Below are 71,075 nucleotides of genomic sequence, written 5' to 3' on the forward strand. Positions count from 1 at the left end.
ATATATATATATAATATATATATATATATATAGGGTCCCGTTCGGCACCCTAAGTTTTACCACACACTTTAACAAACGCGTTTTGTCTTACATGGGTTAGAAGTTCGGAATGACCTGATTTTTGGTGAGGATGATCTCTATGGTGAGGAGATCATCCTCGCCAAAATCAGCTCATTCCAAAACTTATAACCCCATCAAAATTGATTTACAAAAAATGGCCGGTTCACGATTTTTCAACTTGTAAACATGGGGCTAAACATTTCGGAATGGGCTGATTTTTGGGGAGGATGATCTTCTAATCATAGAGATCATCCTCACCAAAAATCAGCCCATTCCAAAACTTCTAACCCATGTAGGACAAAAAACGTTTGTTAAAGTGTGTGGTAAAACTTAGGGTGCTGAACATTTCCCATATATATGGGAAATGTTCAGCACCCTAAGTTTTACCACACACTTTAACAAACGTTTTTTGTCCTACATGGGTTAGAAGTTTTGGAATGGGCTGATTTTTGGTGAGGATAATCTCTATGATTAGAAGATATATGGGAAATGTTCAGCACCCTAAGTTTTACCACACACTTTAACAAACGTTTTTTGTCCTACATGGGTTAGAAGTTTTGGAATGGGCTGATTTTTGGTGAGGATGATCTCTATGATTAGAAGATCATCCTCCCCAAAAATCAGCCCATTCCGAAATGTTTAGCCCCATGTTTACAAGTTGAAAAATCGTGGACCGGCCATTTTTTGTAAATCATTTTTGATGGGCTTAGAAGTTTTGGAATGAGCTGATTTTTGGTGAGGATGATCTCCTCACCATAGAGATCATCCTCACCAAAAATCAGCCCATTCTGAAACTTCTAACCCATGTAGGACAAAACGCGTTTGTTAAAATGTGTGGTAAAACTTAGGGTGCCGAACGGGACCCTATATATATATATATATATATATTTGTACTTGACCGAAGTATTGAAAATGGACGGCTACCAAACTCCAAAAACATAAAATTAAAATTTAACGGTGAAGAATGATGTTTTTTTTTCTGAATTTAAAAACAAAAATTTCCCGTAGTCAAAATTTTATCATATGCAAACCTATGGAATCAAATCATGTTTTTGGATGCCAAGATGTGAGCTCATGACCTTTAATAAGATTTGAAATCTTCCTAAGTTAGTTAGGCTAGACTGATTCTAAAAGAAATGTTTAGATTTCTTGGGCTGTGATTCTTGAGAGGGTTATTATTGCCACACCAGCTTTTACTAACGCCACACCAACTATGTGTAATTCTTTGATGATTTATATAAGAATTGGTGTGGCATTAGTAAGATTTCAAATTTTACTAACTGTTGCTTGATCCACATGGATTACCATGCTTGCAATCCAACACAACACAGCAGTCTTCTAAATTTCAAAATATATATTATATATATATATGGGAAATGTTCAGCACCCTAAGTTTTACCAAACACTTTAACAAACGTTTTTTGTCTTACATGGGTTAGAAATTTTGGAATGGGCTGATTTTTGGTGAGGATGATCTCTATGATTAAAAGATCATCCTCCCCAAAAATCAGCCCATTCCGAAATGTTTAGCCCCATGTTTACAAGTTGAATAATCGTGTTTGTAAATCATTTTTGATGGGGTTAGAAGTTTTGGAATGAGCTGATTTTTGGTGAGGATGATCTCCTCACCATAGAGATCATCCTCACCAAAAATCAGCCCATTCCGAAACTTCTAACCCATGTAGGACAAAACGCGTTTATTAAAGTGTGTGGTAAAACTTAGGGTGCCGAACGGGACCCTATATATATATATATATAGGGTAGCGATCCATGGCCAACAGTTTGGCAAACATTTTGGCAAACACATTTTTCAAAACATGGGTTAGAGGTCTTGGAATGGGCTGATTTTTGGTGAGGATGATCTCTACGGTGAGGAGATCATCCTCACCAAAAATCAGCTCATTCCAAAACTTCTAACCTCATCAAAAATGGTTTACAAAAAATGGACGGTTCACGATTTTTCAACTTGTAAAATGGGGCTAGAAGTTTTGGAATGAGCTGATTTTTGGTGAGGATGATCTCCTCACCGTAGAGATCATCCTCACCAAAAATCAGCCCATTCCAAGACCTCTAACCCATGTTTTGAAAAAGTGTTTGCCAAAATGTTTTGCCAAACTGTTGGCCACGGATAGGGACCCATATATATATATATATATATATGGGTCCCTTTCAGCAACAAACATTTTGGCAAACATTTTGGCAAACACATTTTTCAAAACATGGGTTAGAGGTTTTGGAATGGGCTGATTTTTGGTGAGGATGATCTCTACGGTGAGGAGATCATCCTCACCAAAAATCAGCTCATTCCAAAACTTCTAGCCCCATGTTTACAAGTTGAAAAATCGTGGACCGTCCATTTTTTGTAAATCATTTTTGATGGGGTTAGAAGTTTTGGAATGGGCTGATTTTTGGTGATGATGATCTCCTCACCGTAGAGATCATCCTCACCAAAAATCAGCTCATTCCAAAACCTCTAACCCATATTTTGAAAAATGTTTTGCCAAAATGTTGTTGCTGAACATTTCCCTATATATATATATAGGAAATGTTCAACACCCTAAGCTTTACCCTACACTTTAACAAACGTGTTTTGTCCTACATGGGTTAGAAGTTTTGGAATGAGCTGATTTTTGGTGAGGATGGTTTCTATGATTAGAAGATCATCATCACCAAAAATCAGCGCATTCCGGAATCTTTAGCCCCATGTTTACAAGTTGAAAAATCATGGATCGTCTATTTTTTGTAAATCATTTTTTATGGGGTTAGAAATTTTGGAATGGGCTGATTTTTGATGAGAATGATCTCCTCACCATAGAGATCATCCTTACAAAAAATCAGCCTATTCCAAAACTTCTAACCCATGTAGGACAAAACACGTTTGTTAAAGTGTAGGGTAAAGCTTAAGATGGCGAACAGGACCCTATATATATATGGGGGGCGTTCAATGGCTAACTTTTTGGCAAACATTTTTCAAAACATGAGTTAGAGGTTTTGGAATGGGCTGATTTTTTGTGAGGATGATCTCTATGGTGAGGAGATCATCATCACCAAAAATCAGCCCATTCCAAAACTTCTAACCCCATCAAAAACAGTTTACAAAAAATGGACGGTCCACGATTTTTCAGCTTGTAAACATGGGTTAGAACTTTTGGAATGGGCTGATTTTTGGTGAGGATGATCTCCTCACCGTAGAGATCATCCTCACCAAAAATCAGCCCATTCCAAAACCTCTAACTCATGTTTTGAAAAATGTTTTGCCAAAAAATTTGCTAAAAAGTTTGCCATTGAACGCTACCCTATATATATATAGGGTCCCGTTCAGCAACAAACATTTTGGCAAAACATTTTTCAAACACATGGGTTACAGATTTTGGAATGGGCTGATTTTTGGTGAGGATGATCTCTATGGTGAGGAGATCATCCTCACCAAAAATCAGCCCATTTCAAAACTTCTAAACCCAGTTTACAAGTTGAAAAATTATGGACCGTCCATTTTTTGTAAATCATTTTTGATGGGGTTAGAAGTTTTGGAATGGGCTGATTTTTGGTGATGATGATCTCCTCACTGTAGAGATCATCCTCACCAAAAATCAGCCCATTCCAAAACCTCTAACCTATGTTTTGAAAAATGTTTTGCCAAAATGTTTGTTGCTAAACATTTCCCATATATATAGGGTCCCGTTCGCTGGCTAACTTTTTGGCAAACGGATTGGCAAACAAACCTTGCTCGTTGGATATAAAGCAGACGGGTGGATGAGATTAAAAATAACTATATCTGCGATTAAGTTATGTATTATGCGCTTATTTATAGCACCATCCCTCATATGTTTATTAATTAATGCCACCTTCCTGGGGCAATTAAAACCAGAGAACAGAGTTCCCTATCGACAGAACCGAAACCCTCTCTCGCACGAAACCCTCTCTCACTCTTTTTCTCCCTATTGCTGCAACAACATCTCACGAATACGACCCTCTCTCTCACTCTTGGTTTTCTGATCTGAAGATGTTGAAAATAACTTCATTTGTTCCAAGTTCCTTACATTCAAACACAGAGTATTACTTTCCATTCAAATTCCCAACAACTTGCAAAAGGGATGAAGCCCAAAGGATTGAAAGGAGATTTTTTTAAGTCCAAAATTGAAAAAAAAAAAAAAGACATTTCACCGAGACAATGGTGTTGGCTGTGGCACCTGTGTGTCAACCATTGATTGAGAGAGAATAACCCCTGCATTTTTATTTATTTTTACTGATTTTAAACAAAATGCAATTCTTTTTTTTTTTACAATAAGAATGTTCTATTTCACATTCATGGGGGTTGCAAATGGTTCTGGACCTTATAATGTATATTTGAAGTTCTACTTAAACAACTTGGGGTTGAGTTCTTTGACATTGTACGATCTCTTACTCTCTCTACTAAAACTTGCATTTTGTGCTTAAAGAATCAGAATTCAAGGCCTCTAACTTGAATCTAGAATGCAAAGGCAGTAATGTGACAACTTTCTCAAAGAGCATGGCACAATGAGAATGAGTGGACTTTGTTTTTTAGGAGGTGCTGCAGTTGCAAACAATAGAGAAAGCTCAAGCGATTGGGACATGGAGCACTCTAGGCACGTATAAATCATGGGAAAATCAAGAGTAAGAGAGAGGGTTTCATGAGAGAGAAGGTTTCAATTCTGTCGATAGAGAACTCAAATCTCTGGTTTTAATTGTCCGAGGGAGGTGGCACTAATTAACAAACATTCGAGGGATGGCATTGTAAATAAGTGCATAATTCATAATTTAATCGCAGACACTGTTATTTTTAATCTCATCCACCCGCTTGCTTTATATCCAACGAGCAAGGTTTGTTTGCCAAAAAGTTAGCCAGCGAACGGGACCCTATATATATATATTGAGCTGGATCTAAGGTGTTGAAAGTAGACGGCTACCGAATTCTCAAAACTTAAAATTAAAATTTAACGGTGAAGAATATATATTTGTTTTTTTTGGAAGTTCTTAGAATTTCATTCTCTACAAGTCTGTGGAATCAGATCATGTTATTGGATTCCAAGACGTGAGCTCATGACCCTTAATAAGATTTGAAATCTTCCTAATTAGTAAGGCTCAAAATGTTTAGATTTCTTGGTTGTGATTCTTGAATTCTTATATATCAATTTATTAATAATACACTTGGAGAGGCTTTTGTAGATCTGACAATTGGCCGGTCTTCGGCTCATCATGGACTGGGTTTGGGTGATGTATCTCCACCCATTTATATATGGGCTGAGTTAGGCCCGATTCACTTTTAGGCGAAACTAAGGGTTTAGTAGCAAGCCCGTGGCCTTGTCAGACAGCCCGGGTATGGACTAAGATTTTTAGACCCAGTTAGGAACAAGCCCAATCAAGTCTCAGCCCATCTCACTGATATTGATCTTATGGTTTAAGATATATTGGGTCAACTCAAAACTTGGCCAACTCTACACAATTCAATTTTATTTCTTGTTCCTATTTTAAAACAATACTACATGTACAATAACTTTGGTGATACAACTGGACAAGTATATGATAGTGAAAACCAATATTACGTTCGAATTTGGATTTCGAGTCGTTATCTCGTTTCTTGGTTTGCATAGATTTATTATTTTGCTTCACCTTTTTTGCATTTAAATGTACAATAATAATTAAGCATAAATAAAATACAACTCATTTGAGGAGAAGGAAAGTGTTGGATTTGGTGACTATTCCATGGGCGAGGGTAGACTTTTTGAGGAGAAGGAAAGTGTTGGATTTGGTGATATAAAATCACCACATTCTTTTGTTTATATGGGTTGATAGGCTTTTTCACTTATGTGGGGGTATTTTAGGTTTTTTCCTTCTATTAACTTATGGAAAATAAAAAATGCGTCACTAGATAGTAGTTATGGTCCATAAAATGGAGTTTCTCTAAAAGAGGTTCTTTCTTTGTTAGGGAATGTGAGGAAGCATCGACTCTCTACATATGTATTCTTCATCTCTTGTAAAACCTATAAGCTCAAAGTTTTTGAGGATGGTCATCACATTGTTGTTGCGAGGTTGTGACAACAGGAGTGAGATCAAGATTTCTTGTTTGAGTTCTTATTAGAATTAAGTGTACAGATTTGGTAGATTTCACTAGAGTATTAGAGATAATTATAAATCTTCATTCTTACAATCTCTTCCTTAAATAGTGGATTTTTATTTGTTGACTTGCCTGTAAATGTAACCCCGTTGTGGATGAATTATGTAAATCTTGTGTTGTGATTGTGTTTATTTCTCTATTTTCTTTATGGTCACTTTTACATGCTTTACAACACATTTTTAGGGTTTGGTTGTTGGGATTGATTCTTTTGTTGTTAGAAGGGATTAATTTTGATAACTTATTTTTGTGTGTGGCTTGGGATTTAACGAAAAAAAAAACGTAATTGAATTTTTCAAACGAATCTTCATAGCTCAATTTTTCTAAATATTATCATTTAGTTCGTCAAGGCCAAAACAATATTTCTTAAAATTCAATGATTGGATACACAAATCTGTTCATTCATGATTTGTGGTTCAAAACTGGATGGCCTCTTAACCTATCCTTGGACACATTGAGAAACTTCGATGGAGTTAGGAGGTAAAGACTAGTCCCATCCCAAAAAGGTGTGGAGAAATCCTGCAATACAATAAAGGATAATAATAAATATTTATTATTTTTTTTAACACAAAAATATATTAAATATAAACCCGAAGGGTTGGCTCAATGGAAATTTCGGACCAATGAGCGATTAATTACTCAGGGGCCACCTACGAGGGCGCACCCTCACTTACCTACTGCCCGTGATCTACGGGCATTGCACGTGCCCCGAGACTAGTCCTTGGACAGGACTATGGTCTATAGACTGGCTAAAGTGACATACAGTCCTGGTTCACTGTCTACAGTGATATTAATCAATAATTATTTTATGGTGCCTAGTAAAGAGGTATAAGTAATAGCCTCTGCGATTGTAATGTGGTGCAAGAAAATACAAATTCAGCCTAATTATATATAAAAGTCTTGTAACGTTAGGTCATTGAGTTTATTATTCAATTACAGGCGTTCATGACAAAGTGACAACCGATACGATATAGAAGGACATATAGTAGATTTCTGCTCTATTGAATTTATTACTTTATGTACTAAAACATTTATATGAAATGGAGGACGGAATCATAAGATAACTTTTCTATCAAGATGAAAGATGGGTCAACATTGTTAAGGAATTGATCCCATTTTACATTAAAAATGTATCTTTATGTTACCTCAAAAATACACATTTTTTTTTCAACTTGACATTCCCACTCCCTCGTCCATTCCTTTTCTAATCTGTTTACCGAGGTCATATGTGTCGATAACAAAATATTGAGCCATTTGGAACAATAATTAGGTTGTTTGGCTCACTCGAATCCACACACCACAAATTAGTCCAATTTCAAAAGAGGGTACACTTTTTGACTTCAAAGATTGAACTTCATATCGCACACATCTTGACATGAAAGTGGGTAGGAACCGTAGATACTTTTTGACTCGTATCTTGATGAAAAGTATCTACGGTTCGTATCCACTTTCACGTCAAGATGTGCGATATGAGATACAATCTTAAGGTCACTTTAGCATTATTCATTTCAAATTTGCAAAATTTCAAAATATTGGATTTGAGATTTCATTGTGGGGTTTGACACCCATTGTTTTTCACCTATTGACATATTCTTGAAGTTCATAATGCGAACGGGCTTGAGTTGAAGCCATTGTCCCGATAGTACACAATAGCTTGATTGGACATTTTGTTGGATCAAATTCAAATTAGATCATGTCTACAATCTTTATGTGGTTCGGAAAATTGCCTACATCCATGTAAGAGAGGGAGATCAATCAACTATTCAACAATAAACAAGAATATTAAATATATCACAACAAATCGAATCCAACTCGATAAACAATAGATTCTCCTGTTGAGGTTTACTTGTATCTTCATCGTCTTCTCGAGAAAACTTCTTGTGAAATTTGATTTTAATATCTATAACTACCTCTGATTGAGGATAACAACCGAGCCAATAAACATCCATAGGAATTAACTTATCAAAACCACGAACATTATTACTAGAATTTGGTTTCTTATTGGATTAGGTCCTTATCAGTCCCCAAATATTGATATACATGCCCTATGTTGTCATTATGTATGTGTATGTTATCTAAATGTAGATGCCATATCGTTTGTAACATCTTATTGGATGGACATGTGTATCTGGCCATTTGGTGGGTTGATTTTTGTCTTTTTAAAGTTTTGAACAAACACACTACTCTTTTGAAATAAAGGCTTTTGATGGAAAATAATTGTGAGAAATTTTTAAATTTTAAAAAGGTAAAACAATAATTTTCTCTTTAATGTTTAGTCCTACATTGAAGAAAGTAGACTTTACATCTACCTTATACATAGATCCCCAGCTTCCATTCATTGTTGCTCATTTGCAAGGATTAGATGTTTGAGTCTGCTTGTTACAGATTCCAGCTTCGGCTTTAGGATTCTAAGTGTAGGAGAAGCAAAAGCTTAGAGTCTAGGAAGTTGCATCCAGGAAAATCTTATTTGTTACAAGAATTGATGAAGAAGTAGTAGAGAGAGGTCAAATTGGTTTGATGTTTAATCACTGAATTAAGAAGAATGAGGGGTGAAATAGTCATTTCATACCCATACATTCTTCGGTATTTGCTTCTCATAGTGGTTTTCGTGTTAAAGCAATCCCAACAAGGCTTCTCAAAAATGCAATTTTGGACTTTCTACAAAAACGAGTGAATTAAAAATTGTGACAAACAAGCATTAAGTTGAGGAAAAGCCACCACCATACACGTGTGGATATTGTACTTCGGCACTTCTCATGCTAGACAATCAAAACATTTATAAGAAAGCACTCACATCCAAGTGATTGGAGGACGACACTTACTATAAACAAGATTCATTAAAATCTTCTTTTTGTACCTCCATTTTTTTCCCCTTTATTTTCAATAATTTACATATTAATAATTGGTTAAATTATCAAAATTCTTATCATTTCTTTATTTTATTTTTATTTTTATTATTTTATTATTTTTATTTTTATTATTTTATTTATTATTTTTTTTTGGGGGGGGGGGGGGGGGGGGGGGAGGAGGGTAGTTAGCAGCAAGTATGGTCATGCAATCAACACTCTACACGCCTTACCTACTTAGCTAAGTCGGTGTCTTTATTTTCTCATATATATCATCTTGTGACTATCAGATTCTAACTTAAAACTAATTGATATTAAGTGGAGTGTCTTAATATATATTTAACCCACAACAATCCTAAGTCCTTAACTTATGTGAAACTTTAACACCCACCCACATTATCCAAACTGAACTGAAACAAGACACATGGACAAAAGGACCAACAAATGGGCCTACAGACAACAGATGACTCATGGACTCTGATACCATGACAGATTCCAACCTAAAATCAATTGGGATTAAATAGAAGGATCCAACAAATATTAACCCACAACAATCCTAAGTCCTTAACCGATGTATAACTTTAATAGTGAGAAAATGCTTTTAATTTTAAGTTAAGAAAACCCCAACTTTTTTTTTTTTCTCAAGATTAATCCTTACCCCTAAAACTAAAAATCAACTTTGTTTTAACATTCTCCTTAGCGAAATCAAACAAAGGAAAATATTTTCTTAAAAAAGTTATTTCTAGAGATCATTTTTCTTTAGAAATTGATTTCTCTTAAAATAGATTTTTTGTCAATCATACACACTTAATAATGCAAGTTGTTATTATCCCACTAAAGTCATCGACAATCTAAAAGCTTATCAAGTTTCAACCAATTATAAAATGATCATTATGGTGTCTGTATGTACAAACACCATTTATTACCCTACAAGACTTTTGTCATAGAAAAAGAAAGCCTTTTCTATCCCGGAATCCAAAACGCGATCTCATTCATCACCAACTTTTCTTCCTGGTACACTGTCGTTGGATTATTTTATGTCCAACAACCAATGAGATTGATACGTGGAAAAAGGTAACGTCTACTCACAAGTTCGACATTTAATTTTTATTAGAATTAAAATAAAAAAAGAGAAATTCTATCGGCACCTCAACTTTTATTTCTTATACCCAAATTACTTAAATTATTTAATGACTTCCCAACTAAAAAATAAAAATTAATACATTCCATCTAAAAATAGAAATTAAAATTTCCACATCAAAATTCTCTATATATTGATATTATGTGGGACATTAGTGTGTACAGAATCATACATGCTTCTTACTTGTATCTCAATGAAAAACATCTATGATTCTATAAGCACATCCATGTCAATAATGTCTTAAATGATGTTAATTTCAATGTTCTTCAGCAATAATCACGAATTGTGATTATTGATAATAATCCATCAAAAAGAACAAATTGATATCAAGGATTTTATTCAATATTGATTTTTTTTTATGTTGATCGAGTGCTCTTTTTTTTCATATCTCTTCATTCAAAAGAATAAAATATTTAGTACTAATGTTCTTTCCTAAAATGACATAACGAGATTCTCTCCTTAATAGAGTAAGTAAAATTTGGGGTTCCAATAGAAGTTCGAAATCCCATTGATTAGGTTGTGTTTTTTTTGGAATACACATGGCACAATTTGATTGGTGTTTGATAAGACATTTATCATCCAAGTGTTACCATCGATGAGTTGGATTTTTATGGTACACGTGTTGTCTTAAAAATCGTTCAATTTAATACTATTTATTATTTATCAGGAAAGGACATGGGTGATTGAGACGTACTCCCCCACAATTTGGTGAATACTTAATATTCTCCTACTAATTGGTCGTCTCTGGTAGATTAATGCGAAATGACCTGAACGTCCTTTATCTTTAATGTTTAAACAGAAACGGTTTTCTTCTTAAAACCATTAATAACTTGCCAATTAAGAAATTTCATTATATCCTTTTTAAGATCAATTTGTTCGATTTCATTTTTGATATCTACGAGGGACATACGCTACACCTGTACAATATGGAGTAGTCTTCTTTTCACTCCTCGAGAAAAATAATACCTTCAAATGGGTGACTAGATCTTGATCTTCAAGCTTACTCATTGATTGTTACCAATGTGGATGATTTTGACTCTTTGCGCAATTTAAGACAAAGGAAAGACCCTGATGTGGTGCCTACAGGGAATCCTCTAAAGTTTAAGTTAGAGATCAACAAATGCATGATGGATAAAATGGAGAAAATAATGAATAGTGGAATTATAGAGAGATATTTAGTATGTAAGAAATTAAAAGGTCCGTTCCCCTTAGTCTTTGATGGGTAAAATGCATTGGGTTAATTGAGGTGGGACCACACTGTCGTACTGAACATTTTGAGCCTTATTTAAATTTAACTCCGATAAATATTATTTGCTTGTAGTGATTTTCTGATATTTGTAGTTTTAACTCTGTATTTTGCTTTGAACCCTACTTAATTTTGGGACATGTGTCATAATTTTTAAGCATAGTAAAAATGATCCCCACAACATGTTTGCATGATCTTGGTCCTCTTTGATCGATTAATGCAAAATGATTTGAATATTCTAATCTTCAACCTCATAACAAAATCCCTTAATTTTTATATTCAAATCAGGTAATTTTCCAGTTCTTCAATATTTATGATAGATTTCTTTTAGAATAATGCTGAAGTGAACTCAAGATTGGGCCTCACATCACACATCCTAATGTGAAAGTGTATGAGCGTCATAGATTCTTTTTCTCGAGATACAAATAAAAATATTTATAATTCCTATCCACTTTTACATTAAGATGTGCAATATAAGATCCAATCTTGAGATCACTTTAGTACGACTCTTTCTTTTAATCTAATCAAACTTATCCTTATTTCATTTTTTAAACACCGTCTTTTTTTTTATTTTACAAAAAATTATTGATTTATTTTATTAAAATTTTATCAATTTTTACTTCTACAAAAATTTTACATTAGGTGAATATTTGAAAGTTGAAAATGAGGGCTGGTGAAGTCATTTTTTATTAATATATTTAAGGAGATAGAACTCATCATTTTATAATTCAAATATTCACCCAAAGTACAAAGGGCATGTCTAAATCACAAGAAAAATAATTTACACACACGAGGAACTCATGGCTCCTCGGTGAGTGAGAAGTAATAAATTTTAATTTAAAACATTTAATAATCACCACCCACTTTAATGATTGGTGGACACGTCATACTTTCTATTTTATAAATATTTTTTTAATTACACAGTAATTAAAGTAGCCACGTGACAATAATTTCTCACCCTTTGACTTTGGACCTCCATAAATTATCCAGGTTGATAAAATCTAGCCGTTTTTTCCAACATTTTTTGGGCTTTGATGTTAGTGAGAAATAAATAAATTTAACCTGATTTTTATAAAGTGTGTGGGTCTATTTTTTGTGGTTAAAGTTTATTTCACGTGTATGCATAGAGAAGGAAATCTAGAGCAAGATAACGTTACTCAACTCCAAGCGTATAATATCTAGATTCTAGATAAAACGTGATAAGTGTGATTCACATCTTTATCATCATTTATGACAGGATTATGATTTTCTGACTCGAATATTTTCACATGGTCCGACGTGGCTAGGGCACAGAGCCGTTGATTGGTTTCTTTTGTATCCGAAGGAGGAGCCGGGCTTTTTCCCATGTGGGAGCAACGAAATTTTTTGCAGGAGACAAGTAAGAGTGGGATAAAAAGTGTAATGGCAATAGTGACAGATTTTTTTTTTTATATGTTAATAAAATCCATCACAATAGCTTTCTAATTTATAGACTTTGAAAATTCTTACGGGGATAACAGTCCTATTGTAAATCCACCCCTGATCCCAAAGAATCCAACCAATTGTTCTGTCCCCCAATCATGTCAAACCGAGTGAAAATACTCGAGTCAGAAAATCACGATTCTTCTAACAGTTAATCCTTAGGTATTATATATAAACTTTTAATAGAACAAAATCAATTACAATTGCAAGTTCAAAATCGTAAATCAAGTGGAGTATTTGTAAGTGAAAAGATAATTTTGATTTCTTGTTTCACGCAATATTTTTATTGTAGAAGAATCAAAAAGATATATACGGAGATGAGCTTAGAAGAGTGTTGTAGGAAAATCAAAGAATCGATAAAGTCCGGAACAATTGTTCTTAAGTTGAATCGTGCTTTAAATTAAAACTAAGGGTGGCAATGGGTCGGGTCGTGTTCGTATCGTGTTGAGGTAAGAGTATTATGAAAATGTAGCAAACCCAAACCCAAATCCGACCCATTTAATAATCGTGTCAAAAACTTAAATCCCGAACCCAACCCATTTATAAATAAGTATACCTGACCCAACCCATATATTACATATTTAATAAAATTCTAATCTTTATTGAAAAAAATAAACTCTATTTTCTCCATCAAAAATAAAATATCATTATTAAAAATAAAGTCATACAACCATAAACTAAGTTCAATGGTGAAAAATAACTTTCTTTTTAACTTTTTTTCAAAGTTCATATAATTTTGTCCTTTACAACCTTATGTGACATCGGGTCATATTTTTAGATGCCATATGTGGTCAGGGAAAAAAAGAAGTATTTTTCATTATTATTATAATTACTATTACTATTATTATTGGTTAAGCAAAATGTATTTCATTATCGCATAGGCATACTAAGGATTGTTTTGCCCACACGGATCACCATATTAGGAATCGAACATTACATGCCTCTAGAGTTCAATGAAAAAATAAATTAAAAAATATAAATATAAATAAATAACTTAGTAAAGAATTTTTTTTTTTTTTTAACTTTTCCAAATTAAAAGCTTAACCATTAATTATTTGAAAATATCTTAAAACACCCCCTATATTTTTATAGAATTTGAAAAAATAAAAGTATTATGAAAAATTATAGGAAATTTTAACCAAAAAAAAATATACCTAAAAAATTCTTAAATAATTATTGATATATTTAAAATTATATGTTAATGACAAAATAACTAAACGTGTCGAAATGGATTAAGCGGGTTGATGCCCTAACCCAGACCCAACCTATTTAATAATTGTGCTAGATATATTGACATTATTATGACCCAAACCCAATTAGACTTGACCCAAATCCATTAATTTTCGTGTTATTTTCGAGTTGTATTTGCAGGTTGTGTTAAAATTGTCAACCCTAATTAAAACAATAGGTAAGTGATTCCATTGGTAACGTCATATGTGGGTCATACTATTGGTTGAGTTTTTAGAGGTTTATCGTGCATTGAGGGTGCGATTCATAGGCAATGGTTTTTTTTTTTATGAAAAATGCAAAATGTCTTTGAAATTCACTATATTTCACATATTTATTGACGTGGATGTGTATTGAATCATATGTGTTTTTCATCAAGATACCAGTGAATCTATGGTCATGTATGCACCTCCATGTCAACAAAGGGTGAAACGGAGTGAATTTCCATGACACTCAAGTACAATTTTTTCAATGTTTGAACTCTTCCTTTTATCGGTTGTTTAATCAAGTTCGCTGAAGCAATGGTCTTGAGGACATAATTCGACAACAAATGTCTTTGGTAGGCTTGGCGATTGTTGACAAATAGTAAGTATTAGGAGAGTGATTTTCGTGACATGTGATGTTGTGTGTGGATCAATTAGTATGTGGTGATCCATTTTGCACCACTTAAATATATGAGATAGTTACAAGAAAATGAGCAACTTCTGACTAATTTACAATTCTGGCTCACTATTCATTTTAATTACCAAAAAAAAGGGAGAATAACCAATTTCGAGATTTTTGAAGTGACTATTTCTCAAGTTTGAAGTGACAATTTCACTTTGAACTTACGAAATTGTCACTTAAACCTGTGAAATAGTCACTTCGTTCTGAATAATTTTTTTTTACAAAAACATATTTGTTAACATTTTAGTAATTAAAATGAACAATGAGTCGGAATCATAAATAACTTTTTTTCAGCTCACGAAATAGTAACTCACCCTAATTTATACCTAATCTGACTAAACATCTGATAATATATTACGGAATTATATATATATAAGTTCTGATCAGGACAAGGAGCCATTATTGTTTGACCTATAAAAGGCCCACTCCAATAAATTATCAAAACTTATCTAGATCTAATTAATCTGATTATTATGACATAAATTTAAAATCAACCTGATATCTTTAAAGTCTATCAATAATCAGCCATGAGTTTCATGTACGCCCCAAGTATCTTTCATGAGTCCCTTTCCATAGAGAAATAGCCAAACAAAGAAACCTAACAATTTGGTCAGAAAATTCATTCGAGGGTTTGACTTAATTACAACAGTCACTTGTTATTCTGAAAGGGAATTAAATTATTGAGCAATTAAATACTATCACTTGTTACCATGAAATATCTTACAAAGTGATTAAATTATTAACTAGTTTAAAGGATTCTCCTTATTTGTTTAATGTAGTTTTATGGAGATCTATAAGACTTTTTTTTTTATTTTATGTCGAGGCGCCCACATAACTGTAAATGATTTTTACTCGTATCTCAAGGAAACACATCTATGGTTATGTGCACACCTCCGTGTTAAAAATGTGGGAATTGCAGTAAATCCCAATGTCACCCCAGGGTTTTCCTTTTTTTAATCTGAATGGATTCATTAGAAAATTTCTAAATTTGCTTCCAGATAGTACAAAAGCAGTATGTTTTTTAAGAAATGAATTTCTAGGGTGGATAATTCGATCTTTGAAAAATTAATCTTCTTTTCAAAAATAATAATTTATTGAAATATGAAGCTCTTAGTGTCTCAATCCAATATTTTAAAAATTATATTTTATGAGGCAAAGAAGCTGCCTTAAAAAATGGCTATAAAACTTTAAATTTACTTAAATATGTTTAAAATATAATGTTGTATAAATTCTCATTTATCACTTTGCTTTATTGTTCTTATTTTTCTATTCTTATAAGATTAATTCTAATTCTAATTATTTATATAATAAAACACAATGGTGAAATTTATTTGTGGAAGATAAACGTCTCATCTAGCTATAATGACTTTATTGCTTGACTAATGATAACTTGACGCTCTCTGACGTGGCAGTGCATAGAATCATAGATCTTTTCCTCAAAGAAAAAAATCAATGGTTTTATGAACTACCAAGTCAGGGTGCATACAAAAAGCGTCAATTTATCATGACTCTTATTGTTTTTTTCTACCCCTTCAACTTTATTATTTTTTATTCTCCTCCCCTCCCACCCCTTCCCTTTTTCAATAATATCCCCCTAACTTTACTACTTTTATTCTTTTATCCTTTAATTCTAAAGATTTTCTTAATAATACTCCTCTAATTTTATTATTTTTCTTTTCCTACCTCCTTAACCCTAAAAGAGGAAGCCTGTGTTGAACTCTAATTTTATAACAAAAAATTTATTGATCTAACTAGTTTAAATAAGGTATAAAGTCAGTTCCATAGAGATTCATTATATTTTTTTTAATTATACGACTCAACGCAACTTTTAGGAGACTTCGAGTGAAAAAATATTTTATAGTTTTTTGTGCTCATGAGTCACCTACATAATTCAACTCAACACAATAGATGACTCACGAGTCATCGTACCAATAAGTCAACTCGGCTGTTAAAATAGATCTCTTGGAAAAGCATCTACGGTTCCGTGGACACCTCTACGTTAGTGCAGTGTCTACTTCACATTCACTTTAGCGTTTCCCATTTATAAAAAGATTAATTTACTCATTTAAAATTAAAATAATGGGTTTCAACATTTTTCAATAACAAAAGACTTTCCTTATTAATATAATAAGATTTCCAGCCTTACCAAGGGTCATTTTGCTCAAATAAATCACTACATCAGATATCCAACACCATAGTGTTCTAAGTTTTATCAAAAAATTTAGATAAAAATAATAATTTATTTTGAGTTTGATCCAAGATTTTAAAAATGGGTAGTTATCGAACTTCCACATAATTCTCAAACTTCAAATTAAAATTTAATGATGACAAATAATTTTATTTTAATTTTTTTTCTTTTAAATTCATAAAATTTCGTCCTCTACAATCCTGAAGCATCCGATTATGTTTTAGAATGCCAAGAGACGAGCCCAGGGACCTTTAGTAAGGGTGAAATCCTTCGTAATTTAGTAAGTATAGTTGGACTCTTTTAAATATTTAATTTAATCATCCTATGGTACAAAAACGCTCAGCACGTTCTAGTTTGGTCAGGAATGAAGACTGAGTTCCCAACCAACACGTGAAAAAACAAATTGATCGGCCAGATCGGCAACACCCGTCACCTGCTTGCCACGTGTCATTAGCTCAACGGTCATTAGTTCCCACACCTATATTTTGTCTTAATGCATGGGTTTTTGTTCTTAAAAGGACATCACATGTTTTTGGCAGAGAGAGAGAGAGAGAGAGAGAAAAGGATGGAGTAATCAAGCAAGCAAGAACGAGAGGTCAGAAATTCTTTAAAATCTCAAAGAAATTGTACCCAAAACCCCTTATCCTATCCTCTTCAACCCCTTTTCTTCTCTCTTTGTGGATCCCTTTCTCCACTTCTCTGCTCTCTCTCTTTCTCTTTTCTCTTTTCTTCAAAGTGGCCTTTGATGTCGAGTGAGTTTTAGTGGTTCTACCAATTAAAATTAGTGGTGGTTCTATTAAATTTAGCTATGAATTCTACAATGGGTCTATAAATTTGTCCCTCAAACTCAAATACAGCAAATTCTAAGTGCAAGTGCAAGATATGGCCCCAAAATCAGCAAGAAATAAGGCAAACAAAGCTAAGGGAGAGAAAAAGAAAAAAGAAGAGAAAGGTTTGTTCTTTATAAATCCCACACTTCACTTAAAATAAATGTTAATTTTTTCTAGTTTTTCTTAATTTGTTCTTTGTTGTTGCAGTTGTACCCAGTGTTCTTGACATAACTGTTATCGCCCCATATGATTCTCAAGTCATATTAAAGGTTCTAATCCCCCTCTCTCTTTCCCTCAATTTTCTTTATTTTCATGCAAATCAAGTTAATTTTGTTATAATTAATTATGTTTAATTCTTCACAGTTGAACCCTTAATCCAAAATTTTGGGTTTAATTATGTTTCAATTTTGTATTTGTTCCTCTTCAGTTTTTTTTTTTTTTATATAGAATTTTTATTTGGATTTTTCTTCTAACTTAATTTTATTTTGGGTATCCTTCTAGGGAATCTCAACTGATAAGATTCTGGATGTAAGAAAACTTTTGGCTGTTAATGTAGAAACATGCCACCTTACCAACTACTCTCTTTCTCATGAGGTGAGTTTTTTTTTATATATTTAAATTACAGCTGTAATTATTGATTAATTGGGTATAATATTTGATTCCTAATTAATATCGAATCTTAATTTCTCATGCGAATCTTGCCCGAATTGACTGATGTTTTGAGGTATCGTTAAGCTGATATTTGAGAATCCAAGAGAAGATTACAACAAATTGAGTTACTCATTAAAAACAGAGCCCATAAATTGTCAAATTGGTGAAATTTACTCAGATTTGACCTTGATTTAATTCGATTGGATTGATTTATATTTATTAAGGAATTATAAAAATATACACGATTAATTTGTTTATAAATAATATAATATTTTTGTTTATGAGAACGGCTATTACACATCAAGTTTTACTTATAACACACCAATTCATATGTAAACAAAGTCTTGTTAGTCTAATAAATACACTTTGGGAATAATTCTTCTAAAGGTTTTTTCGGCATAAAATTCAATTTGTCAGGTGTAATTAATGCACTTTAACACTTGCCTTTAAATAAATTTTAAAAAGATCGGTATGATGTAAGTAAAAGTTGGTGTGGCAATATAATTTCTCTAAATTATTACATATTGACATTAAAGACTTTTTTTTTTTCCTGAAATTATTTTCTTAATTTTTTGTTATAAATAAAAATAGATTCCATGTTGAACTAAAAAAAACTATGGTCCATTAAAATAATTTGGCTCTATTTGAAACAAAAGGGCATTCTTACCAAATTCGATCTGACCACTCGATAATGAAGTTTTAATTATTATTATTAATTCATTTTTATATTTTTAATATTAATAATTAGTGTTTTGGATTCATTTAATAATTAATTTAAATTTTGTGGGTAGGTTCGAGGACAGAGATTAAGTGATACAATCGATGTGGTTTCTCTCAAACCATGCTTGGTAAAGATGGTTGAAGGTAAGTGACGATTCTATCTACCCACTCATAAATATGTGCATGACGTCATCATTTCCAAATCTAACGATTGGTTACGCGGAAGTATTGTTTTATACTACGACCGGGTGTATGACATCATCATCCCACTGCCAGATGTCAAAATTATTATTATTATTATTTTTATTTTTTTCTTTTCTGAACTCCATTGTTTTTGCGAAAAAAGATTTTCCAGGAAAAAAGGTTAATTTGCTGTGTGTCTGTGTCCAACAGATTAAAGCGTCTAGAAAGACTCACTCTTGTGGTTGAGGCCTGGCCCACAAAATTATGCCCTTTTCAAAACATGCACGGAGATCAATGCGATTTTTTTTAACACGTTATCTTCAGAATCTTTTTAGAATATTCTTTCATCAACACGAGGATGGTGTTTTCTAGAAAATAAAATAATTTGAACTTTTTACCCACATTGTGTGATTAATGACTTTATTTTAGTGAGCAAATTTAGGAGCTGTTTGGTTTGGATTCTAGAAATTTTTTTCATGGAATTTTTTTTGAAGGATTTCCTGCTTCAAAATTTTGATGGAACTCTCTCAATTGGATTACACTTGGCATTTCCAAGGAGGTGTTCCTAATTTTGACAGAAATGTAGGTGTGAAATAAATTCAAAATGCCATGTGTCGTGTAACGGAGAGGGTTTCTTCCAAAATTTGATGTGGACTGTCGGCTTTAAAGTTGGTCTCGGTTTTCCTTCATGATCTGATTTTAGACTTCCAAGGTTTTGTTTGGTTTGAAATATAAAAGTGATTATTATAGAGTCATAATTGTTAAAATATGAAAAACGAGGCAAGATGCTTTTCTTGTGATTTTGGAATTTGTTTATGGAAAATGCTGAAGTAAAGTTGAAATTGATACCGTTTCACACTTCGTTGATGTAGATGTGTGTATAGAACCATGGATGCTTTTTTCATCTAGAGATAGTGAGAAACATCAATGTGTGAAAGGATGCCAATTTCAATGTTATTGTTGCACGACTCTTTTGTTTATTTTATTTTTTGTGCTAAAGTGACGTTCTTTCACGTAAAAATATAATATTTAGTAAAAAAAAATTAATTAACACCTCATGCAAGAGATCAGGGATATTAGATTTATCCCTTTGCAACATGCAAGGTTACCTTTGCCTTCTTGATCAAAAGTCAACACTCATTTTTTGAATGAATAATGATTTTCTGACACCTCTCTCTGACATAAGCCCTCCTATACCCACGTCACAATACCGTAGATCATTTGCCTCGGGATATGTAAGATCATAAATCTTTTTCTTGTGTATCGTGAGGTAAATGAACTACGATTCTGTGATGGGGGTGTCTCTTTATCACGACTCTTTTTTAATAGAGATTTGTTGTTTTGAAATTATGTACCAAGCTTATGAGCGAATGGTGTTATGCTATTTGTAATGATGAAATAAGTATTTAAATTGCTTGAAAATTTTCTCTCCCCTAATCAATCACCCTTGTGTTTTTTAATGCACTTGGTGTCGTGACTTTCGTTCATCAACTTAGCCCATAAATTTCTAAATAACAAGTCTTTGTTCCTTCTTTTTATTGATAAATTAATGGGAAATTTTTTATTTTATTCAAAATATCTTTCAAAAAACTTAAATTACTAAATAGAGATTTGAATAAGAAAAACAACAAATATGTTAAAAGTCTTTTTATCATTTGTTTGTAATGTTGAGATGATTTTTCACGGGCAGACTACATTATTTTTTAAAAATACAAATAAGGCCTTCTAGATAAGAGAGATTCTATTAGCACACAAACTTTTGCTAACGCCACCCCAATTCATATGTAATCATCAAAGCGCTAGAACACATCTTGAGGTGGCATTAGCAAAAGTTGGTGTTTCAACTTTCAACTACTGCGCGTCTTGAGGATTTAGAACTGACGGTGAGGATCTAATGTCCAGCATAATTCGTTATCCCAAGAGTTTACCGTTATTTTATAATACTGCGCTGACCGTGCAGAGAACTACAACGAAGAGGACCAAGTGGTGGCACACGTGCGAAGGCTACTGGATATAGTCGCGTGCACCACCTGGTTTGGCAAACAGAGAGACGGAAGAACAGAAGCTCGAGCGAAGAAGATCAAAAACAAGAGTTCCAGTCCTCCTCCTTCGTCTCCCACTCCAAATGAGGAATCTCGATCTGTCTCTGCTTCAGAACAATCTGTTTCTGCAATTTCAGAGAAATTCGATATGGCCCCCATTTATCCAACCCCAAAGCTCTCCCAGTTCTATGATTTCTTCTCGTTCTCGCATCTTCATCCCCCAATTCTATGTGGGTTTCTCTTCTTTTCTAAGGAAATTAGTTTTTTTTTTTTTTTTTCGAATCTCCATTTTCGCGCCAAATTAAAAACAGTTTTTTTTTTTTTATTATTTCAAATTTCTGTTATTTTATTTCCGTGCAGTTCTGAAGAGATTCGATCGTAAGGATGTTGAGGAAAAGCGAGAGGGTGATTATTTCGAATTGGAGGTGACTCTCTCTCTCTCTCTCTCTCTCTCTCGCTCTCTCTATGTGTGTGTGTGTGTGTGTGTGTGTGTGTGTGAAATGTAGTCTAATTTGTGGATTGAGAGGAATGCAGGTTAAGATTTGCAATGGGAAACTAATCCATGTCGTTGCATCCGTAAATGGGTTCTACGCAAAGGGTAAGAATTTTGTCCAAAGCCATTCCCTGTTGGATCTACTGCAACAGCTTAGCCGGGCATTTGCGAATGTGGGTAATTTTAATTTCATTTCTGCTTTCTTGTTTATGTGGATTACATCTACATTTAGTTTCAAGCAACTTCATTTCCCATGTTAGATTTTGTAGTTTAGTTCAAGTTTGTACATTTGCAGCCCGTAATTCAATCACTCCTGTAAAACAATTTGACTAGGATTGATTCCATGACCCAAATACTCAATTGGGTCATCCAATTCAGGTTGCCGAGGAGGTTAGAAACAAGACCCAGATGGTTCAACCATGTCAGAATCGTGGGTTTTGTTGCAAACAGTGTGTTAATAGTTGCCCCATTACCAAATATATCTGCACCTAATTAGTTAGGTTCAAATTCATCTCTTTTGGATCTTGTACATTGATTTACTAGATTTCTACCCGTTATATGGACATGATACAGTGTCTCTCCAATTGATTTTCTTGGTACATACTCCATTGCTTCGCCCAATTTGTGATTGGATCGGTTTTGGACATACTGGTACATGGACCTGACCTGAAATGGATGGCAGATAAGCCATATCATTGCTTAAGCTGTAAATGGATAGCAAGTGACCCATGTTTGTATGTGGGGAAATCTGGCTGATGTGAGGATGCCTTGTTAATAAAACGAAAAAGCATCAGTTCATTGTGTTCCCTTGTGCTAAAATTCCACAGATCAGCAGTTTCTGGCTCATTGAAAAACTTAGGAGAAGATGTTCTTTTATGGGTGTTTTTGTATCACCTTACATTTTGACTCTTTGCCTGAATTTATTTGAAATGGTTGAGACACAAGTGTAGACTTTCCTGAACTAGGATTTGTTTCACATTGCTTTGAAATATAGTTTTAGTTTATCTGTATTTATTTTTGTCTGAAAAGTGTAAATTTGTGATTAGTGCAGGCTTATGAAGCCTTAATGAATGCTTTTGTGGAACACAATAAGGTGATTTTTCCAAACTTCAATAAAAATGTTTTGAATATATATGTTTTTTCTTTAAAAAAAAGAAAAAGGAAATTAGAAAGGTGTCACAACTCACAAGCACCTTTTTTTGGTCCTGCAGTTTGGTAATCTACCGTATGGATTCCGAGCAAATACATGGCTTGTTCCTCCAACAGTTGCCGACTCTCCATCAAAAAATTTATCCCTTCCAAAGGAAGATGAAACCTGGGGTGGTGACGGTGGTGGTCAGGGACGAAATGGTAAACATGATAATAGGCCTTGGGCCACAGAATTTTCAATTTTAGCAAGCCTTCCATGCAAAACCGAGGACGAGAGGCTTGTTCGAGATCGAAAGGCCTTTTTGCTTCACAGTTTATTCCTGGATGTATCGATCTCTAAAGCTGTTTCAACAATTAGTCGACTCATTGATTCTGACGAGGGTTCAAAAAATTCACCAAGGCATCCCCCAGGCTCAATCCTATATGAAGATCACTTGGGGGACTTGTATATTGTAGTAAAGCGGGATCCTGCAGATGCAAGCTTGAAGCCCGAGGAGAAAATTGATGGCTACCAAGCATCTGGTATGTCTACTAAGGAGGTTGCTCGAAGGAATCTACTTAAAGGGGTGTCTGGGGACGAGAATGTAGTTGTTCATGTAAGTATATGAACTCCTGTTGTTCTTTCTAAGATTCTTTCACTCACAATATGAAAACTGAAGCTACATAGTACACTTTCAGGATACCTTGACATTGGGCATCGTCGTGGTTAGACATTGTGGATACACTGCACTTGTAAAAGTCGTGGGTGAGGTGAAGAAGGGAAATTGCACGACACAAGATATTGAAATTGATGATCAGCCAGATGGTGGTGCCAATGCACTGAATGTTAATAGGTATACAGTTACAATCCATATATGTACGATCATAAATACTCAAGTAGGTAAGTATTCATAAGCATTTTATGTGTCCTAGAATGACATGTTCACACTCTAACCCATGCACAATTACCAAAATATCTACTGGATATTAAGTAATTATTTAATGACTATTTGATTAATACTTTTCGTTAATTTATGTTGATGATTGATCATAATAATTTCCCATTCTGAAATTAGAAATTTACATTAAGTGTTTCACAATAATTGGATTTTTGATGTTATATTGTTTAGAAAAGTAGATATTACTCTACATGTTTGTTCTAAAAAAAATTGTGATGATATGAATTTTCATAGTTAATACGATTTCTAGGCATTTCTGATTGTTCCAATATTAAGGAAATATTTTCTTGGGAAAAATATTCTGGGGAAAATTTTTGTAAGCCTCCATACATTGCCCTATAAAATGACTCTACCCTTTACTGATGAATTAATTTTGTATGATTGATTCTAGTAGTGTGCATAATTGCATTGACCATGACTTTCGAAAATTTACGCCAGTATTGAGATACTCCTTTCCCACTTCAAAAATAGGAAATTGATCAGGGAAACAAATTTTAGGGCTTTTGTAGAAGTCCTTAAATATCCATGAAGGTCCCTCTTCTTGGCCTATTAGAGAGGCTGGTATGACCAATCACCACAAGGAAGATATCTTGGGGTAACAAGGAGAGGATTTGTAATGGCAGACTGAACAAAGATTGAAGAATTGAGTTTTGAAGATCTTGCAGAGCCATGTCGTGGAACTTTTTTCCAGAAAAATGGAAGAACCAAAACCTAATATTTTGTTATAAAACCTAGTATTGTGAGGGCCTCTTTTCTATTGTTTTTGGTAGGATAACACATCCATATTTCAATTCTGTCAGCATACATCATGCACTCATTCGGTTGTTAAAATCTTTTACAGTTTAAGGCTTCCGCTTCACAAGTCATGTAGCAAGGAATCATCTGTGGAAGTTCAGTCTTCTCTGACCAGTTTGGATGATCTAGAGGCTACTAGGTCCTTAGTGCAAAGAGTAGTTAAAGATAGCTTGACTAAGTTAGAGGGGGAGCCATCTGTGATCAAAAGGTCAATCAGATGGGAACTTGGTTCTTGTTTGGTGGAACATCTACAAAAACAGGAAACTCCGAAGAGTGACAGTTGTAATGGCAGCTCGGACGATGGTAAAGCTGAGCATATTGTTAAAGGTTTGGGGAAGCAATTAAAATCTTTGAAGAACAGAGAGAAGAAAACAAGTAGCATAAGTAGCAAAGCTGATAGGGGAGAGGAAGATTCTAGATTTAGAAGTGGTGACATGGGAGAAAGATCTGACTCAGGGGACCTAAACAAGGGTCAGGTCAATAGTGAAGCTGAGATAAAGAAACTAATCCCTGAGGCAGCCTTCTTGCGTTTGGAAGAAACAAGAACGGGTCTTCATCAAAAGGTATTTGGGATGCTCTTCTTATTATACTGCCATGTAGTTCACTTGTTCATGCCATGATGCCAATTTTTTAAATTTTGTGTTGTTTTTATAATTTTCTTTAATCTTCACTTTCACTTCATTTATATCATTTCTTATTTTTCTCTGATATCTTTTGGTTCAAACAGTCATTGGATGAGCTTATCGAGTTGGCGCACAAGTATTATGATGAAGTTGCTTTACTAAAGCTGGTAATATCCGTTTTTATAAAGTTACTCATAAAACCAAATCCCAAACAATTCTAATAATTCTATGCACAGTTTGTGAACTAAATATCTTGCTTTGGTAGGTTGCAGATTTCGGATCACTGGAACTTTCTCCAGTTGATGGGCGCACACTAACCGATTTTATGCATATAAGAGGACTCCAAATGCATTCCCTGGGACGTGTGGTGAGTACCCCACCCCAAATAAATTTCTGGGTCTGTCATTGTAGAAGTTTTCCCAAAAAACACTTGGGTAATGGTTGGGACCTGGAGTGATGGAATGGCTGCAACTTATAAAACACCTTATAACATGGATTAAAATCTCATTATTGTATGCTGACTTGGCCAGGCCAAAAAATGGGTATGGGTCTGGTGAATTCCTCCCGAAATCGATACCAATGTGAATCATTTTCATGAGGTTTTAAACCTTGATTTTAGGGAACAAGTCAAGAAACCACTGATTTTTTTCTTTCTGGGATGGGGTATGAATCTGTTCACCTTTTTCTAGAGTACAATATTTAATTTCTTTTTGTTTCATATCTTACAATAAAATTCAGGTTGCACTCGCAGAGACGCTCCCTCATATACAGTCACTTTGTATTCATGAGATGGTTACTAGAACCTTCAAGCACATACTTAAAGCTGTTGTAGCTTCCACTGAGAACATGGCAGACTTGTCTGCATCAATAGCTTCCTGCTTGAATTTCTTGCTTGGATCCTATACGAAGGAAACCAACGATAAAAATTTAATCAATGGGCACGAGCTCAAATTGAGGTGGTTAGAAACTTTTGTGGCCAAAAGATTCGGTTGGAGTTTAAAAGACGAGTTTCAACACTTGAGGAAGTTTGCTATTCTCCGAGGACTTTGCCAAAAGGTATCATCCATTGTGACTATTTATTTCAGCTTTTCTTATTTGAAATGTAATTCTTAGTTTAACATTCCAAATAATGCAGGTCGGAGTGGAGTTGGTTCCGAGAGATTATGATATGGACACCCCAAGCCCTTTTAAGAGATCTGATGTTATCAGCATGGTCCCAGTCTGTAAAGTAGGATTTTTAAAATCTCTCTCAACCTAATATTTTCATCTTGAGAAAAAAATTAATGGTTTTAATTTACTTGTGTTATTGAATTCCCTACAGCATGTAATGTTCTCGTGTGCTGATGGTCGGACCCTACTGGAGTCATCGAAGACTGCATTGGATAAAGGAAAGCTAGAGGATGCTGTCAACTGTGGAACAAAGGTATTAGAGTCATAGCTTTGTGCATCCATTTATAAATTATGAGGGTTATAGTCCTGATTTCTTCTCTACCACTTGGAATTGAAGGCACTGTCAAAGATGATAGCAGTTTGTGGTCCTTATCATCGAGCAACTGCGAGTGCTTACAGTCTTCTAGCAGTAGTTCTTTACCACACAGGAGATTTTAATCAGGTAACATAATCTTTTGGAGATACATTGAGCTACATTTGTTAGAAATTCTCTTCCTATATCAACCATTGCCAAATGTTGCTTGAAATCGTACGTTTTCTTGTTTTTAAAATAGTCCAGGAAATGCATTCATTCAAGAACTTTCATGATAAAATGCACATAGAAAGGTTGAATTCTAAGCATGTAAACCTCAAATCCACCCATTAGAAGTGAGTTATTCAGATCAGTTGGAAGTGCTACTTTGAAGACAAAGAATTACACAACCTCCTATTTATTTCCACCTTAATTAAATCGAATTTTCAATGTCATCACCATCAATCACTGGAGATCATCCATACCCATAGGACTACATCCTAAGTTTTAAGTTCTACCACTTTTCTTATAGTTTGTTGACATGTTAGTGGCACTTAAAATCTATGTACTGCAGTACCATGTTTCTTTTCCAAGTTTTGAAAATATTTCGAGTTGGTGACACAACCTACACATTGCATATCTGAGCTTAGGTGAATTATCTCGACTGACAATTATTTCTTATGCAAATCTAGTGGCTAATCTGCCAATCATCTTTTAATATATTGTGACTTTGCAATGAGGTTTGGGCCCATTTGCTATCCTTTTTTCACATCTCGTGGCACTTCCCTAGCTCTACGCGTCTCTTATTCCAAAGTTGGTGGTTCAAGGCTTTTGTCGATAAAGAGAGGATTATTTGGAATCTGACTCCTTTTGTTGTGTGTTGGGACATTTGGAAGGAGAGGAATGTAGGATCTTTGATGGGAAGAAGCATTCCCTTGAGGAAGTCATTCTTAGAATTCTTGTTGTTTCTTTTTTATTTTCTAGCTTGTTTGGTTTAGTCTTTCTTGTATTGGAGACTTCCTAGTCCTCTCTTTTTGTTCAACAAATTTTTTTTATCTATAAAAAGAATATGTTGAATGCAACTATAATTGAGTTATTTTAATTTCTTAGGCAACAATTTATCAACAAAAGGCTTTGGATATCAATGAGAGGGAGCTTGGCCTAGACCACCCGGATACAATGAAAAGCTATGGGGATCTTTCAGTTTTCTACTATCGCCTCCAACACATTGAGTTGGCTTTGAAGTAAGTTACGAATTATCCATTTTCTCGTTTGTATTTGGCTTGCAAAGATGACCATCATCTTTGGGCCTTGTTCATTCATACATGGTCTTACTGAATAAAAAGTGCTCTTAGAATATACTATTTTCCAGGGTTGGGAACTCCTTTTTTTGGCATAATTCCATCTTGACCCCCTAATATTTTGATAATTTCACTTACCTACCCTGTCACTGACAGGGTTAAAATTTAGATATTATTTTACTAATTTACCCTCTTATTTTACGTTATTTTTTATTAGAAAAAACATTAATTAAAGTGCCCCCGCCTAAGCATTCATTGAACTCATTTTTCACAGGCATATTTTCTGTTTATGAAAAAGAATAACATTTTAAAAGGGCAAAATGGTCTTTATAAAAATAATTTAACTATTAAGTTGACAGAAATTTGACGGAAGTGGGATAAGTGAACCCCTTAGATAACTATAAGGGATGTAAGTGCAATTATCAAAACATTAGGGGGTCAAAATGAAATTATGTGAAACTACAGGGGGTTATAGTGTAATTTACCCTATCTTCTTTTCCAGGGTCACTGATTTTCCGTCTAGTAGGCTCTTTATAGATCCAAACAATCTTTATGAATCTTTCATTGTCTCCCTTTAACAGCCATTGTGCATTAATGACAGGTATGTTAACCGGGCATTGTATCTACTCCATTTTATATGTGGACTGTCGCATCCTAACACTGCTGCAACATATATAAATGTGGCTATGATGGAGGAAGGCATGGGGAATGCTCATGTTGCTCTCAGATACCTGCATGAAGCCCTTAAGTGCAACCAAAGATTGTTAGGAGCTGACCACATACAGGTCTCTCTCTCTCTCTCCATGTGTTTGCGTGGTTGTGCATTTGTAAGGTAAATGTTTTATCTATCTTTTTTCATGTGGCAGACTGCTGCTAGCTATCATGCCATAGCCATAGCTCTTTCACTGATGGAAGCATATTCCCTCAGTGTCCAACACGAGCAAACTACATTACAGATACTTCAAGCCAAACTTGGATCCGAAGATCTCCGTACTCAGGTAAACTCCTCACTGTCATGAAATTTCTTATGCTGCTTACTGAATTTACTTATGAATTCTGATGAGTATGGTATGGGTATATTAACTTTTCTATTGCCGCTGATTGACTTAGGAATATATGACTACCTGCTTGTTTTCAATTTCACCATCAGCTGTGAGGAGAGACTAATGCAAATATTCAAATATTAATCTTACATGTGTTCTCATTCAGGATGCCGCTGCATGGCTTGAATATTTTGAATCAAAAGTTTTAGAGCAACAAGAGGCTGCCCGCAATGGGACTCCGAAGCCAGATGCATCAATTGCAAGAAAAGGCCACCTTAGGTATTGATGTGGCATTCCCTACTTCATTTGAACTATGTGTTGATTTTGCGGGTCATCAAAACTTTGGACCCTTTTTTTGCAGTGTGTCAGATCTCCTTGATTACATAAATCCAGACCAAGATGCCAAATGGAGAGATACGCAGAAGAAACAACGACGTTCAAAGGTATTTGAACAATCCTTAACATTATCTCTAGTGATCAAACTTGGAAGTAAGCATGGTTTTCCTTTATGGGTTTCTGTTACATTATCTTTAATGTCGCATGCTTGCAAATCCGCCACCTTAAGCTGAGCTTTTGATTGGTTGTAAACTGTTTGTGATCTGTTAGGTGTTGCAGATTGCTGATAGATCCCATCAAACACAAGATGATCCAATTTCCGACAACATCCAGCTCAATCTTACCTCAACATACACTTCGGCCACAGAAAAGGAAGATAAAGAGGAAGACAAGTTGGGTGTTATTCATCCAAAACTATTTAAAGAAAATGATGATCTGGGTACAATGGAGTTGGCATCTATGAACAAAGTAATTGAAGAAGCAATGTCTGATGAAGGGTGGCAAGAAGCCAATTCAAAAGGACGATCTGGAAACATTGGAAGCTGGAAGTATGGCCGAAGGCGACCAGCTCTTGCAAAGCTGAACATAAACTCCCCTGAATCTTCTAATCTTTTAGATACGAGCTATCAGGGGAGATCCACATCTCCGGTGCAGAAAACAGCTCTGAAATCCACTTCAACCGACAAGTATCCGAAGGCTTCAAGCACAAGTGTTGGAGATGATCCAAGTAAATTACGGGCAAAGAATCGAACGTGCAAAAATTTTCCCGTACCGACAACTCTCACTGCAATGGCTTTGAAGTCTGTTTCGTACAAAGAGGTGGCTGTTTCACCCCCCGGTACAGTCTTAAAACCGGTATTGGAAAAACAGGAAGAAATGAACAAAGGAACATCTGATAAACCAGTCCTCGAGATTCCACCAGAAAAATCTAAGGACGAAGAAGTCAACCAGACCATTGTAGAAGTAGCAAGGATGGAAGAGGAAGAACCCAAAGGCCCTTCCGAGAATGAAACTGAAGAAGAAAAAGCTGCCCCTGAACCCGAAGTGTTTCCATGCAAGTCTAATTGTGAAAAAACCGTGGAAATAAACGGAAGTAAGCTTTCCGCTGCAGCTCAACCGTTCAATCCTGGGACACTCTCTTTGACGAATCAGCCATTCAACTCAGTCACTGTCACGGGTGTCAGTGATGTGAGGACCAACCAAGGCATGGTTACTCAACCTATGGGAATCCTTCCTCCTCCATCAGTTGCTGCCAGAGTCCCTTATGGGTCTAGATCATCTTCGTATTATAGAACTGGGCACTCTTTCCGTATGAGACATGGTTTTCTGAACTACCAAAACCACATTATAGATAGAAGCGGCCTTGCACCGCCAAGAATTATGAACCCGCATGCACTGGAGTTCATCCCGGGAAAAACTTGGCAACCCAATCATGCAAATGGGAATTTGGACGTTCCAAGCGACTCAAATCAGTTGTCGGGATCTTTGGTTGACAAGAATAAGGAGTTGTCTGAGGCAAACAAACTTCGTGACAAAGGCAGTAGTGAAGGTACAGCAAGCAGTAGTGTTACGAATCAAAAATCAGAGTTGGCAAGGCAGATATTGCTCAGCTTTATTGTTAAGTCAGTCCAGAGTAATCTGGATCCATCAAATAAAACTGCAGTTCATGAGGAGAAAACTGAAGTTTCAGGGGATTCCTTAGATCCAATTGAAAGGGACAGTGCAATTATCAAAATTCATTATGGGAATGGTGGAAGTAAAAAGGACCATGACAAGTCGAAGTCAATTAACGTGGACAAGAATAAGAACAAAGATGGAGAAGGGTTCACTGTTGTCACGAAGAGGAGAAGAAATCGGCCACAATTCACTAATGAGGCAAATGGGTTGTATGCTCAGCAATCGATCTGTGCTTCAGTCCGTTGAAGAGAACAAGAGGACCCAAAACGTAGTTACGTAGATGATCTCTTAATGCCCCATTTCTTTAGTTCTCATGTAACTAAAAGGTATCTTTACAGCATGTTTTGACATTGTAGAAGTTTTGAAATGGAATGCAGATGGGAAGTTGAGAATATTTCAGTTTAGTCCCATTAATTACAACCCAAACTAGAGATTTCCTCAAAATCTTGTTACAATCATTTATATTTTACATCCAAGATAATATTTACAAGATCAAAAAGAAAAGTACCAGGATGCAGAGAAAAGAAGCCAGGTGAATGACAGAGAGATCAAATTGAAAAAAACGAGTCTAGTTTAATGGGTCTCCAACCTTGTGATTGGCCGCTATATCAAGAATCCTTAGTTTTAGTCTGTTCATCTGCATGTGCGCTACAATATGTAAAGATCATGCAACTTTTCTTCTTAGTAAACACTAAGGCCAAAATTAATTATTTACAAAACTATTAATTAAATTAATTAAACTTGAACCAAATTCAGGCCCGGCCTTGTACCATCTGGATGGGCTTGGCCAATGCAAGTCCAATGGGGACTTGAGGTCTGACCTGCCTCTTTACGATTGTCAACAACAAATTTCACAAATCTACCTTGAGATGTGTAAAACAAGATCGCAAATAATATTTTATTGATTTTGATAAAGATGAGAGTACAAATCTTAGTGTTTTCCTCTGATTTAGTCAAGTACAATGAAAAGAGTGTGTGTGTAGCTTTTCTTCTTTTCGGCCTTTGCGCTTGATCGACTGAGAAGGCGGCTTTTGTGGTGGTTTTGTTGTGTTTGATCTTCTGCAGGATTTTTATGTGCATTTCTTCTCTTTGTGCTTGATCTGTTGAGAAGGATTTCTTGACTTCTAAAGAAAGGTTTTAGACTTGATCTTCTCTTTAATCGGGATCCGAGTCTCTTAAAGAACTTTGCTTTATCTCTGAAGGAAGGTTTGAGAGCTTCTTATTTTTTAGAGGAAAAACTTTTGTCTTTTGAGAGAAAGTGATACAAGTCCCCCCTCCAAATGAAGGAGACTTTGATATTTATAAACTTAGGATAAAAGAGTATTTTCTATTGTACCCCTTTCTTAGATGGATTTTACATTATTGGTTTAAATACTATTTGATTATTAGTCTAATCCATTTAAATGGATTTTAGATTTAACCATGGGCTAACCGATTTGTTGTGTATATGAGCCAAATATTTAATGTGGATCATTTGGATTTATCAGATCATGGACTTTATATGTGAAAACCTAAAATCCAAACTTTAGAAGGTCTTTCCTAGTCAACAAGCCCATTTGGATTTGTGAGCTTGATTTTTAGGTATTTTATTTTGATTTATAAATTTGTAGAGGCTTTCTTAAAATTTTGATGTCAACAACGATATAATAGGATTTGAGCTAAAGCCTACCCATTCATTTACCAAATTTATTAAACCTCAAACCAAATTCAAGTTCTCCTTGGTCACATTTATAGAGAGTTAGAGCTTAGTCAAATGAAGGTCAATAGATACTCAGGGTTGGTTAAAACCTTACTCCTTGGATAGAGTTCAATTTTAGCTAAAGCTTGCTTATTGGCTGTGCCCCACTAGAATGAGCAATGATCAAAGTTTAAAATTTCATTTCGAGGCAATCTATGTAATAAAACACAATGATTGATCCTACTCCAATTATAGCTATGGGGAATAAATGTCCCCATTCCAACTATAATAGAGTGAGGTTCACATTACGGCACTTAATTATATTTTCTCCCACTCTCCTTCTCTCCTTTCACCTTCTAATTTTATTATATTTCTTCTTTTACCCCTTTAACTCCAAAGATGATGTACGACATGGGCAAACTCTAATAGTTATTTGTGTTGATCCAAATATTCTCAGACAATCTAAAATAATTAATATTTCATTCCAATCTTGACTTTTTACAATATTTAAAAGAATCTCTCGAAGTTAGGACTCACCTTATAGCATAAAAAAAGTTATTTTTCACTATTGAGGTTTAATTTTAAATTCAAGAATTAGGTGGAAGTTCGATGGTCATCTATTTTCAAAATCTTGAATCAAGATTAAAAAAATATTTTTTTCTTTTCTTTTAGATATGAGTTTTTCAATTAAATTTAGAAGGTTGTGGTGTTAGTAATCCATTTAAGCAAAATGACCTTTTTTAGTAAGGTTTAAAATCTTACTATCTTACTAACGAAAGTATTTCACTATTTAGAAACATAACAAAACTTAGAATCACGATGAGAATTAACTTTTTCCTCATAGAATCAAACTTTTGCTAGTCATTTTGTGCCATTTTTGTCGTAGGTTTCCATCCATCAATCAAGAAAAGATGTTAGAATACAATAGCTAGAATTAACCGATCAGAGTGATGTTGATGTGTGGGTCCACCAATTATACGAACAAATATTGGTGGGCCCACAAAGAATGTTCCATAACTTAAAAGCGTAACTTCAGACATTAAGCGTAATTTTCCCAGCGTTATAGGAAAGGAAAATGCTGGAATGACACCAGGTATTTACTGCGATTCTCAAAAATCTGACGTGGGATGTGTAAATAACCATAGATGTTTTTCCTCTAGATACGTGTAAAAACCATCTACGGTTATGTATGCATCTTCACGTCAGAATTGTGAGAATCACAGTAAATCGTGTGTCACCCCAGCACGACTTGGAAAGGAAAATGTATTTTCCAACTAACATCAGATGGACCCTACACACTCACAGACAAACAAATCAAATTGAACAAAGAAGCAAAAGCGCAACCAGATCTCGATCTCGATGGATCGATGGAACGCATGTAGAGAGATCAGTTTGACACCATTGATGAGATCTTCATCTTGTTCTTGGATTTTAATGTCGGTAAGAAGTGAATCGAAGATGACCTGAAGATCTGTATAGAACGAGAGAGAGAGAGAGAAAGAAAGATCTTCGAATTTCGATTTAGTTTTCTTGTATTTTGGTCTTTGATGGGTTGGAGATATAAAGCTGGATTGGTTCTTATAGTAGCGGTTGTGGTCATATGGGTCTCCTCTGCAGAAGTCACTCAGGTCTGTTTGATTCACTCCTCCTTGATCTGTTTTTAGTGTCTTAAATTCATGATTTTGTTATATTTCTTGTGTTTTAGTTATTTCGAGGATTTGTTTCTGGTGTTGGAATTTTGGCTATATTTCTTATTTTTAGTGATTGCGAGGGTTTGTTTCCAATTGTAAAATAATAAACAGTAAAGAAATTCCCAATATCCCATAAATGGTTTAAACAAATAAAATTGGGAGAAAAGTGAAATATCAAAGAATTACCAATCTGGAAAAAAAAAAAGTCCTGGAAGAGAAAGTCGACAGAAATGGCTTAAGGAAGGGGACTACAATACTAGTTATTTTCATATTAGTTCCAATTGCCAAGAGAATGGAATTCATTTCTAGCCTAAAGATCACTGTTTTAAAACTCGTTTTGACATCTCGTCCCGTCCATGAACAAGACCGAGTCATCCGATTTTTTCGAGTCATCTTGTTCAACAACGAACAATGGACTGATTTTTTTAGCATGGTTTCACTGTTTGAGACGACTTGTCAATCTGTCTCGCTGGTGGACGATACCGAGATGAGTCGTCTCGGTCTCGGACGAGATTTAAAACGATGCGTTGGGCATATGCGTCCATTCAAAGCTACTTATCCTCATTAATGTAAACTTTTTTTCCTTGTAATTCTCGTATAAGATATTCCTTTTTCATGCATATAATGTTGTGGGGGTATTTCTGTTATTTTCATGAGTTGAAATAAAGTTCCCGTATAAGTTTGTAGGTCAATAGGTGCACAACTAGAAGTTGGGTGCAAAGGCATGTTTGTCAATTCCTTGTAAGCGTAAAATGGTCATAGTTGAGGATGAGAGTAGGCATCTCCTTTCTATAGTTGGCAAATGTAGAGTTTCTATTAGATAAGATGGTCTTGTCTCGGTCATTGAAGTGGTTGAATTGAAACGTGCATGTGGATATGCAATTACATGTCCAACAGGATCCAAAGAGAAAAAGAAAAAAAGATTAGTCACTGAAAGATGTATTCTCTTAGTATTGGTTGTCCCTACACTTGAGGAATTTGACTCTCACATGTACATATGTCAATCACTTTGATTTACCAATTAGTGATGTCATTCTTGTGTGGATAAATCATGGGTATTTTGGATAGATGGTGTTATACATGACTGCAACCAAATATCCAAAAAGTCATCCACCACCTTATAGAGAAGATCATATCCAGTTCATTATTTTCTTATTTCAGTTTGGACACAAAAAAGGGAAGACAAGGCTTTGACTACTAGACGGCTCTTCCATAACCTTCAAATATTGTTGGGAGGAGGATTTTGTTGAGGTAGTGCAAGAATTTCAAGATGATGCTTAACTCAATTGTTATGATTATTATTTTTTTGATGGGTAAGTTGGACTTGAACCCATGACCTCAAAGTTGTTTTGCAATGTGAAAAACCAATTGAGCTATGGGTCTAAGCCCTGGGGTATTATTATTTTATTTTTTTGATGGGCAAGCTGGACTTAAACCCACAACCTCAAAGTTGTTTTGAAATCTGTCAAACAAACTGAGCTATTATTCTAACAGCATTTTTATCCTTTTGTTCTTAAGAAGTGTTGAAGATATTTCGGACTTCAGACCCATTTTCCTTACAGGGAGTGTGTACCAAATTATCGTTAAGACTCTACCTACTAGAATTAGATCAGCGTTACCATCAATGCATCCCAAGATCAAAGAGCATTTATTAATGATAGATAGATTTGGATGGAGTCCTTATTGCTAATGAATGTACAAATTCTAGGGTAAGATCTAGGATCCTACCACAATATGCGAATTTGGTATGGAGAAAGTTTTCAAACATTTTAGTTTGAGATTTTTGGAATCTATTATTGGGAGGATAAATTTCGGTGAGAAGTGTAGGAAATAGATCTATAAGTCCAGTTCCTCAACTTTTTTTCTGTATCGATTAATGGGCCCCCATATATGAGATTTGTTGAGAAATTCGGAAAAAAAAGAAACCAGAGAGTGTTCAAGGGCCAAGAGGAAGACATTCACGTTATTGGTCTTAACTTAAAAGCTTTGAAAGTGGTCGTCCATTTTCCTAGTGCCATGGGATTTGTATTTTTGATGATCCTGCTTATTTTATTTATTTTTTCTCTTTTGATAGATGAAGGACCTTGTATTTAGTGGGTTAGTATTGTTAATGAAGGGATCTAGTCATTTTCCGCTTTGTTGTTCGTTTTCAGTGCCTAGGTAGGCCTTAGGCTGATCCTTTTGCATCTACTTGCTTTGTTCAGCCTTAATACTCAAAAAACCTTTTTCTGTGCTTCGAAGTTGTTTGGGAAATCCACAGTTCCATACTACATGTTTTATATGAAAAGAGTTTCACTTGTGGTGGTGCGTTAAGTGAATCATTGTATCTCAATGACTGTTTTCTATCTGTATTTGGATTTATTTATTTTTCCAGAATTTAGCTCTTATGCATGGTTAAGTGCAATATATAATGAATATATAGCCACACCCGAGCTTTTAACCAACCAATGTTTGTTCAACAGGGTATTTTTACAGACTATAAACAGCCATTTGCAGTGACATATTTGGGAGCTTCTCTTATGGTAGTTTATCTCCCTATAGCTTTCATTAAGGATTGGTTATGTAGATCACTGAGAAGTCGCTCTTCTAAAGGTGGTAAAAATGCAGAAACGGTTGATAAGTCCTCCGCTGGAAACGATTCTCCTGAAATAGAACTGTCTAGAAAAGATAGTGAAGTAGACCTTTCTGTTCATGAAGAAGGCAGACCATTAGTTTCAAGACACAAAGATGATGTGGTCATGAGGAAACCAGAAAGAGAGCTCACCGCGAGGGAAATTGCTACTTACGGCTTTTATATTGCCCCTATCTGGTTTATAACAGAGGTAAGGTAATTTCATATTTAAGATGGTTTTTTCTCTGGTATCCTTGTATTGTTTTGCTGGTTTGCCATATTGTGTTTGTGCAAAGAATCTGGCCATGAATTCTGAGCATATATTTGGCACTTCTAAGCAGTTGTTCATCAATGTGCAGAAATTTGAGAAATGAGTCAATTTTCTAGATTTTCAACTCATGATCTAGAACACTAGAACATTATATATATTTGCACTATATCTTCTAGTATGTTTTCATTGTTCTAAATTAGAATGGAGTTTTATGTATATTAGAAAGGAGTTTTATGTTATATACCCAAGAGTAAATAGGTAGCATTTTATATACAGATGCACGAGAGGGCAATTATCACATTTTGAAATACCAGTCCTATTAGAAGCAATTGAAAGAGGCACTCCGCTTGCTTTTGAGAACAACATTTCTAGCATTTCTATCTTGATAATCTCTTCTCTTGCAGCTGGTTGTATCAGATTATTCATCGGCCTTATGTGCTTGAATATGCTTTAAGGTCTCTCTCTATAGTCCTTATATAGTGGGTAAAGGTAGTACATGTGATGCTCGAGTAATGGAATCTCCCTTTCCTAAGGATTTCTTTCTATTGTCCTTTATGTAAACCCCCTGTACTTACGATTGTAGGTGGGTATTAATTAGAGTATAATGATGTATTGTAACTCTTCAAAATATAAATAAATAAATATATAACGATGTATTGTAATACACTGTATCATCTTCACATGAAAATTAGGTTTGATAAACTTATCATTTGTTAGTTAGACTTTACCTCTAATAAGGATTCCTTTCTATTGTCCTTTATCTAAACCCTAGTTGGCTTCCTGTAATCCAACAACCAAGAATCATTTACACATTCTTCTACTATGCATAGGGTTTTCCCAAAAAATAATGATAATTATGTATGTATTTATATTGGATATAAATTTCTATTGATATGAAAGAAATGAGACGTGAGTGCTTACTAATGTTTTTTTCTGTATGCAGTATTTATCTAATGCTGCCCTTGCACGTACAAGTGTTGCAAGTACAACTGTATTGTCCTCAACTTCAGGACTTTTTACTCTTTTCATTGGTGCATTTCTGGGACAAGACTCTCTAAATATATCAAAAGTACTTGCCGTCTTCGTCAGCATGGCTGGTGTGGCCATGACAACACTTGGGAAAACTTGGGCCACGGATGAATCACAAGTGGACACTGCTGCGTAAATTTCCTTCCCTCAGTCCCAACTAATTGTTCACATAATATTAATGTTGAATTCAAATTTCTGATACTCAAAAATATGTTGCAACTAAACATATTTTGATTTATTAGCTTTTACGATATTGATGTTTTTTAGCATATTATATGTTTGTTTGCAGAAATGGGAAGCGTTCACTTGTGGGGGATCTTTTTGGTCTTCTCTCGGCTGTGTCATATGGGCTATTCACTGGTCAGACATTGTCTCATCGTATTCAGTGTTTGATTCAAATGATTTATCTATTCATTTTTGGTGTTTTATATAGAATTAATGCTAGTACTCATCATAGAAACAATCGTGTTGCAGTACTACTCAAAAAATTTTCTGGAGAAGAAGGAGAAAGGGTCGATGTGCAAAAGCTATTTGGTTACATTGGACTGTTCACACTTGTTGCCCTTTGGTGGCTAGGTAAGGCTTCAACCAATTGCTCCTTTCTCACCATATAAAGCTATTAAACTATTCATCAGAACTAGTAAACTACCCTTTTTTTTTCCTTCTAATTTTGGTTGTTTTTTTCCCTCCCATTCGCCTGCTACTCCCTTTTCTGTTCACACTTGTATGTCCATGAAGTATGTCATACCAGTATCGATACGGTGCTTAAAAAATAATTGACATGGCTGATCCGTTTGCAGTAAAATCCACTGGTCCGTATTTCTGAAACAAAGTTTTTTTTTTTTGAGAGTTCAAGCTCTCTCATTTGTGCTCCAAAACTTCTTGACCATAATTTTTTTGATTTGTTAGTTAGACCATATCACTTGAGTACTCATTTAGATGCCTACATCTATTCTTAGGGAACTAAAATAATGAAATAAACCCCCCCCCCACCACCACCTCCCACCCACCCACAAAAAAAGAAAAGAAAAAAAGATACAACTCATCATTTCCATAACAATTAGTAGACCATGCCTCTCATTTGTGCTCCCTAGCTTGTTGACTATAGCTGTGTTGTCACTTATTTTATCTATTTTATTTTCTTCTTTTCTATTTGCTTTCTAGTATGGCCACTGACTGCGTTGGGAATTGAACCCAAGTTTACAATCCCTCACTCTGCTAAACTGGAAGAAGTTGTGCTTGCCAACGGCTTTATCGGAAGTGTTCTCTCCGATTACTTCTGGTATGTGGGACACAACCATGTTTGACTTCCTACACTCCATGCATACAGATATGGTTCTTATTTGGTGTTTGTTGTACTCATAGGGCATTATGTGTTGTCTGGACGACTCCATTGGTTGCCACCTTAGGCATGTCTCTCACCATACCACTTGCCATGGTAGCAGACATGGTTATTCACGGTCGCCATTATTCAGCTATCTATATTCTTGGCTCAGTTCAGGTATTCATATCTTCTCTTTGGAAACATGAACCACATATTTCCTTATTACAACCTGCATATGCAACCTTGTTTCATTTTGAGCTGATAAACATTTTGTTATTTATCATCATCATCATCAAAGCTAACAAACTAAAGAGTCTTTTATTATGAGAACCCCCCAGACCTGAGTACAATTGACAGGTTCTCCACTGAAGTTTCAGGAAACTCTCTCTATTCCTTACATTTTCTCCCTTGGAGTGACCCTGACGAATATGTCGAAAAAGACACAAATAACCCTAATTTTGCAGACAATGAGAGTACTGGTTTCTTTTCTCCTTTGAATTGAGTGAGTCCCACATCCCTTAATCCTTTGTCCTTGCCTTTTCTTGAATCCCAATTCAAGAAAGTTTTTGAATCTCTTAGTGCAGGGTAAATGAGTCCTTGAGATGATTAATAAGGGCTATGGGATCCACTAAAATCGAAGAGAAAAACAAATCGAATTTACACTCTCACCCTCTTCAAAATGAGGGGTGTTATGTCTTTTTAACGTATTTATATTTGTTGGGCTCTCTCCAGAGACTAAAGCTAAGACTTTACTGAACTTCAGAGGAGAATCTGTAAATCCTACTCAGATTTGGTGTCTGTAGATTGAAAGACTCGTTAACTAATAATTACCAAAAAAAAGTTAACTAATTGTTTGTAGTTTCGTTTATCCATGGATCATTTTCTGGTGTCTTGTAGGTGTTTGCTGGGTTTGTTATAGCTAACCTTTCAGGTTGGTTCTCAAAGAAGTTGGGTTTGTAGCATTTATGGAATTTGTCAGGATTAGTCTTGCAATCCAATTCTTTCTTGAGGGCATTATTTGTTATCCTTGTTAAAAGTGGGGGAAAAATGTAATTTTTTAAAGCATTTGATTGTCTCAAAGGAATCAAGAGTGTGGGTTGTTCTTCCACTTGAACCTTGTAAAGCTCTGAGTGTAATAAATGATTTTTTTTTTTTTTTAGCAAAAATTTGAGAGTTTTATAATCTTTGATCTGTTGGAGAATATAAGTCTAAAATCTGAAAATTAGTTACAAAATGACAAGAGAAGCTGAACAAAAGAATGGTAAACCTTTCTTCTTCAACCTTGGGTTTTGGTGACAAGATTGCAAATTTCTCTTGGTATAATTTGAGTACTTATTTGATTTTCTCCTGTTTTGCCTTCTAAATTAACGAGAAGATGATAATTATATATATTTTATTTATCATAAATGACTTTCACCTTAAATATGAACTTTTGGAGAAAAAAATTACAGGTTAGTTGACAAATAAATTAAAGCTTTTGCCCTAAATATAGATTTTGGCAAAAAAAAAAAATCATAAGCTATTCGGTAAGATGTTGAAGGTGAGGGTATTTCGGTTACTTTCTCTCATAAGGTAGTAGGGGAGTTATGTCATAAGTTCGAAAATCAAATTCATCTTGAATATGAACTGAATTTTACGTTTTTAAAATATTTATCAAAAAGCGCATATAACCTATTTATTTTATTTTACTGAAAAAAAAAATTATTTTAAACCATTTTTGGAACCCAATTCAATAAAATGATCTTACAATACAACAGTCAACAGCTGCCACAGTAATTTTCGAATCGTTCGTGTCAATTTTTGAAGTTTGTTCGACCTAAAGTAGGTAGGGTAGATGGTAGAAGGTGGTCAAAACTCTTAAATAACTAACAAATAGGTAGACCACCCACCATCTATAGCACTGTCCGCCAATTTGTTGGTTAAGTTGGGTTGAAATCCTACACATCTAAGAAAACCAAATCCATCATTCTCTTCTACATCCTTGCAAGGACACATTTCTTCTTTAAAAAAACCTGTAATGAACCACCCATGGCCAACAGAGTGCATGCCATGTCCTGATCACATGAACACACTTTGTTGGACCTATAATGCATCAAAAAATCAACTTGACTGATGATGATTTCTGACCATTGGATTTGATCATTTTTATCAAGATCAATTACGATTACTAATGTCTCACATTACACCCGTACCAACAAATAATAATACTTTGCCACATTGTTGTCTTGGTGATTTTAGATTTCTGTAATACCGTAGGTGATGTACACTATATATAGTATATCTTCCACACAAGTCAGATATTCTATAGCCCTGGGTTTGACTTCAATGTCTAGATTCTTGATCATCTAGAAAGAGCCCATTTTGAAAAATCCTTAACATGTCCAAATGGAGCTTAATTTCTGTATCCGTTACTACTCCACTGCTTCAAATTTAAATGATCTGTTTGTGCTTCCAGTTTCATCACTCTATGTCCCTACCACATGCTGCACCTTAATTTCTTTTTTTTTTTTTTTTGTGGATAAGTATATACTTCATTTAAAAAAGAAAAAGAAAAACAATATAAAAAATAAAACGAGGAGGTTGAGATTTGAGACGCCTCTTGAACTACGGACACAACAAACAAAAAGAAGTCCTACTCTCTCTCTCTCTACAGAAATGATCATGGAAACCTCAACTCCTAATCTAGGGGTTGTTCAAAAATCTCAATACTAAAAATAATAAATAAAAAAAAAAAAAAATCAAATGAAACTTCATTTGATAGGTAAGTACCAAAATTTTCAACATAGATTCAATAGGAACTCACCGAATCTATCTTAGTAAGTTCCTATCTTGAACCAATAATAGTAGGTTCCTACCGAGTCCTGTCAAGTGGATAAGTGGATTAGATATGATCATACAAAGTCACAATAAAAATTTTCAATAGTTTCCTACCGAACAAAAAATTAATCTTTTTTAAGTAGGTGCGACAAGTAATTTAAAAAGTAGCATTTAAGTGGATGACACACGCAAAAAGGTGCATGCAAATAATCCAGTCCTAACAAAAAGAAGCCAGTGCTCGTTCAATAAATATAATCCCATATGTACAAAACTCCTAAAAGAAAATACCTTTAAATTCCTTGAAGGCTTTTGTCAGAAAAATAAAATACAAACCCAACAATGAAAATAATAATTTCTTGCACCAAGAGAGAAAATTCCTCAAAAAAAGAAAAAAACACTTCTACATAGCGCCTAGATCAACCAAAAAAAAAAAAAAAGGGTAATTTTGGGTACACCTCAATCATCCATTAGAGACTATCAAGAAATAAATACCCTCCTGCACTTACTGAAAAGGAATGCCCACGGTCATCTTCAACCTCAAGATTCTATCTCCAACCATCAAACCTTGAGAACAAGAGAGGTTTGAGGGGAGATTGAAGATGACATTGAAGACAAAGGATTTATTTTTGTGCGTTGGGGGGTGGTAATCTAAGGGTTTTTGGCAAGGTGTTGGCATTTCAGTCATTTTTGTTAATCTCTCACGAAGGGGATGCCTGTGGGATATCACTAAGTTTCACGAAAACCATGAAGGGGTGCTTCCAAACTTTACCCAAAGAAAATCTCTCTATCGATGAAACAACAACCTTGAAACTATAATACTCAATGTGGGGAAACTCAACATCTGACTCCACAAAAAGTGTATAGAAATGTGAACTCTTCAATCAGATTGTGAAAATAAATATGCATGGGTAAAAATTAGTACATCGTTAAACTACACCTCGAAGCATTGCAACCTTTGAGAAGATCCTTGTAAAAAAAAAAAAAAAAAAAAAGAATGAGCTCAACAACACTTGAGTATGCAGAAAAAAATAATCAAATTTAAGCCATTTTAATGGAACCCATACCTTCATGGAAGAAATTTTCACAACTCCAGAGAGTATCTCAAAAACTTAGGCTCCCTTTGCTCCAAGTATTATAAATTACCCCTCAGATATACTCAGAGAGCCCAACTGGTAATTTTCTGTTCTGTTCTACCGGTAACAATTGGCCACCCAATGATAATATTAGAAAACCAACTTGGGTTTCAGTGGAGTTCAAAACTATTTCCTGTCACAGACATAAATTATCCAACTCTAATCCCGATGAGCTTTTTATTATCCAAATTTCTGTTTGTATCACGTGGTAGCGAGTTTTTCACTTGCTTTGTAGTAAAGCATCTTCTGTACATAGAACATCATGTATGCTTGTGCAGCCCTCACAATGTTTTCACTAACTTGAGAAATCCATGCATCATCACACTTGTACCATTGATTACTTAACCGTAGATAGGTCACGTAATGGCCAGCATCCAGTTTACCTGTGTGGGTAACCACCGCAAATAACTCAAACTCTGAAGATAACTCATTGGGAGAATTTATCTCATCCCCACCAAAAGAAAAAATCCGGTTCCCATATCTGCTCCTTAAGATGGAAGAAGAGAGATAAGGTGACATGTCCAAGGAAAACGGGAATTGCAGATAGCGGTCAACCTTTCTTGACATATTTCGAGTCGATGAGTGCTCAAATCTTTTGATGTGGAAACAAGAAACCAATGGAAGCTTTCTTATGGACATCTGTTTCAGAGATTCTTGCCTCACCTTACATTGTTGGCAGAAAAATTTCTGGTCAGAACCTAGTCTCTCAGGCCTTGTAAAGCGGTCCAAACACCCTATCAGGGTAGATATTCCAGAGTTTTGGGCCGATTTCATCGACTCTGCCTCACCATTGCAAGCATGATGTGACTTTGTGGAAGCCATCCTCGTCGAACCCCCCTGGTTTGGTTCCAAATCCAATGAGATGTCAACACAGGGATCATATGTGGTGGATGTGAAACCACAGGCCGTGCAAGTAACATCAGATCTCAAGATACCTGAGAATACTCTATGAGCAATACAACAGTCTCCGTTGCCTGTGCTGCCAATCAAATAGGCTTATTAAAATATCTGATAGGATCTCTAAGTATGGAAGCTCACTAACTCATTTTGATATTTGTTTTCTTTTGTTAGCTGATTTCATGAACAAATCACTTGCCAATAAAAACAGTTGAAATAGCAGGTTTGACAAACAGATCATTTCAAATAGCTCTTCAAAAAAATAAGTAAATACAAAAAATGGAGGCTCAAAACATACATGAATAACTTTAGCATTGAAAGAAGAGGATTGCATATCCCAAATGACTAGAGGACAAAATTTCTAGCTTCTAGAAACATATAAAGGTAAATACCCACATCCGGCAATAACATCCCATGTTGGAATTGAACTTTTATGCTTTCTAATAATTGCAACCATGTACCACTAGATAAGATAAGACTAACGATTTTTGAACTCAACCTGACAACTGGACTCAAAACTCACGGACGTGTCATGCGCAAAGAACCGTAGATTCTTTTGCTCGGGATACACAACTGCAGATGGCAGGTCTGTTGTGTATCCCGAGGGACATAATCTACGGTTCTGTGCCCATGCCACGTCAGTGAGTTTTTGACTTTCCCTGTTAGGTTGAGTTCAAAAATCAGCACTCAGAAGATAATTCAAATACACTTTCAATCAAGCTGTAAAAAAAAAACATTAACCATTTGGTGTACAAATAACTTTCTCATTTAGAATTGTCCTCTAACCAGCACACTTCCTAGGCGACTCTATGCTTCTAGGCTCAAGTGTTCTACCTCCTATCAATAGAACACCCTTCTCAATTAGACAATGTGTGATTAAAAAAATAAAATGTGTGCGAGTTTGTGACAGGATAATGGTCGCTAAATCATGGTGCTTCAAAGCAGGGGAGGAGCAATAATTTTACCCATGTGGGGGCAACTAAGAGTGGAAAAAAAAATTGTCAGGGCAACTAAGTGAGAAAATTTTCATCTCAACCCCCATTTTTCTTATTGTAGCTTTTTCTTCCATTTATCTATATATATAAAAAAAGTGTGGGACAAATTGTGTGGGAGCAATAGCGACAGATTTCTTTATCCACCGTTGTTATCTGTTGCAATAACTATAAATCTTAGTAGACTTTGAAAATTCTTGTGAAATCAGCCCCTCCTTCAAAGATTCTTTTTTTTAAGTTTTCAAACATTTTAAGCCAATTATCAAGGAATGAAATGAATAACTAGTTGAGGGAAAGAAGTGGTGCCATAAAGGAGGTCATAACAACTCTTGTTTCAAGGAACAACACCTTTCTCAAAAAGAATTTAGGAATTCCAAAAGATTTGTTAATGTCTCCACCAGAATTTAACAAGGTGACTGAAAGAAAGTTTGCTGCATAAAATAGATGCAGGTGCATGCCACTAGAAAATCCTACGATGAAAACACATTAATCAAGGAAAAAGACTTATTGGAGAGAGGCAGGGGACTCCATCTAACTTGGACCACCAAGGGCGGAGTGGTTGCTAAAATTTATAGTAATCATTCTTTCCAAATCGGTGACAAACAAATAGATCTTCTGAGAGCATTAGAGATGTTATAATTTTCCCCTTTGCTTCATAACGAATATAAAGTTATACCTGGAACAGAATTGGATTTACCAATCAAGAGCTTAACACAACATAGCAACTTCCCATATTCTTTTACTGATATTAATAGTATCCAACTAATAGAACACAAAGGTATCTTCTCAAGTTGCCATAAGAACAGTATGCCAGCAATAAAGCAGTAATGGTTTGAACTTTATGACCCTTAGAATGCATAAAAAAGGATCTTAGAAGGAATTAAATTTTGGGTGAGACTTGTATGATGGTACATGGTTCAATCTCCCCATATAAACATACAAAAGATGAATCATAAAAGAAACAGGAGAAGCTATGGACGGCTGATAAGGCAAGAAGTTACCTTGGCTCTTGGGTTTGCCTCGATCCTTCTCCACCTTTTCATGGATCCCATCAAGCATGGATATAAAGAACTCGTGTGCATCCTGCTGTTCATAACTCGCCAGGTTTGCAGCGTGCTGCCACCAACTTCAATGAAGCAGTAATTTTCAAGAATCAAATACTGATGCGTGGTAAGAGCACTCAAAGTAAAACATACTTGATCTCTGACTCAAACGACCACCTTAAAGTAAATTACTGAAATTATAAACTTAGCAATCATACTTTTGACCAGAATAAATTATGGAGCAAAAGTCCGAGTGTTCAATCCGATTTCATAAGCCCACTCTTCTCATGTACACGACTTACTTGGAGAAATCAAACAATATATTTTCTTTTAATAAATTCGAACTCATGAACTACGTTATTCCCACCTAAAACAATTGCATAAAAATCTATACTTCATGCAATCTCATATAAAGAACTAAAATCTTGGGAAAAAATATGTAGCGTAAAGGCTTGAGTGTTTGAGCAAACCTGTATAGAAATTTCGCCGGACTATAAGGGATTCGATCTCTGGAGAAAACAGCAGAGAACATTGCATCCATGTCGCAAGCCAGACACAAACGTGAATTCTTATTATTATTCTCATTTCCTGTGCTGGCATTACTAATATTGTTCTTGCGCTGGCAGACGAAACGATTGTGGCGATCACTCAAGAAATAATTCCTAAGAGGAGGTGTGTGAAGCAACGCTTGAAGAACCGAATTCATGAAACATGTGTTTCCAAGATTGTTGAGTCCTCGCAATCCCCAAGGCAAGCAAGATGAAGAATCTCCAACTCCTCCTATCTGTAACTCACTTGAACCTCTCCTCATCAAAAGAAGCTCTCTTGGATCAGCCGTCCATGGCCGATAATCCACTCGCCTTCGCTTTCTCAGATTCTCGAGAGGTGCTGCGCGGGTCACCGATCCTCCAAGAGTCGATGCCGAGGTTTGCGCAAGAACAACTGAAGCATCGAAGTCTCGATCGTACACCTGGTCTCGACATGCGCAGCAAAACAGCTCGGCTCGATCGACATCGACCGCAATCTCGTGACCTGGAGACCTCGACTCGGTGTGAGCGGCCGCGTGGGATGACTCGGGAGGTGAGTGACAGGACACGGCGGCGCAGGCAACGCATGCGTAGAGACGCGAGCGAGATGAGTCTCCGCAGGAGCCGCATCGAGGGATCTCGTGCGGGTCGCGGCGAATCTCGGCGCGGCCGACTGGCTTGATTTTGAGGCATTGTTGTAGAGATCTAAAGGGCTTGGCGCCGTGTTTGGATCTGAAATCGGCGAGGTGAGGACACGGCTGAGGGATCTGACCTCGTTGTTGGAGATGATTCTTCGAAGACATTGGAAGTAACGAAGATGATTTGGAGTAGAAGAATAAACCCTAGATTTGCAGGAGACAACCTTCATCGATCGATCGAAACAGTATTAAAAAGGAGATCGAGAGATCTGAAGAGTGAAGATCGAAATCAATAACATAAATCTGAAACTGTAGATTTCTTCATTGATGATTCTGTTTGATTTCTTTCCAATTCAGATCTTCGTCTCTGTTCTTTGTTACTCGATTTTAAAATTTGATTTCTTTAATTTTTATTTTTTTATTTTTATTTTTTTGTTGCTTTGGATCCAAAAAGAGTGGAGAAATTTGAGAGAATGTGCGTGACTTTGTTACTCAGACATGAATAGTGAGGGTATTTCAGTTTTATTTTCTTTTTACAGAGTTATTATTATTAAAATACGAAAGAAAAAAAAAAAAGTAGAAATAGTGAAAATACAGAAACTTTTGCTTCTTCTGAACCGTACGATTTTAAATGGAGATAGTGATGGAGATGGTGATGTAATCCAAGGGTTGGCCGTTCACCTATATTGTGATTTGGGATAGATTGGACTTTTGTAGGACCAGTCTTCAATATGGTAAAAAGAAGAGACTTAGATACATGGGGATTGTTAACCTTTCTCGACCTTGCTTAAGTGCTACATATGGGCGGCTAGGGCTGTAAATGAGTTGAGTGGGGTCAGGTTCAGGTTTGGGTTTGGGCTGATGGAGGTCACCATAGGACCAAAATTGAGATTGAAGAATTTGCTTTCCTAACTTTTTTTAATTCCATTTCATCGGGTGTTGGAATTTCAAGAACATGGAATTATACTTAGAACGAGTTTAGTCAAACAATATATACAAGTTTAATTCGAGGATGTTTCGTTTGAAATAGTTTGAAACAGTTTGAAACATGGTTTTTAAACTCAGCATCGCGTCTCATCTCGTTCAACTCCGATACCGAGTCGTCTTGGACGAGTTTTTCGATACGTTTGAGACGTCTCGTGAGATAACTCAAAAAATATAACGTGAGACATAAAATTCGGTCAAAAAAATCACTTTGTGAGTTGGCCTCGTTAAGCTCTGATACCAAGTTAACTCGGGCGATACGTCTCGGTCTCGGACGAGTTTAAAAATCATGGTTTGAAATGAAACGAGTCACCATAGTTGTAAGCACAATAATTGAATTTTTGTACTTACAATTGCAAAGCGAAGTATGTTAAGTTCTCTGAACGATGAAAATAGGGTAAAGCTTGAATATAAGTTTTGTACTTTATTGATATATCTGTCCCAATCTCTCAAGTTGGGTGGGTGTTGGTCGGTCTTTCGACCTAGTCCCCTTAATAACTATATTTGCAAGTTGGGCCAAATACTATTCGGGCTTTAAAATCTTAAGCATGCATTTGACACATCTAAATTTCAAGTTGGGCCAAATAAAAAATGTCCATTTCCAAACATGACCTGACTTGCAAGACATAAGTCAATTTATATCTAATTCCAAACATGACTTTTTTCTATGTATTTTAACATTATATCACCCCAAAAAAAAAATATTAATTAGGCTTGGTTAATTATTGATTGAATGATGCTGAAGTCAACTCAGGCTGGAATCTCGTATCGCACTTCTTGTCATGAAAGTGTATAGAAACTATAAATGATTGTCATCGAGATACGTGTGAAAAAAGCATACGTGATTCCTACCCACTTTCACATCAAGAAGTGCAATGTGAGATTACAACTTGAGGTCACTCCAGTACAACTCTTATTGATAATATATACTATATAATACATAGTGATTTGATGTTATTAAGGAGACACTTGTATATATATATATATATATCGTGTAAGGGTGACAAAAGGTTACAGTGGCTTTACAAGTGAAGAGTTCCCCAATATCAGGAAGGCAAGGCAAACAAGCAAATTAAACTAGGTGAGGATTAAGCAAGAGATCAAAGACATGGCAAAACGACAAGAAGAATAAAGAGTAGGTTCTCTTGAGTTGGACGAGAGATAGTTGGATCCTAATGATAAGCTTGGAGAGGGTGAATAATGGTGACTCACAGTGAGAGTGTAGACACTATTAGGAGGGGAGTATTGTCATGGAAACACAATATAATATAAGGTTTTTCCTCTCTTTTTTAACCATGTCTTTGAGAAGCTATTGACATCTAGGAGGGATTTGTAAGTGTTGAAAGATAATAATGGATTAGTATAGAAAATTCTTCAATCATCGTACTCTAACAATTACATAGAGCAATACATTATATGAAAGATATAAAGTATGTTTATATAGTTGATAAAAAGGCAAGTGCCATAGAGAGAGAGATATACACAAGTTTTTCGAAATTTTTCTAAAGTCTATATAATAAAACACAACTCGCAGGTGCCAACTAGCTTAGGTATAAAGTCTTTGGGTGACGATACCAAAGATTTGGGTTCAAATCCCACCAACACCAAGTTATACTGAACTCATTAAAAGCGGGCTTACCTATCAAATAATAATAATAATAATAAATAAAATAAAAAAAGCATACCTATGAGTCTCACTCCACCTATAGTTATAGTGGATAAATGTGCCCTCAACCACAATTTTGGAGTTGAGGTCCACAATATCCCACTCCATTCCTTTTCAATTTTATTTTTTTCCTCTCTTCCTCCCCCTCATTTTTAATAATATCTTTTCAATTTTACTATCTTTCTTCTTTTACCTCAATAATAACCCTTCTAACCTTAGTATCTTTCTTCTTTTACTATTTTAACCACCACAAAGAAGATACTTGTGCCATTTTACGATGTCTCCAACTTTATTATTTTTTTCTCTTTTACCCTTTAGCACCAAATTTTTTTAAATAATATTTATCCAACTTTATTATTTTTTCGATTTTATCCCCCTCTTTTATCAAATTTTCTCTCTAATTTTTTAATCTATATAATAAAATACAACAATAGTCCCCATTCAGGGGTTCGCACTACTCCATATTTACTCTTCTCCTCTTCAACTTTGTTGTATTTTCTTTCCTCTCCTCCATTTTTTCATCAATGCCCCCTCTAACTCTTTACCCAACTTTTTACCTCTATAATTTTACTATCTTTCTTGTATGCCCCTTTAACCTTAAAAAGGGTACTTGTGTTGTAAGTACAAGCGAACTCTAGTTTATATAATAAAATACAACTATAGATCTCACTCCAATTACAAAGTATAGGGGATAAACATTCTCTCAAACTGTAATTGGAGTGGGGTCCACATTACCCACCCCATTCCTCTTAACTCCTTCTACATTCTTGTTTTTCCTCTTCTCCCCCTCCCCTCCCCCTTTTGAATAATAGCCCTCCAATTTTATTATTTTTTTCTTTTACCCATTTTCAAACTTTATTATTTCAGTCGTTTACCTCTTCAATTTTATTGTCTTTCCTTTCCTTCTCTTTTCATTTTCAATAATATCTCTCCAATTTTTTTTTTTTTCTCTTTTACCCATTTTTCAATAATGCCCCTCTAATTTTACTATATTTTTTACCACTTTATAATCTTTCCTATTCTCCCCCTTTCTTAATAATACCTCTCTAATTTTATTAGTTTTTCTCTTTTACCCCCTTAAGATCAAATACCCCTCCAACTTTAATATTTTCCTATTTTTATCCCCTTAGCTCTCATAGAAAATACTTGTGCGTACACTCTAGTATGTTTATATGGTTGATAAGTAGATCAACGCCATAGAGAGACATATGCTAGTTTTTCAAAAAAAATTACTATCATTGAATAGTCGCTATGTGATTCAATTCATGTTATCTACTCTATCATTCCAACATGTATAAATTGAGTGAAGCAATCATTTGTAGCCACCACACAAAATCAATAAAAAGCAGTCATAATTGAAAGTACTATAAATTTCACTTTCAAAATTATCTTCATTTAATTTAAAGATTCTTTTAAATGGGTAGGTATCATAAAAAATCGAGGGAATTCACAAACTCAAAAATGAGAAGACTACTTTAGTTGTAAAACATATTTAGTTCAATTGCAACATGGACACAATGATTCAAGTTCTTTGGCACCACGGACACCTCCATATGATCATGGTTTGGGTACATGCATCATGTGTCTATCACCCGAGCTATGAGTGCAAATCCAATGGCTTTTACATGAATATTCACTTGGGTAGTAATCTAATCTTTTTTTTTTTTAATAGGTAAGTTGGGCTTGAACTCACGATCTCAAAGTTGTTTTGCAATGGTAGTAATCTAATTTTGCTAACTTACGAATGCAAAAGCATTGGGATACCACATGTATCCCCCTTGAATTTGTGCACTCAGTTAAGATTAATTATTCCATCTCTACTATGTCCAAAGATTATTTAGAGCAACTCCAACGCACTTGGGCTTGTAGCAGGCATCCCCTTCCCAACTGTTTTTTTGCAAAGCCAGAGCTTCAAGGAGGGACTCCAATGCACTCGAGTTCTAACTCTTTATTTCAAAAAAAAAATTGGAGAGAAAAAAGTGTGAAAGGCAAAAAAAAAAAAAGAGTGAAATTCTCTTTCTTTATCTGTTGGTGGGAAAAAATTATGACAGTTGTGAGCCTTTTTACTATAGCTGAATTTTGTGAAAATATTTATAAAAAAAATATATAAAAATATTTCTGAAGAGCAATTTTCGCTTGTACCATTAGAGTGCATATCCCTTGAGCAGGCATAAGTGATCTCTATAATAAAATATTCAGCAATTATGCCTAGAGTCGTGCTGGGGTGACACAGGATTTACTGTGATTCTCACAAGTCTAATGTGGACATGAATACATAACCGTAGATGGTTTTTACTTGTAACGCGAGGAAACACATCTATGGTTATGTGCACATCCCACGTCAGACTTGTGAGAATCACAGTAAATACTTTTTGTCATTTCAGCATTTTTCCTTATGGCTATTTGCGTTGGAGTTGCTCTTAAGTGGCATGGTCATGGTTTTTAAACTCGTCTAAGACGGAGACGTATTGCCCGAGTTAACTCGGTATCGGAGCTGAACGAGACCAACTTACAAAGTATTTTGAGACGACTGCGTATCGTGAGGTAAGCGAGTCTCGGACGATATTTCCAATATCTCGAACGATACAAATGAGACAGTGCAAAAAATGATTAACTCACGAGTTAAACGGGACGTGTTAGACGAGATTTTCAAAATCTCGTCCAAGTTAATTGAGACAAACGAGTTAAAGTCTCAACCCTCTATTTTTTCACCCCCTAAATCGATTTTTTTTTTAATTATATATTTTTTGGGTTCATTTTTTAATATGATTCATTTCTGAATTTTTTTATAATTTTTTAAATGGTTAAAAATCATTATTTCAATGTCGAACGAGACAACTCAAATGAGACGAGACGTATCATCTAAGTTAACTTGGTATCAGAGCTAAACGATACGAGATGAGATATCGAATTTCAAAACCATGGTGGCACGCCATCTAATAGGCTAATTAGAGTGACCATTTGAGCTTCAACGAGTTCGATGCATTTTATGTGTGTACCAATAGATGCTCATGGGTCCATAGATGTTGATTCCCTGGTCATATCGTTTAGCTAGAGGGGCATACGAACCATTGACTAGGACATGAGAGCCACGTGTCAAAAAAATTTGAATCACCAAGTGGATATTTGTCCCACCCCTCCAAATGGTTAGAAATAGAATTAAACAATTTTTTATTTAATGACACGTGGCATTAAAGTATGGTCCACATAAAGAAGTCCGCATCATAAATCAACTCGCATGGGACTGAGATACACAGAATCAAACGAGTGATCTAAACTTGAAAGAACTCAGACACCTTAATCGAGGCGGCAGCAGCAGCAGCAATGAGAGCGTTCGAAGCAATCCTATCTCTTTTACTTCTGAACTTATACCTCTCTCTTCTTCCTTCTTCCCTCGCGATCTCATCTGGGTTAGATCTCTTTCTTTCTTAAACCCTAATTTTTTTACTTTACATGTTCTCTTCGAGTATCCTTGGATTTAAAGTTGTTGCTTTTGTAACCAAAGTCTGTTAGATATTCTTGACTGTTCGAGTCGTGGATTTGGCAGGACGGAAGGTTACACCATTCATGGTCGGGCGAAGATCGAAGGTACGCTTTACTGTAATTTTGATTTTGATTTTATATCGTGAAGGTATTTGAACTTGAAATCTTGATCTGGATTCTGTATTTTTCCCATGAATAAATTCCTCTCGGTTTATTTGATTAATTCTATCTTCAGTCTTTAAAAATTAAGAAATGAAACCATGTTGAAAATTAGATTTTGGGAAGAAAATTAACTGTGGGAAACCTAGTTGCCTTAGCAGGCAGGTAGGATGTTTTCTGAATCACTTCTCGAAAAGTCGATTTGGGTGGCACTTCCAAGCTTCAATTTTAGGATAGTCACGTGATTTCAATTGGTTCTGAAGACTCTTCCATGTTCGTGTTCTGCGTTATCTAGAAGAGAAGACCATGGAATACGAATTACCAATCAAACTTAATATTTACTTCTCCATGAACCAATGGATCCCAAATTGTTGAAAGAACATCGATTTGAAGTACTAAACCCTAAACCTTTACCAATTACTAGTGGACCTGTAGGACAATTTTTTTTTGAAATCGGCAGATATAATAAAATCAAAGATATAGGTATTTTAAAGCTAAAATAGAACGAAAAAAATGGGTGTGAGCATCAAATAGGTAAAAAAATAAAAAATATCAAGGTAATAGTTATGAAAACATACATTTGAAAAAGAGGTCTTGGATCGTAAGATGCTGAAGAACACTAATAAATTTTATTAACAAATGGAGAAAAAATTCAAACGAAACCTATGAAGGAGGAAAAGAACAAAACAGGACATTAGTATACCCTCCTTTACAATGAGATCCATAAGGAACCCACATTCCTCAAAGAATAACCCCAATATGATCAGTAAATATTTTGAACCATTGATAGAAAGACACTCTAATATTGAGGATTATGGCATGCATTTCCTCTCCTTGAATTCGAATTCAAAAGCTCCCCTATTGCTTTACTTCCAGATGCACCATAAAATCGCAAAGGGTACGTAGCAATAAATAAATAAATAAATAAAATCGCAAAGGGTAAGAATCTCCACATTGGCTCATGATTCTCTTATATGACTTGAGATTTGAGAATTCAAATGGAGATAATGTTCTTTGAATATTTTACATTGTCTGATGTTTATTGATTGCTCTGAACTTAGTATGAAATATTGTTAGCAGACCCCAAATCTCGAGGAAAAAAGGTTTTGATAATTATTTTTTGTGTTTTTTGTAGTTAATGTTTCATAGGATCAACAAGTAATTGCATATTATTTTACATATCTATATTCTGCTCTGCAACTTGTTTTATCTTTGTCATAAATCTAGTTTGGAGTTGATGTGTAGGTTCTTTTTGGTAATTAATATATTGATTTGGCAGGTATTGCAGCAAAAGGGTTTGGTCTTCCTGGAAAAATATCAAATGTTCAAATCATACTTAATGGTGGCCAAAGAGTTACTTTTCTAAGGCCTGATGGCTATTTTTCTTTGTATCCTACCCATTTTCCTCTCCTACATTATGTTTTCACTCCATACTGTGTGAATATCATACTTGAATCTCTCTCTCCTATTATTTCCCTAATCAAAATCTGTAAATGTTAGTACTTTCTAAATAACTTGTAAGTTGTTTCCTTGTAGATTTTTTCATCATACTTGTCCAATCATGTCAGAACTTGAATGCTGGATATCCATATATTTACATGTTTGCCCTACTAAGAATGTTCCTCCTTTGGTTTCCACATAAGAGGGTCTTTAGCAACATTGATAAACTCACTTTTGTATTTGAAAGGCTTGTTATTATTTGATCATAAGCATGGATAACAATTGAAAGAAAATTTGGTTCTTTCCACTTATTAAACTTCTTATCTATCAATAAAGCTAAAGTTGGCATCGGATTCCGAAAAGAAACAAAAATTCTATATATGTCCAAGGGGGTACTATTGGTCAATAGACATGAAGCTGGGTTCAACGGAATTTGAACCTAGGTTATGGGATCAACACTCCTCAAGCCTTTACCAACTTAGCTAAGTAGGCACCTTCAGTGACAGGATAAGAATATGTTCATTATGACTACCCATTTTACACTCTAGAATATCTGGTTAATGTCAAATCCTTACCAATCTATATTTTTCAGATTCTAATTGATTTGGCTTGAGCCTTCAATATCACCTATTAATAATTAGTTAAACCTTGCAGAGGCACATTATTCAAAAGTAGAATACACACCCCATTATATTCTATGTAGTGTCATCAAAAGTGTTAGGTGATACCTGGGCAATATGGATCCTTCAGGTGAAGCCTAAGGAGCCATTTATCTATTTATTCATTTTGTTCATTAGTACATTTTATAAGAATTAAAAAACTACATGCAGGAAAAATGAAGTAATGAAGCAATATCTCTAGATTATTTATATAACATGACCAAAAGGGATTTTCAAGTAATATGGACTTTTTTCCTGTTGCATGCTCTAAGCCAATGTACACAAATAAAGACTCTTCTTTAAACAATAAGAAGAAACCAATAAACAAAGCAAATAAAATAATAGCAAAAGATTGAGGAAGAAAGAAGTACCTCCCCTAAAACAGAAAAGAAAAGAGAGAGACTCTGTGTTGCAGTGAATCTCATCTCCTATAAACAGAAGAGAAAGTGGGATGGCTTTCTGTATAGTATGCAATTCCCATTCCCCTAAAAGATGGAAGAAGAAGAGTGTTAGCTTGGGCTTCAAAACTTGATAGCTAGGCTCCAAAAACACAAAAGAGAGGAATATGTTGAATTTATATGTAATGTTGTAAGGTGGTCACTTGTGCGTAGAATACACTCTATTTAGTTGCATGCAACACTTAAATTGAACTGGTTTTATGAGAATGATACTGGTACCTCTTTTCCTTTTCTCAAATGTTTTCTTAACTATTATGCTTATAGCCACAATGTGCCAGCGGGGACTCATCTTATTGAAGTGGCAGCAATTGGTTATTTCTTTTCCCCTGTGGGATTCTTCTCTTTTCCTTTATCAGTTTATTTTGGATCATTTCTATCATCATGAACTGCATTTTGTATGATCCCTTTCTTTATTACATGGTCCAGGTACGTGTTGATGTCAGTGCAAGAAACCCTGGCAAGGTTCAAGCAGCATTGACAGAGAACAGGCGGGGTCTGAGTGAATTGGTGTTGGAGCCTTTAAGAGAGGAATATTATTATGAGGTGGGCGATGATTCTAAGTTCAAATTATTTTACTATTTTACTTGATAGTCATCCATGATGAACTATTATTGCTTGGTGGTCTCACATCCTCCTGTTTTATTACAGATAAGGGAACCCTTCTCTATAATGTCTCTTTTGAAGAGCCCGATGGGTCTCATGGTGGGCTTCATGGTGATCGTTGTATTTCTCATGCCCAAACTAATGGAAAACATGGGTACAGTACTTATAACTTGGTTCAATGATTTTCTCTTCCAGCATATGCTTAGTGACTCAGACTTGGTTCATTTGCTTTGGGGAGATTGACAAGCCTATTCTCCGATCAGATTCTGGCCAAAACCAAGTCATGCCTCACTGAGGCATTGTTTCGCTCCATCTCAGTGGGACCAACAATGGGTCCAACTAACATTGCACTGGGGACACAGTGTCCCCATCATACCCTACCAGTGTCATACGCATGGAGCACATGCAGCTGGAGTTGAGACCCCAACCTTCAAATCCATTGGTCCCACATAGAAGGGTTCCTATCCATCAACTTCACAGATGATCGTAACCATCTGTTTTTAGTAGTAACTTTGTGAAGATTCTCATTCCCTCGGAGTCTGGTTCATGTGCCACCATATTCTAACTGCTTGTTGGATAGACTGAATATATGGGATTATCCAATCTTAAGTCTAGATGTCCAAGATGAGATCAACATGGGTGGTCCCAACCCCCTAACGTATCTACATTCTCAACCCAGAGTCAGGCAGCTTGTTAGATGATAGTAGTAAGGTACACTATTTGACGATATTTCAGGGAAATCACTATAGAAACTGTGGGTTCAACTCGATCAGCCGCTTATTCTGTTGATTTCTTATTTTTCCAGTCCAGCTAATGGTCTCCTTTTAATCTTTTTTTTTTAAATCAGATCCTGAAGAAATGAGGCGGGCTCAAGAAGAAATGAGGAGCCAGGGGGTTCCTTCTTTGGCAAACTTGTTACCTGGAGCAGGAAGGAGTTGACATGTACTTCGGCAGCTATAGCCACAGTTCAAACTAGGCCTTTGTATTTTTAGCTTTGGGTACTGATATACGCGCAGAGGGAATCTGGTTGAAGGACTTGTATGTGAGTCAGCGCAAGTTCAGTTACTTTCGTGATTACTTTCTGCTACTGCTAGTTAATTGAATTAAACGTTGTTCTTTTCGAACCAGAAATGTATCTTCTGTTGTTTATCAAGATAGTCTGTTTTTTTTATTTATTTAATATATGGAAGAATTAGCATTTAATAGTTACCTGAAGATAAAAACTTAGAACTAACGATCAAGTTATATGGGATCAATAGATCGATTGCATCCATGATGGATTATATGGTTCAAGAATTGTGCACATTGCTTTCCACCACGAATGTCACCTTTTTTACTCATCCAAAAATGTTTGTGGATTCGTCCAATATTTTAAAAACCTCATCTATGATTACAGCCTGAGGTCACTTCAGCATTAGTCTATAAAATAAGATTTTGAAATTGTTGGCATCTTCTAATGCAGATTATAACAAGAATAACAATTATTTTTATTTTAAAACATATACACAATCATGTTCACATCAGTTTGGAGGGCTTGAGTCCTAATCCGTACGGGTTTGCCCAGAACCATAATCTTTTAAACCGTAACAAATCGTAATGATGTGGTTTGGTAGTCTAGGAACTATGATAAACCGATTCAGGTTTTAAAATAAATAATAATATTATTTAAATATAGGTCATTTAGACATGCCTCTTCATGTTTTGGGGGAATATTTCAGATACTACCATCTTCAATTTGTAGTAGACAAATCTAATACTATTGGATCTAAAGCTTTAATTTCTTTCAGAAAATCTTAGGGCCTGTTTGGATACCAGGAGCAGAACTACTCTTCCAAAGAACAGGAGCTGAAGTACTCTATGGAGGAGCTGGAAAAGTAATTATGTGCAGAAATGGTGTTTGGCAATCAACTCTATGAAGTACTGGCAGAAGTACTTTTGTGCTGGAAGTTTGTTGGGAACCATACTGACTTCTCATGACTTCTAGAAAAAAGACTAGAATACCCTTATATTATACCAGTTACTGTTTTTTATCTTTTAGTATCATAATATGCCTTCAACTATATTGTTTTTGACATTTTAACTATAAATATTAATATAATATAATATAATAAATATAATATAATATTTTAAATATTAAATATTAATATAATATGTTTAAATCCATTATACTTAAAATTTTAAAAAAAATTTGACCTACTGTTTTTGACATAATATGACATAATATTAAAAAAAAAATTGACAGACTGTCTTTTAGTGTCATAAGATGCCTTCAAACTATACTGTTTTTTACATTTTAACTATAAATATTAATATAATATAATATAATAAATATTAATATAATATTTTAAATATTAATATAATATAATGTGTTTAAATCCATTATACTCAAAATTTTTAAAAAAAATTGACAAACTGTCTTTTAGTGTCATAATATGCCTTCAAACTATATTGTTTTTGACATTTTAACTATAAATATTAATATAATATAATATAATAAATATTAATATAGTATAATATAATATTTTAAATATTAAATATTAATATAATGTGTTTAACTATAAATGTTAATATAATATAATATAATAAATATTAATATAATATAATATTTTAAATATTAAATATTAATATAATGTGTTTAAATCCATTATACTCAAAATTAAAAAAAAATTAATATTAATAAATGTTTCTTTTGTTTGATTTAAGGGCAAATGAATTAGAAATATTTTCATAGAAAATTAATAAAGTTAGGGGTATTTTGGTAAAACGAACCGTTAGATTTTGACTCCCCGCAAGAAGAGTTTTGAGAAATAGGTTTTCTTGACTTCTTCATAAAGAGTAATTTCTTGCTCTTGCGCGGAGTAACTCTTCGAAAGAGTAGTTCATACAAACGCATCCAAACGACTTCTAACTCCCCGCAAGAGTCAGAAGTAGCCAAGGAGTCCTATCCAAACGCCTACTTAGATTCTTACAGTTGGCGAGTAGGTTATAAAATTTTATCTAAGGGGTTGAAATGACTGATTTTGGGATTTAAAAAAATGTTTATTTTTTATTTGTTGAGTCAATGATAAAGAAGAATATCTTATTCTTGTAGGAAAATATGGTGTCACCATTATTATAGGAAAATATGATATCTACGTGGCATGTATTAATTGGAGAACAAAACACGCCACGTAGACACCGTTCCCAAAGAACAGGACACCGTTTGGGATCGTGCTCTTATTTTTCGTTACAAGTTGAAGTTGAAGTGACTTAGATCATTTTCTATTTGTCTATTGGAATTGACCGACGTCAAAGGGGCATATCCTCAGTTTGAGAACATTGGGGGTGTAAAAAAATATTAATCAAAACGATAGAGGGTATGTCTAAATCACATTTAAAAAAATATATAGTATAATAAATATTTAAAACCCGTTTTTGAACTTTAAAAGGGTTTGACCCGTCCGAGACGAGACGGACAGATCTCCTTTCGTCCACCATTTCTGTTTTGTTTCTAACTTTCTTTCTCTGTTTGTGTGAGATTCTCTTTTGGTTTTTGTCTCTGTGAGATTGTTGGATGGAGAAGGAGAACAGCTTTCCTTTTCGCGATAGCTTAGCGAATACGATGAAGAACGATAGGCGATGGAAGTCGAAACCTCTGAAGACAAGCAAAGCCTCACTTGTCATGGCTTTCTTCTCTTGTCTCGCTTGGCTATACGTTGCTGGAAGGTCTCTCTCTCTCTCTCTGTAATTCTAATTCTCCTAAGTTTCTCGATCGAATCAGGTTGATCGATAGATCGATCACAACTCGATCTTGGATTTCTTCTCTTCTTTAGTTCTAATTTGTTTGGCCTAATTTGTGAAATTAATCTTCAATTTTATTTGAATAACTAGATTGTGGCAAGATGCGGAGAACAGAATGCTACTAGCCAATCTTCTCAAGGAGAATTCAGGCCAGGTTTGTCTCCATTTCGATTAATTTTGATTTCGATATTTTCTTTGCGAAGTGCAAACTCAAAAGAGAAAAAGAGGTTTTTTTTATTTTAATTTTTGTCTTTTTTTTTTTCTTTTTTCTTTTTGGTAGCGACCGAAGGTCCTTACAGTTGAAGATAAGCTAACGATTCTTGGATGCAAGTAAGTTAATTTTTATTGAAAATCTATAGCTCATTTGTTTTTTCGTTAATTGGGTTTTGGCATTAAGACATTTGTTGGAATGATTTTTCAGAGAGTTGGAAAGGAAAATTGTGGAAGCTGAGATGGACTTGACTTTGGCAAAGAGTCAAGGATACCTCAAGCACAAACCACAAACTGGGTCTAACCAAAAGCTTCTTGCTTTTATTGGAGTTTATACTGGTTTTGGTAGTCATTTGAAGAGAAATACGTTCAGAGGGTCTTGGATGCCCAAAGGTCAGTTGGCATTCTTCCATCCCTCCCATTCTCATAGCATAAATTCTAAATAAATAAATAATAATTATATATGATAAAATGCAAAATATGATTTGGGTTATGTTCTTTCAAATTAATTAGAATGAAAAAGTTAGAATAGCTGTGCAACATTGCTTTTGAAGTTTAACGAGTCTCTTATTGTTTTGGTCACTGCTTTCTATAGAGAAAAAATTATTTTATTCTCCATTAGAGCTATTCCTAAATTTATTTGAATATGCTCATATATGATAATGTCTTTCCTAGCCTTACTGCTCATTTTTCTAAACATTCTCATCTTTGTTGTGCTCGATTTATGAACTTTTTGTTTCTTGATATCTCAACATTCAATTCCGTTAACCATTATTGGTTCGTCGTCTTCTTGTAAATTTTTTTTTCTCCCTTTAATTTGCTTGGTACATGGCGATCACATAACATTCCCCACATTGCTCCTCCACATCATCCACCTAGCTCTAATTCTACAGGTCTCATATCCTCATCAATTTCTCCATCTTTATGTATAAGTGAACCAAAATAATCGAAATGACTTCTTTGGGTTAATTCTCTATCAGTCAAGCTTAAGTACTGCTTTTCATCACTAGGACTGTGGTAATTGCAGTTCCACAGCTTATGTTCTGCCTTGGTTGTACTCTACTATGTGTAGGGTATTTTGAGTTCGATTAGAATTTTAAAGCTAGGGTAGAAGGAAATTGGGATCGGGTAGTCAAATTACTAATCTACACTATAAAGACTGATTTAGCAAATTATGAGTTGATTACTTGATTTAGCAACTTATGAAGTGCTCCTTGGAGAAATGACTTGATTTTTAAAACTTTCTACATTCTAATTACCAATACTTTCCAATGAGTCCACTATATAGAAACTTTCTAAACTTACTGTGACTCTTTTATCTTGTGCTTTTAGTGTGACATAATATTGTGCTCCACCCCATTCTAATGATTACTTCAAGGTGCTTCGATTTGTGTTTGAAAATTACAATGTGTCCTAAGAGATGCATTATAATGTTGACCTGTTATCAAAATTGTAGCCCTATAAAAAAATTTCTTCCAATTTTGAGATCTCAAAAGGTCATTTAACTTGAGTGATACCCCGACTCTCCCATGGGAACTTTGACTCGGTGGATGACATGTGACTAAAAGTTGGCATCTGTCAGACTTGTTTGACTTTATAATAAGAATTTCATATGAGGTGGGTGAGTTGACATATTTATCTCCCATGCTTCAAATTGAAGTATCTGGTTCGGAAGGTGCTTTTATGCATGAATGGTATGCTTACCCTAATTAAGAATGGTTGACAATGCACAAGTGCTTGTATTCTTCCATCTTGTGTTAATGTGAGTTAGAACATCTGTACACATTACCACATTAAACGAGCTTTGTCTGTTGGCTGTTTATGAGATTTACTTGGGGACAAGCTTTTGAGTTCTAGATTTCATTAGAATTAATATATATATATATATATATATAGGGTCCCGTTCAGCAACAAACATTTTGGCAAAACATTTTTCAAAACATATATATGGGAAATGTTCAGCAACAAACATTTTGACAAACATTTTTCAAAACATGTATATATATATGGGTCTCGTTCAGCAACAAACATTTTGGCAAAACATTTTTCAAAACATGGGTTAGAGGTTTTGGAATGGGCTGATTTTTGGTGAGGATGATCTCTACAGTGAGGAGATCATCCTCACCAAAAATCAGCCCATTCCAAAACTTCTAGCCCCATGTTTACAAGTTGAAAAATCGTGGACCGTCCATTTTTTGTAAACCATTTTTGATAGGGTTAGAAGTTTTGGAATGGGCTGATTTTTGGTGATGATGATCTCCTCATCGTAGAGATCATTTTCACCAAAAATCAGCCCATTCCAAAACCTCTAACGCATGTTTTGAAAAATGTTTTACCAAAATGTTTGTTGCTGAACATTTCCCTATATATATATATTGGTCGGAGTTTATTAACACATTCCCGTGGTTTGCAGGTGACGCATTAAGGAAACTTGAGGATAGAGGGGTGGTCATGCGTTTTGTTATTGGTCGGAGGTCTTCTAGAACACTTAAAACTTGTGTTTCCTTTCTACTAAGTTGTCATTTCTTTTTTCCGTTTTTGTGCATAAGTTTGCTTTGAATTGGCTAATCGTCTATCATTACTTGAATGTTGGAAACTGGCAGTGCCAATCGAGGTGATAGCTTAGATCGTAATATTGATGAGGAAAATCGCCAGATGAAGGATTTCTTGATTCTTGTAAGTTAATTGGATTTCAGTCTCTATACACCTTTGAATATTTCATTCTTGTGCCTTTTGAATTTAATGACAAACAACCATTTTTTTAGTTATACAGAATATAGTGTCTGTTTGGTCGTGTTAGGTCGCATTAAAATTCATTTTACATATCCTTAATTGGATTTTTCTTGATCCTGTGACAGTAGACCCTGGCCAGATTAGCTTCAATGTTCTTTGTCTGACATTAATCTTGACATTGAACTAGTCTACATGTTGTTTGTCTGACATCAATGAAAGTCTATTCTGATGCAATAAATAATTCAAATTTGTATTTTATATAAAATTTTAACTCCAAAACATAAATCATGAAATAAAAATCTTAACACAAAAACTTAAATGATGGTATGATGAGTGTGTCTTTTCAAACTCAGGCAATTTATTCCATCCCTTTTCATGAGTTTTTTGGCTTACTCAAGAACTTGAGATGCTTTTACATGTAAATTACAAGGATGGTCATGAGGAGGCTCAAGAAGAGTTGCCCAAGAAAGCGAAGTTCTTCTTTAGTGCTGCAGTTGAAAATTGGGATGCAGAATTCTATGTAAAAGTTGATGACAACATCAACCTTGACCTTGGTAAAGTTTTAATAGTTCCTTTTTTTTTTTAAGGACTGGAATCGGTGTGTAAAATTCTGATTGGGAAAATTACTAAAAGAGAGTTAAATATTTTAATATTTACAAAAAGAATCTTTTTTTTTTTAAATTACCAAAAACGAATTAAGTCGCTGGACAGTCTAGCATTTTAGTAACTCGCTGGACTGTCCAGCGTTTTAAATGTAATTATAAAAGCACCCCACAAATTAATAAGGGCAACCCACACCATAGCCTAATTGTTTTGTCTTATATGGGTTAAAAGTTTTGGAATGAGCTGATTTTTGGTGAGGATGATCTATGAAGAGATCACCCTCACCAAAAATCAGCCCATTCTGAAACTTCTAACCGCATCAAAACTGGTTTACAAAACAAATGGACGATTCATGGTTCTTGAACTTGTTTTGATGCTGTTAGAAGTTTCATAATGGGCTGATTTTTTATGAGGATGATCTCCTCATCATAGAGATCATCCTCACCAAAAATCAGCTCATTCCGAAACTTTTAAGCCATATAATACAAAACAATTCGGCTATGGTGTGGGTTGCCCTTATTAATTCGTGGGGTGCTTTTATAATAACCCCCGTTAAAGCAAAACGCTGGACGGTCCAGTGTTTTAACTACTCCAAGGGCTTCGGTAAAGCAATGAATTTTAACAAATTAAAACGTTGGACAGTCCAGCGACTTAATTCGTTTTTGGTAATTTTTGAAACAATATATTCTTTTTTGTAAATATTAAAATGTTTGACCCTCTTTTAGTAATTTTCCCTATGTTTTTTTGTCCATAGAATTTTGTCACATCTTCCATACTGTTTTCTGGCTTATCAGATGGGTTAATTGGAATTCTTGAAAGCCACCGCGGTCAAAATGGTGCTTATATGGGGTGCATGAAATCTGGGGAAGTGATAAACGAACTGTATGTACTTCTTTTCTTCAACTTTATGGTTATTAATATCTGTTTCATCTACGATAGGTCTTGTAAAGGTGGTATTTCCTTTAGGTAATGCCACATCAGTTTATCACAGAGGAATAGCATGTGATCAAAATACCATAAATCAAGAAGAAAGAAATGTCAAACCCTAGGAGATAGTTGGGTATTGACATAAGGAGATAAGAAACAGAATGTAAAGGAGAAACCTTAAAACAAATTGAATATTAGTGCTCTAATACCATATTTAATTTGGATCAATGTATAAAGGGGGAGGGAGCAATAACATTGTTGACCCTTTTAAGGGAATAAAACAAAAATAACTCGTCTACCTGTACTTAATAAAAGTAAGGACTAAACTAATAAAAAAGAAAGATGTAAAGCTCATATAATTAATACTATCAACAACAAGTAAATTAAATCCCTTCCCACCATCCAGCATTCATTTTGCCATTACAACTTTTGAAAGAGAAATTATAGCACATATCTAAGGAGCATAGACACTCGCCAACTCATTGATCTATTTCTCTTCAATCTTAACTAATAATACATGCATAAATTGCAAACTTGGAAAAAGCTTTATGAGGGATAAATTTTTGCTGTAAACTAACTCATTGACCCAAAATTATGAGCATTCAAAAAATCTCAAGGGAAAAAAGGCATTTTTTCTATAAAGTTTCCGCCTTGGTTGTTAAAGGGAAAGCAAACATAGGAAGCAACACTTCACATCATTTTTTTAATTATCTCTGATATTGTGTCACACAATTTTGAAAATTGTTCACAACTTCAACAATGCATATACTTGCCATATCTTCATATTACTTTGCATATTTTTGGTCTTTTGGTTATGCTAAATATGGAAACATTTTGGAACTGAGAGGATTTATTTTCAGCTTTTGATCAATAAAATCCTTATTAATTTTTTTCAGGGGAAAGCCGTGGTATGAACCTGACTGGTGGAAATTTGGGGATGAGAAGTCGTAAGCATCTTGCTAATATTTGGTTCCTTTACTTTTTGCTGATCCCATCTTTATCCTACAAGTTTGGGTCACATTTGACTTCATTTTCATAGTTTTATTCGAGGAAAAGCAAAAGAAAAGAGGTGGCCACCATACAAGGAAACAAAACAAAGTAAAAGATACAAGATCCTCAAATGTCATATAACATATCACTTGAAAAGAAAGTCCTCAAGAAAAGCTCCTTTGAACTCCTTAAACAACCTGCTCCAAGAAAAGATGAGGCCCTAGATTTGATAAGTTGACCTCCAGAAGCAGATCCTCCTTCCCTTCAAAAATTCTGTTTTTCTGCTCTAACTAGATAACTCAACACATGACCAACAGTGTTATAGATCCTAGAATTCTCTTCTTAATATGAGTGATACAATGCATACCAAATCGCCAATAAAGAACTTACTGAGCCTTTCTTGGGAAGTCACAATGGAGTAGAAGATGATTGATCGACTTTCCAACTACCTTCAAGTAGAAGGAAAACATTGGTTATAGTCTTCTGTCTATTAATTGAATGATCAACGATTAGAAAGCCTTACATACAGAGAAATACATGTTGAAGGGCATGTGTCTCCCTCAAAGATTAGATATTTCTCATCTTAATCATCTGCCTTCACGAGGACTTCTCTGAAAGAATCGGGCCTCCTTGACCTATAGATCTTGTTTAGAATCTTACTTCTTATCATTCATCTTCAATTGAGCACATCCATCTTTGTTTCTTCACCGCTATTAACACCATTAGAGAGTCAATTCACAACTAGTGAGGGATTACTTCTAGACAAAAAGTTCCAAATATTTCATTGAATTTTTAAAACTACTAGTGGATTCTTCACGTCCAAAATTTTCCCAGTATCTTTTTGAATCCCTTCTCACGTAGCGGGAGCGTATAAGTCAATAGATTCAAAAGAAATTAAGAGATTGTGTTCAATGGAACACACATAATCAATTTGAATCAATAGATTCAATTAATAAACAAACAATAGCTTAAAGAAGATAAATAAAAGGACTGGAAAGTAACTAAGAGATAAAAGAGAATTGTATTGATATGTTTGAGTTCATTTAATTTCATTTTTTAAGCTCCTTCTATAGATAACTTCATCATAACGACTTAGAAACCACTTAAAATACTAAAAAGTAATTTTATAATCTATATGTAATATAATACTAACTTTCTAAACCTATTATAACTCTATCTGGACACTTCTAAGCACTTCTAATAATAGCCTAAAGAATAAAAACAAATTAGAACAAAATAGAAACCTAAAAACAAATTAGAAACTAGACAAAATAGAAACTTCCTAAAGTTGAAATAAAAACTAACCTAACAACTTCTAAATAACTTAAAACTGAACTAAACTAAATACATGTGACAATCAAAATTGGGTTGAGTATGGACTTAATCGGGTCAACCAGAACCAGGCTGGTCTATCCGAGTTGACTCGGTCAAACTGAGTCAATTCTGCCATGAAAATTCTCTCCTCTTCGCATTTTTTACAGTCCAACTTCTCTTGAAAATCAGGTAGATGTCCTACATCACTGGTACCAACATCACCTTGTGTCCAAATGGTATTAAGAAAATAACGACCTGATTCTACAAGCGTACAAACTATCCTTACCCATGTCTATTATGCATACGCTAGAGTCTGCGTTAGCTTTATTTACATTTAATTTTTATTTCATTTTGTGGTTGAAACATTGAAAGAAAAAAAAAAGAGCTTTGGCTAATAGCCGAATATCTGTAAGAAGATGGCAATGTGATAACCGATAAAAATCGTGGGGATATTCTTACTTGCTTCCCTCCTTTATGTCCTCCATTCTATACAAAAATCTCAAACTAAACACATAGTAACAAGATAAAGTGAGCAGCAGATCTCTTTTTGAAAATGTTTAATGGCATAGATTATTCAATAAGGAGCTCCTAACAAAGTTGGGAGGCATAACGAATGTTAAATGTCTCCAAATGTCAGCACATATCTATGTTGTCTAGATACTTCAACATTCCTAGTGTAACGATATGGCAGTATCTACATGACAGGATATGCTAATATTAGATACAATATGGCTACTATGCTGTGATTTTTCCTATTGTACTCTTTGTTATTTTCCCAGTTCATGACAACTTCCTCATTTGTTTTATTGATTTTTCTTTCCAGTTACTTTCGGCATGCAGCTAGTCAACTACTTGTACTCTCAAAAAATTTGGCTCGATATATCAACATAAACAGGTTAGTTATTAATTCCTTAACTGGTCCTCTGATCTCTTCCTTGGCTAAGAGGTGAGCTTAAGTGTAAAAATTCTGGTCATATGCAGTGCATCTCTACATACGTATGCTCATGATGATACATCAGTGGGATCATGGATGATGGGCCTTGAAGCAACCTACATTGATGACAATCGGTTTTGCTGCGGCTACTCCAGACAAGGTGAACCTGCTTCAATGGTGCTACTGAAATAATTGTTTGTCTACACATTCCTATCTCTAATGCATGGTGTGAGTATGGGTGTCAAAATCCAACACGGGTATGGAGTGTTGCATTTGACAATCCTAGAAAAATAGGATTCATGGACTCTGCATTATATTTAAAAATAATTTAGGCATAGAAATTATTTTGTAGTGGAATAAGTATTGTCATGGATTATGTGATAGATATCTTATGGTATCTACCATATACTTATGGGCTAGAAAATATATGTAAAGTTATATTCACTACAAAAAAAAATAAATAAATAAATCAATTGGAAAGGATTTAACCTATGATGCATTGGGTATGGGCATGGTTATCCTACCAATTTCCCGAAATCAATTGTAAGGATTAAGTTCACATAATGTTTTAAATGCTAAAGACAAACATACACAAATATGTGTGTAGATATGCAACAATAAGTCCATAATCAAAATAAGTTCAATAAAATAGTTTATTTAAAATTTCTTATGAAGTTTATAATGTGATACTGATATATTATGATATTCATATTAATATATGATTCTTCATGAAGGTGCCAACTTGGTGAGTTGGTGAAGTCTCTGAATGGTAATACTACATTCCTGGGATCAAAACCCCACCTTCACCTGTTTTCCCATCAAATATTTTTTGGTTTCATTGTAAAAGGACAAAACCTGACGTGCCTTGTATGATTGTATCTGAAACCATATCCACATCATATTGTACATTTGTACTAGTAAATTTTTTTTTTAATATACATGTATGTGAGCATTATAAGTAACAACTCATAACTATTATAAATGTTAATCAGTATCTTGCAACTAGGAAAGAAACACAATTTCAGAACCCCATCGTCACACTTACACCTATCAAATAAACTAAAAAAGAAAGGAAGGAAACAAAATTTCAGAAGTGTCACTGGAGTCTATGGAATGTTGAAGTCTGATATGTGTCCCCGACAGGGCACTTCGCCCTTTCAGAAGAATCTGTTCTCATTCATCTCTAGTTTTACTCTGTCCTGATTTTTTTATTTTTTTTATCGATTTTTTTCTTTTACCGCTTGATGAAACACAATCATGTTAACTACCTTATCTTTTTTTTCTTTCCAGACAAAGTGTGTTCCCTGGCTTGAGTAGCAAAGAATGATTCATTTCAAGTTTTGGTACATCCACCAAACACGTAAGATGATCTCGTCATTCAGGAGTTTAGTATAAGACTGAAGATGCCTTTAAAACATGCTGCATTCATTTTTTTGATGAGTCCAAAAGCAGTGGGATTTATTGATCAAGAGCGGAACCAACGAAATATGTTCAATTTTTGCTGATAGTGATACGCAGATTGAGTTGTAGCTATAGATATCGTCTTGCAGAATTTATATTGATTCACCATGTCAGAAACATCGAGTGATTGAGGCTCTAATTCTATATTATTCTGCTTTGATATTCCATTCTTGTATATTCATTTTCCATTTTTAAACACGATTGGCTTTTGATTGATTTGGGTTTCTCGTGTCTATAACTCATCATGGACGTGGCATTGGTTTTTTATCCGTTTGGAAGACTAATATACCGTTAAAGTTTAATCAAATCTGTGGCAATATTGTGGGTTAGATGTGTTGAAAATTGTACCAAAAGCTACCTTTTATTCCAATTCTAATTCATTTATTTGAAGTATAAGCCACTCTGCTTCCAGCTAATAGCCTGATCTTTCCCTTGTTAGGGTTGTCAATGGATCGGGTCAAACCAGTGATTTCATTTGATCCAATTCTATAGGGTGTATTGGGTCAGATCTGGACCTATAAGCTCTTACCTGCCAATTAGCATTCGCCATAGAGATCTTTTGCTTTTGAAAGAGAGATCCTTTAATGGCCCAGCCCTAAGATGATCAAATTTTCCATGAAACTTTATAAATTAGAATGACTATCAGGGCACATTGTTTTAAATCTCGTCCAAGTTTATCTTAGTATCGTCCACCAACAAGAAGAGTTGGCAAGTCATTTCAAAGACATGGTCTGTTCTAATTCTATGGCATTTTTTTAAAATTTCGTCCGAGACGACTCAAATAAATCGGATATCTCGTCCGAGACGAC

At 34.8% G+C, this 71,075-nt stretch overlaps 5 protein-coding genes across 7 annotated transcripts; 4 read left to right on the forward strand and 1 right to left on the reverse strand.

Moving 5' to 3' along the window:
- The first annotated feature begins 17,511 nt into the window (after nt 1–17,511).
- Nucleotides 17,512–31,605, forward strand: LOC147397278 (Tetratricopeptide repeat (TPR)-like superfamily protein). Its single transcript, XM_086452816.1, has 23 exons — nt 17,512–17,920; nt 18,006–18,067; nt 18,300–18,392; nt 19,241–19,313; nt 21,313–21,624; nt 21,755–21,819; nt 21,929–22,060; nt 22,939–22,980; nt 23,099–23,632; nt 23,715–23,869; nt 24,816–25,332; nt 25,497–25,559; nt 25,658–25,759; nt 26,131–26,448; nt 26,528–26,620; nt 26,714–26,815; nt 26,900–27,004; nt 27,965–28,098; nt 28,757–28,940; nt 29,022–29,153; nt 29,365–29,477; nt 29,560–29,641; nt 29,805–31,605. The coding sequence occupies exons 1-23, from the start codon at nt 17,851–17,853 to the stop codon at nt 31,455–31,457; spliced, it is 5,136 nt and encodes a 1,711-aa protein (XP_086308942.1). The 5' UTR covers nt 17,512–17,850; the 3' UTR covers nt 31,458–31,605.
- A 2,558-nt stretch (nt 31,606–34,163) lies between these two features.
- Nucleotides 34,164–40,969, forward strand: LOC147397279 (putative transporter C405.03c). Its single transcript, XM_086452818.1, has 8 exons — nt 34,164–34,517; nt 37,043–37,402; nt 38,406–38,623; nt 38,781–38,851; nt 38,966–39,067; nt 39,656–39,773; nt 39,857–39,992; nt 40,713–40,969. The coding sequence occupies exons 1-8, from the start codon at nt 34,437–34,439 to the stop codon at nt 40,773–40,775; spliced, it is 1,149 nt and encodes a 382-aa protein (XP_086308944.1). The 5' UTR covers nt 34,164–34,436; the 3' UTR covers nt 40,776–40,969.
- Nucleotides 40,970–42,909: 1,940 nt separating this feature from the next.
- LOC147397280 (ubiquitin C-terminal hydrolase 22-like) lies at nt 42,910–48,358 on the reverse strand. 3 transcript variants are annotated; one of them, XR_015181202.1, is made up of 5 exons: nt 47,168–48,358; nt 46,656–46,780; nt 44,701–44,744; nt 43,697–44,602; nt 42,910–43,598 (listed from the first exon to the last, which is right to left on the reverse strand). XR_015181202.1 is itself a non-coding variant. In XM_086452817.1 (3 exons), exons 1-3 carry the CDS (start codon nt 48,025–48,027, stop codon nt 43,967–43,969), a joined length of 1,758 nt encoding a protein of 585 aa, XP_086308943.1. In that variant the 5' UTR covers nt 48,028–48,357; the 3' UTR covers nt 43,519–43,966. The 3 variants fall into 3 exon arrangements, 1 of the variants encoding a protein (XP_086308943.1); XR_015181200.1 differs by having other exon boundaries at nt 43,697–44,739; nt 47,168–48,357; XM_086452817.1 differs by having other exon boundaries at nt 43,519–44,739; nt 47,168–48,357.
- Nucleotides 48,359–53,758: 5,400 nt separating this feature from the next.
- Nucleotides 53,759–58,467, forward strand: LOC147397281 (ER membrane protein complex subunit 7 homolog). Its single transcript, XM_086452819.1, has 7 exons — nt 53,759–53,922; nt 54,060–54,100; nt 55,434–55,542; nt 56,976–57,039; nt 57,138–57,254; nt 57,360–57,468; nt 58,162–58,467. Exons 1-7 carry the CDS (start codon nt 53,837–53,839, stop codon nt 58,251–58,253), a joined length of 618 nt encoding a protein of 205 aa, XP_086308945.1. The 5' UTR covers nt 53,759–53,836; the 3' UTR covers nt 58,254–58,467.
- Nucleotides 58,468–60,632: 2,165 nt separating this feature from the next.
- LOC147397282 (hydroxyproline O-galactosyltransferase HPGT3-like) lies at nt 60,633–70,464 on the forward strand. Its single transcript, XM_086452820.1, has 12 exons — nt 60,633–61,019; nt 61,185–61,248; nt 61,375–61,424; nt 61,516–61,697; nt 63,718–63,778; nt 63,908–63,980; nt 64,468–64,591; nt 65,435–65,522; nt 66,464–66,514; nt 68,695–68,766; nt 68,853–68,965; nt 70,096–70,464. Exons 1-12 carry the CDS (start codon nt 60,868–60,870, stop codon nt 70,116–70,118), a joined length of 1,053 nt encoding a protein of 350 aa, XP_086308946.1. The 5' UTR covers nt 60,633–60,867; the 3' UTR covers nt 70,119–70,464.
- Nucleotides 70,465–71,075: the final 611 nt, after the last annotated feature.

This window comes from Akebia trifoliata, chromosome 8 (assembly GCF_017979445.1).
Source record: "Akebia trifoliata isolate Shusen 1 chromosome 8, ASM1797944v1, whole genome shotgun sequence".
NCBI lineage: Eukaryota > Viridiplantae > Streptophyta > Magnoliopsida > Ranunculales > Lardizabalaceae > Akebia > Akebia trifoliata.

What these genes read in the sequence shown, in the direction of transcription:
- LOC147397278 (XM_086452816.1), top strand. Translation starts at nt 17,851, where the DNA reads ATGGCCCCAAAATCAGCAAGAAATAAGGCAAACAAAGCTAAGGGAGAG. An exon ending in ACTACTCTCTTTCTCATGAG is followed by an intron (nt 18,393 to 19,240) that starts GTGAGTTTTTTT and finishes TTTTGTGGGTAG; the next exon opens with GTTCGAGGACAGAGATTAAG. An exon ending in ACGAGAATGTAGTTGTTCAT is followed by an intron (nt 23,633 to 23,714) that starts GTAAGTATATGA and finishes GTACACTTTCAG; the next exon opens with GATACCTTGACATTGGGCAT.
- LOC147397279 (XM_086452818.1), top strand. Translation starts at nt 34,437, where the DNA reads ATGGGTTGGAGATATAAAGCTGGATTGGTTCTTATAGTAGCGGTTGTG. An exon ending in CCTCTGCAGAAGTCACTCAG is followed by an intron (nt 34,518 to 37,042) that starts GTCTGTTTGATT and finishes TTTGTTCAACAG; the next exon opens with GGTATTTTTACAGACTATAA. An exon ending in GTTCTCTCCGATTACTTCTG is followed by an intron (nt 39,774 to 39,856) that starts GTATGTGGGACA and finishes TTGTACTCATAG; the next exon opens with GGCATTATGTGTTGTCTGGA.
- LOC147397280 (XM_086452817.1), bottom strand. Translation starts at nt 48,027, where the DNA reads ATGTCTTCGAAGAATCATCTCCAACAACGAGGTCAGATCCCTCAGCCG. An exon ending in CCGGCGAAATTTCTATACAG is followed by an intron (nt 46,781 to 47,167) that starts GTTTGCTCAAAC and finishes GCTTCATTGAAG; the next exon opens with TTGGTGGCAGCACGCTGCAA. An exon ending in AGGCAAACCCAAGAGCCAAG is followed by an intron (nt 44,740 to 46,655) that starts GTAACTTCTTGC and finishes TTGGCAGCACAG; the next exon opens with GCAACGGAGACTGTTGTATT.
- LOC147397281 (XM_086452819.1), top strand. Translation starts at nt 53,837, where the DNA reads ATGAGAGCGTTCGAAGCAATCCTATCTCTTTTACTTCTGAACTTATAC. An exon ending in TCCCTCGCGATCTCATCTGG is followed by an intron (nt 53,923 to 54,059) that starts GTTAGATCTCTT and finishes TGGATTTGGCAG; the next exon opens with GACGGAAGGTTACACCATTC. An exon ending in TGGTCGGGCGAAGATCGAAG is followed by an intron (nt 54,101 to 55,433) that starts GTACGCTTTACT and finishes TTGATTTGGCAG; the next exon opens with GTATTGCAGCAAAAGGGTTT.
- LOC147397282 (XM_086452820.1), top strand. Translation starts at nt 60,868, where the DNA reads ATGGAGAAGGAGAACAGCTTTCCTTTTCGCGATAGCTTAGCGAATACG. An exon ending in AGGGTCTTGGATGCCCAAAG is followed by an intron (nt 61,698 to 63,717) that starts GTCAGTTGGCAT and finishes CGTGGTTTGCAG; the next exon opens with GTGACGCATTAAGGAAACTT. An exon ending in CGTTTTGTTATTGGTCGGAG is followed by an intron (nt 63,779 to 63,907) that starts GTCTTCTAGAAC and finishes GGAAACTGGCAG; the next exon opens with TGCCAATCGAGGTGATAGCT.